At 48.8% G+C, this 72089-nt stretch overlaps 1 protein-coding gene across 2 annotated transcripts; it reads left to right on the top strand.

Annotated features, from left to right (window-relative positions):
• Positions 1-21000: 21000 nt before the first annotated feature.
• On the top strand, positions 21001-55542 carry SLC39A13 (solute carrier family 39 member 13). Of its 2 annotated transcripts, none has more exons than XM_077286753.1 (10): positions 21001-21113; positions 26932-27152; positions 28505-28618; positions 29686-29825; positions 37509-37601; positions 39264-39353; positions 39499-39549; positions 39628-39760; positions 40825-40924; positions 54675-55542. In XM_077286753.1, exons 2-10 carry the CDS (start codon positions 26933-26935, stop codon positions 54748-54750), a joined length of 1017 nt encoding a protein of 338 aa, XP_077142868.1. In that variant the 5' UTR covers positions 21001-21113; position 26932; the 3' UTR covers positions 54751-55542. The 2 variants fall into 2 exon arrangements, with proteins under 2 accessions (XP_077142868.1, XP_077142867.1); XM_077286752.1 differs by lacking the exon at positions 21001-21113 and adding an exon at positions 24850-24944 and having other exon boundaries at positions 54675-54893.
• Positions 55543-72089: the final 16547 nt, after the last annotated feature.

Here is a 72089-nt window from a genome sequence, read left to right as displayed (position 1 = left end):
TGATGCTACACCATTGGCAGCAAATAAACCGCAGTATTGGACACAGGTTACCATGTGCATGACTCCTGAACACCGCGAGGTGATACGTTTCCTGGTTTTACATAAAATGCATGATTTGGTTGTTTTAGGGCTGCCATGGTTACAGACCCATAATCCAGTCCTGGACTGGAAGGCTATGTCAGTCTCAAGTTGGGGCTGTCGTGGTATTCATGGGGATTCCCTGCCTGTGTCTATTGCTTCTTCTACGCCTTCGGAAGTTCCGGAGTATTTGTCTGATTATCAGGATGTCTTCAGTGAGTCTGAGTCCAGTGCACTGCCTCCTCATAGGGACTGTGACTGTGCTATAGATTTGATCCCAGGCAGTAAATTTCCTAAGGGAAGACTGTTTAATCTGTCGGTACCTGAACATACCGCTATGCGTTCATATATCAAGGAGTCTCTGGAGAAAGGACATATTCGTCCGTCTTCTTCCCCTCTTGGTGCGGGATTCTTTTTTGTGGCAAAAAAGGACGGATCTTTGAGACCTTGTATTGATTATCGGCTTTTAAATAAGATCACTGTCAAATTTCAGTATCCTTTACCGCTGTTGTCTGACTTGTTTGCCCGGATTAAGGGTGCCAAGTGGTTCACCAAGATAGACCTTCGTGGTGCGTACAACCTTGTGCGCATTAAGCAAGGTGATGAATGGAAAACCGCATTCAATACGCCCGAAGGTCATTTTGAGTACTTGGTGATGCCTTTTGGGCTCTCCAATGCGCCTTCAGTTTTTCAGTCCTTTATGCATGACATTTTCCGGAAGTATCTGGATAAATTTTTGATTGTTTATCTGGATGATATTTTGGTTTTTTTCTGATAATTGGGTGACATTCTTGCCGTTGGCTGAGTTTGCCCTTAATAATCGGGCTAGTTCCGCCACCTTGGTTTCGCCTTTTTTCTGCAACTCTGGTTTCCATCCTCGCTTTTCTTCGGGTCATGTGGAGCCTTCTGACTGTCCTGGGGTGGATTCTGTGGTGGATAGGTTGCAGCAGATCTGGAATCATGTGGTGGACAACTTGAAGTTGTCACAGGAGAAGGCTCAGCGCTTTGCCAACCGCCGCCGCGGTGTGGGTCCCCGACTACGCGTTGGGGATTTGGTATGGCTTTCTTCCCGCTTTGTTCCTATGAAGGTCTCCTCTCCCAAATTTAAACCTCGTTTTATTGGGCCTTACAAGATATTGGAAATCCTTAATCCTGTATCTTTTCGTCTGGATCTTCCTGTGTCGTTTGCTATTCACAATGTATTTCATAGGTCCTTGTTGCGGCGGTACATTGTGCCTGTAGTTCCTTCTGCTGAGCCTCCTGCTCCGGTGTTGGTTGAGGGCGAGTTGGAGTACGTGGTGGAGAAGATCTTGGATTCTCGCCTCTCCAGGCGGAGGCTTCAGTACCTGGTCAAGTGCAAGGGCTATGGTCAGGAGGATAATTCCTGGGTGGTCGCCTCTGATGTTCATGCGGCCGATTTAGTTCGTGCCTTTCATGCCGCTCATCCTGATCGCCCTGGTGGTCGTGGTGAGGGTTCGGTGACCCCTCACTAAGGGGGGGGTACTGTTGTGAATTTGCTTTTTGCTCCCTCTAGTGGTTACTAGTTTTTTGACTCTGGTTTTTCTGTTATTCCTTTTATCCGCACCTGGGTCGTTAGTTAGGGGTGTTGCTATATAAGCTCCCTGGACCTTCAGTTCTATGCCTGGCAACGTAGTTATCAGAGCTAGTCTGCTGTGCTCTTGTCTACTGATCCTGGTTCCAGTTATATCAGCTAAGTCTGCCTTTTGCTTTTTGCTATTTGTTTTGGTTTTGTATTTTTGTCCAGCTTGTTCCAAATCTATATCCTGACCTTTGCTGGAAGCTCTAGGGGGCTGGTGTTCTCCCCCCGGACCGTTAGACGGTTCGGGGGTTCTTGAATTTCCAGTGTGGATTTTGATAGGGTTTTTGTTGACCATATAAGTTACCTTTCTTTATTCTGCTATCAGTAAGCGGGCCTCTCTGTGCTAAACCTGGTTCATTTCTGTGTTTGTCATTTCCTCTTACCTCACCGTCATTATTTGTGGGGGGCTTCTATCCAGCTTTGGGGTCCCCTTCTCTGGAGGCAAGAAAGGTCTTTGTTTTCCTCTACTAGGGGTAGCTAGATTCTCCGGCTGGCGCGTGTCATCTAGAATCAACGTAGGAATGATCCCCGGCTACTTCTAGTGTTGGCGTTAGGAGTAGATATATGGTCAACCCAGTTACCACTGCCCTATGAGCTGGATTTTTGTATTCTGCAGACTTCCACGTTCCTCTGAGACCCTCGCCATTGGGGTCATAACAGTAGAGAGGGTCAGTGAGGGACAGGTAGAGGCAGGTAGGGAGAGATTGGTAGGGCTATAGGGACAGGATTTTCTCTTTTGTGTTGTTAGGGAGGGTCAGGGTGATGTGCGGTAGATTAGGGTGAGAGCCTCTATGGTCTCCAGTTCCTGGTGGTGGGCTGTAACCCTCACTTATAGATTTTTGTTTTGTAATTGGTAACCCGGGTATAGGGCTTGCAAGCATTGAACTTGGGCCTGTTCTTTGGTCATGATTATGGTGTGTATTGGTTATTATTATGTTATTATTGATTATATGTTATTATAAGGTTGTGTATATATGTTACATGTGTACTATGATGCGTGTAGGGGGGATTTAGTTTAGGTGGGGTGGGGGGTTTCTTGGGGGGTGGGGGGATGGGTTTTGGAGAATGGACGTCCGGCGGGATGCCAAGAAGAGGAAAAAAGGGCCATAAACTTCTGTGGACCTTGTTGTATAGTGAAGGCCACAAACTTTCGTGGGACCTTGTGTGATAGGCCACAAACTCTCGTGGGACCTTGTGTGATAGGCCACAAACTCTCGTGGGACCTGGTGTGATAGGCCACAAACTTTCGTGGGACCTTTGGGGGAATGGTGGTGGTTTAGTTTAGGAGGTAAAAAAAAAAATAAAAAAAAAAAAATATATATATATATATATATATATATATATATATATATATATATATAATATATGATTAAGTTTTGGCCAGGTGGCCTATTTGCTTTCTTTAGGGCAGTTGGCCGACTTTTGTTTATTTTTCTAGGGATGAATGCATGGGTATGTGTGTATGAGGGAAAAAGGTACAAGGGGAGAGGAAAAAGGATATAGGTTGAGGTCTCTTCCCTTGCTGGGGGTATTAATGAAATGGAGGAACATTTTGTTTGCATAAATATGCTGGACATTGGACTTTTGGGGACTGTGAATAATTTGTTTTGTTATTGAGTTTGTCTGTAAGCTTTGCCTGTAAGTTTTGTTTTGTACTTTTATAATAAAAAAGAGATACAGGATGCAACTCAGGATCAGTAATGTAATGTATGTACACAGTGACTGCACCAGCAGAATAGTGAGTGCAGCTCTGGGATACAATACAGGATGTAACTCAGGATCAGTAATGTAATGTATGTACACAGTGACTGCATCAGCAGAATAGTGAGTGCAGCTCTGGGGTATAATACAGGATGTAACTCAGGATCAGTAATGTACTGTATGTACACAGTGACTGCACCAGTAGAATAGTGAGTGCAGCTCTGGAGTATAATGCAGGATGTAACTCAGGATCAGTAATGTAATGTATGTACACAGTGACTGCACCAGCAGAATAGTGAGTGCAGCTCTGGGGTATAATACAGGATGCAACTCAGGATCAGTAATGTAATGTATGTACACAGTGACTGCACCAGCAGAATAGTGAGTGCAGCTCTGGGATACAATACAGGATGTAACTCAGGATCAGTAATGTAATGTATGTACACAGTGTCTGCATCAGCAGAATAGTGAGTGCAGCTCTGGGGTATAATACAGGATGTAACTCAGGATCAGTAATGTAATGTATGTACACAGTGACTGCACCAGCAGAATAATGAGTGAAGCTCTGGGGTATAATACAGGATGTAACATAGGATCATAAGAAAACTAGTAATGCAATGTACAGAGTTGCTGTCAGAGCCCAGCCCATGTAACAGATCATTACATATATAAAGTACATAAAGGTCCACAATGAAGTAAAATGTATATAACAAGGGAACAACATGCAACAAAATAAAAAAACAACAACAAGTAATGGAAATTATAATACAGTCAGACACATCTCTGGAAAATAACACTTTAGCGTTACCAGTTATGGATATGGTCTGCACTGTGGAACATTTTGTGAATCATAAAATACTGTGCCGCCCCGCAGTCCGCTGACCTATTCCTGTCTGCAGTACCCTGGTTATGGCAGTGACTTGTGGCGCCCCCTAGCAGCTAGCAGTACTGACACATGCCCCCAGATATTACTGTCTATATGAAACAGAACAACCTCCAGGGAAACTATTAACTCTGGAGCAATTCTCAGGGACAGATGACAATCAGAGCTACTGACAGGTAGCAGTGATCTTGATTATAGTGGATGCATTTGTAGCCTAGATATATAGCGGAAATACATCTCAATTATGTGCCACCCCCAACGTGTAGCACCATAAGCACTGGGCTTTTTTTAATCACTTTTCTTTTGTATATTTTGTCATTTGTTGCCACTTTTTGAGCCAAATTCTTCAATATGGTGCACAATGATTCAGGACTTTTGCACAAAATGAAAACTGCTCTTTATTTTTATTTAACCTGTTTGCCCGTTTTTAGAACAAAAAGTCGCACAATTCCCTTAAAAGTCACCAAATTTGAGCAAAGAAGTCACAGACGTACGAAAAATCACTCCACGGGGGATGGGAGGACTGGAGTACATTTGCCCAAAATTTTTTGCAACTTTTTAAAAAGCTTTCAATTGATGAATCAGCAGCAAACATATTAAAATTGTGACAATAAAATAAACATAAAAAAAAACAGGCGGAGACATAAGATAGACTGAAGAAAGTCGCAAATTAGAAAAAAGAATTTGGAGAAAATCAAAAATCAAAAAAATTCAAAAACTAGAGAAAAAGAATACGCGAATACAGATAATGAATTGGGCCCTTTGTTTTAAAATTCTTCACCATTATCAATATCTCTGCTTGCTTTAATGAATGCAAACATTCTTATTTCAGGCTGAACATTTGTTTCAATTGTTTCCAATCTACACAATTCTCAGAACTTCAGATTGATACATTGTGACAAAAGGGACAGGAGAGATTTTTCTGCAGCTGCTTGCAGTGAATATGCTGCAGTAATACACTGCAATAAGCGGCGTTAGGGGGGATGTAACTGGGCAAATGCCCAGGACCCCCCAGCAGGACTAGGTCAGGAGGGTTTTTATTTCCCTTTTTCAAGGTCAGGAGAAGTATGTAGAGAAATAGGACAGGCTTCATCCTCGGGCCTGCTCAGTCCTTGTATAAATCACTGCTGTTCTTTGAATGCATTATCATAGTAAATGCAATGATTGAGTGAAGGAAAACAATGTATATAGTAATAGGGGAAAGTCAGAATCAGCCGAAAGTACAATTTCTGAAACATTTCATCAATATCAAGCAGCGATGAAGACAACAAGGAGGAAGACAATCAGATCTGACGTCTCTTCTAGTAAATATTTAGATAAAAAAATATTATATTATAAAGCATAAATAAAAAATAATTAATGAAACCTAAGGCCATGTTCACACAGTGTGTTTTTTACCGCGGAACCGCAGCGGTTTTGCCGCTGCGGTTCCGCAGCTTTTTTCCATGCAGGGTACAGTACAATGTACCCTATGGAAAACAGGAACCGCTGTGCACACGATCCTGAATTTCCAAAAAAAAGCCGCGCTGAATAGCTGCGGGAAAAAAGAAGGAGCATGTCACTTCTTTGTCCGAAACTGCAGCGGTTCTGCACCCATAGACCTCCATTGTGAGGTCAAACCCGCAGTAAAACCCGCAGATCAAAAATATATCTGCGGGTTTTATTGCGGTTTGTGGTGCAGAACCGCTGCAGCAGGAAGTGCGGGGAAGCAGCCGGAAGTGCGTCGGCGGAAGTGCGTGGGCGGAGCGACATGGAGGCATACCGTGTGGTGTGTGTGTGTGTGTGTGTGTGTGTGTGTGTCTATGTGTGTGTGTGTGTGTGTGTGTCTATGTGTGTGTGTGTGTGTGTGCGCGTGTCCCCATGCGACGCTAGTGCCACCATTGTGCTAAGTCGCCGTATGGGACTACTACTCCCATCCGGTATTAGGATGGGAGAGTTGTCCCTGTGTCCGGTGACTTAGCACAGTTGTAAAGTTACACAAAACACCTACACACAATACACATACATGACACACAGTACAGTACATACAACACATAACACAGAGTATATACTCACCAACAGCACACTTGTAGGCGAAGCCCTCGATCCCCTAGATAAAATCCCAAAATAAAAAATCAAATCCATACTCCCTGTCCGCAGAATCCATAAAACGAGTGTCCCACGCCGATCGGCTGCTCTCCGGCGATACACTGCCAGGAGCGAAGCTCCTAGCAGTGTATCGCGTACTGTTCCGGAGCTCAATGGCTCCGGCGTCTTGGTTAACGGCAGTACAGCTGCGTTGAACTTTCCCACGCAGCACTGCCGTTAAGCGAGAGTGCCGGGGTCAATGACCGCCGGTAAACTCGCTCGCGCATGCGCAGTGACACACCGACAGGAACTATGGCTCCTGTCAGTGTGTTATACGTTATATATATGTGTGATACGTGGCACTGAAATACGTGATACGTGGCACTGAAATACGTGATACGTGGCACTGAAATACGTGATACGTGGCACTTAAATACGTGATACGTGGCACTTAAATACGCGATACGTGGCACTGAAATACGTGGCACTTAAATACGTGGCACTTAAATACGTGGCACGTGGCACTGAAATACGTGGCACTGAAATACGTGGCACTTAAATACGTGGCACTTAAATACGTGATACGTGGCACTTAAATACGTGGCACGTGGCACTTAAATACGTGATACGTGGCACTGAAATACGTGATACGTGGCACTGAAATACGTGATACGTGGCACTTAAATACGTGGCACTTAAATACGTGATACGTGGCACTGAAATACGTGGCACTGAAATACGTGGCACTGAAATACGTGGCACTGAAATACGTGGCACTGAAATACGTGGCACTTAAATACGTGGCACTTAAATACGTGATACGTGGCACTTAAATACGTGGCACTTAAATACGTGGCACGTGGCACTGAAATACGTGGCACTGAAATACGTGGCACTTAAATACGTGGCACTTAAATACGTGATACGTGGCACTTAAATACGTGGCACGTGGCACTTAAATACGTGATACGTGGCACTGAAATACGTGATACGTGGCACTGAAATACGTGATACGTGGCACTTAAATACGTGGCACTTAAATACGTGATACGTGGCACTGAAATACGTGGCACTGAAATACGTGGCACTGAAATACGTGGCACTTAAATACGTGGCACTTAAATACGTGGCACTTAAATACGTGGCACTTAAATACGTGATACGTGGCACTTAAATACGTGGCACTGAAATACGTGGCACTTAAATACGTGGCACTTAAATACGTGGCACTTAAATACGTGGCACTTAAATACGTGGCACGTGGCACTGAAATACGTGGCACTGAAATACGTGGCACTGAAATACGTGGCACTGAAATACGTGGCACTGAAATACGTGGCACTTAGGCTATGTTCACATTTGCGTTGTGCGCCTCAGCGTCGGCGCCGCAACACACAACGCAAACAAAAACGCAGCAAAACGCATGCACAACGCTGCGTTTTGCGCCGCATGCGTCCTTTTTTTTATTGATTTTGGACGCAGCAAAAATGCAACTTGCTGCGTCCTCTGCGCCCGGATGCGTGCGCTGCAGTGACGCATGCGGCGCAAAACGCAAGTGCGACGCATGTCCATTTTTAGTCCCAAAATGGAGGATGGAAGAAGAAAAGGGTTGGACAAGGAAATGACATCATTTCTTTTTTTTTTTTCCCCCCACTGCAGTTAAAGCTTTATTTGTGTCAAACACAGACAATCTGCAGAGAAAACTGCATAAAAAACCGCATCAAAAAACGCATCAAAAACGCACCAAAAACGCACCTGCGTTTTCTGCCAAGAGCTGCGGTTTTAGTCCTCAAAAAAAAGGATTGAAATCAGGAACGTGTGAACATACCCTAACACTTTAATAAAACTAAATAAACATAAATTTTCCGAAAACAGGTGTCAAAAGTTAGTTTAGGAAAAACTCTGAAACCATCAAATACCACAAAAAAAACCTTTGAAAGTAGAATCACAAAAAAAAGGTCAAAGAGTATAGACACAAAAATTACACAATTTTACACAGTTCAAAGTGAACTTGCACATAAAGAACTAGTACCAGATTATGTATAAGGCGCCATAGAAAAGGTCACAGCTGCATGAGCGTTCCAGGTTATACCTTACAAAATCATACTCTAGAGAAATGGAACGGTATTTTAGAAGGGGCAGTAGTGAGCAAGGTAAGCAAAAAGAATTAAAGTGCATGTGCATAAGCTATAACTCACATGGTATTAATGAAATGGACCCCGGCCTGCTGCCTCTATGCGCGTTTCGCCCGTCTTTGATGAAGAGAGGTGAAACGCGTAGAGGCAGAAGGCCGGGGTCCATTTCATTAATACCATGTGAGTTATAGCTTATGCACATGCACTTTAATTCTTTTTACTTACCTTGCACACTATGCACCTTCTAAGATACCGTTACTGCATTTAAGGTTCCATCATGTGCAAGCTCACTTAGAATTGTGATTTCCAGCTTTACCTTGGTTTATTATTCCCCACATTTTTCAGCTTTTATTAGTGCTACTCTGATTTGATATAATTTTAAATTTGTTTGTATCAATAGAATTGTATCATTTTTGTGAATATACTCTATGACTTTTTTTGTGATCCTACTTTCAAAGGGGTTTTTGTGGTACTTTAATAAAACTACATTGTGCTGCGCGTCTGTTGTTCCTCCTGAAAATGAATTAATTAATTGAGAACTGATTGTTGGGCTTCACGTGTCCGCATTAGACTGCCTGGGCACGGACCACAATTTCCGGACGGACCGGTAGTCTCCTGACCAAAACTAACAGCCTCATTCATGTATGTCATCTAGTGAGGGTCTATAGACCCCCGGAACAGTCTGAAAAGTGTGGATCTTACTATTCTCCATGTTCTCAGGGTGTGTCTGTAAGATGGTTAAAATCAGCCGCACATAATTAACTGATACTGGAAATCACTGCAAATTGTCTGCCCCAAATCCAGGAGGAAAATCTGCAGCAAATGTGTGGACAGTGGACATAGTGGTTGGATCGGGCATGAGGGCACTGAGACTGGCACTGGAGGCAGCTGGGCTGTTGCTGATATGCTGAAGATGGGCAGGTCAGCCAAATTTGCTCTTAAAGGAATTGTCCAGTTCCTGGCACTGTCATGGAGGCAGTGTGGCTGGCACTGTTACGGAGGCAGTGTGACTGGCACTGTTATGGAGGCAGCGTGGCTGGTACTGTTATGGAGGCAGTGTGGATGGCACTGTTATGGAGGCAGTGTGGATTGCACTGTTACGGAGGCAGCGTGGCTGGCACTGTTATGGAGGCAGTGTGGCTGGCACTGTTACAGAGGCAGTGTGGCTGGCACCGTTATGGAGGCAGCGTGGATGGCACCGTTATGGAGGCAGCGTGGCTGGTACTGTATGGAGGCAGTGTGGCTGGCACTGTTATGGAGGCAGTGTGGCTGGCACTGTTACGGAGGCAGTGTGGCTGGCACTGTTATGGAGGCAGCGTGGTTGGTATTGTTATGGAGGCAGTGTGGCTGGCATTGTTATGGAGGCAGTGTGGCTGGCACTGTTATGGAGGCAGTGTGGCTGGCACTGTTACGGAGGCAGTGTGACTGGCACTGTTATGGGGGCAGCGTGGCTGGTACTGTTATGGAGGCAGTGTGGATGGCACTGTTACGGAGGCTGCGTGGCTGGCACTGTTATGGAGGCTGCGTGGCTGGCACTGTTACGGAGGCAGCGTGGCTGGCACTGTTACGGAGGCAGCGTGGCTGGCACTGTTACGGAGGCAGCGTGGCTGGCACTGTTATGGAGGCAGCGTGGCTGGCACTGTTATGGAGGCAGTGTGGCTGGCACTGTTATGGAGGCAGTGTGGCTGGCACTGTTATGGAGGCAGCGTGGCTGGTACTGTTATGGAGGCAGTGTGGATGGCACTGTTACGGAGGCAGCGTGGCTGGCACTGTTACGGAGGCAGCGTGGCTGGCACTGTTATGGAGGCAGCGTGGCTGGCACTGTTATGGAGGCAGTGTGGCTGGCACTGTTATGGAGGCAGTGTGGCTGGCACTGTTATGGAGGCAGCGTGGCTGGTACTGTTATGGAGGCAGTGTGGATGGCACTGTTACGGAGGCAGCGTGGCTGGCACCGTTATGGAGGCAGCGTGGCTGGTACTGTTATTGAGGCAGTGTTGCTGGCACTGTTACGGAGGCAGTGTGGCTGGCACTGTTATGGAGGCAGCGTGGCTGGTACTGTATGGAGGCAGTGTGGATGGCACTGTTATGGAGGCAGCGTGGCTGGCACTGTTATGGAGGCAGCGTGGCTGGTACTGTATGGAGGCAGTGTGGATGGCACTGTTATGGAGGCATGGATGACATTGTGACACTCTTGTCAGGAAAGTGACTTTGATTAATTCCCTTGAGGTCAGGCATGAAAAGCACCGGACTTCTCGAGGGGTCAATACTGGGCCATCGCCGACTCCTCCCTGAGGGAACAGAAACTGAGGAGTTTTCTGATCCAGTCTCTAAAAAGGAAGTGTGAACAGCGGAGAGGAACTGCAGGGACTTTCTACTGATTTAACCCCTTATTCACCATTATGTAATACAGGGGGCAGCGGACGTTCTATTACCGCTATGTGATGTCACTGGCGGAGGGTCTCTGATGCCCCCACAACGGGGAGGAGACAGCCATGTATCAGACGTGTGGGATCTGGAGACGACGCATCACCAGGTCCTCCGACCACCTCTGACCGGCCATTGTCTGCCCTGCCCGTGTCACAGCCACGTGATGCCGCAGAGCATCGCCCCATACACTGCAGAGCATCGCCCCATCACACTGCAGAGCATCGCCCTGTACACCGCAGAGCATCGCCCCATACACCGCAGAGCATCACCCCATCACACCGCAGAGCATCGCCCCATACACCGCAGAGCATCGCCCCATCACACTGCAGAGCATCGCCCCGTACACTGCAGAGCATCGCCCCCTCACACTGCAGAGCATCGCCCCGTACACTGCAGAGCATCGCCCGGTACACTGCAGAGCATCGCCCCGTACACCGCAGAGCATCGCCCCGTACACCGCAGAGCATCGCCCCATCACACTGCAGAGCATCGCCCAGTACACTGCAGAGCATCGCCCCCCTCACACCGCAGAGCATCGCCCCGTACACTGCAGAGACTCGCCCGGTCACACCACAGAGCATCGCCCCGTACACTGCAGAGCATCCCCCCTACACTGCAGAGCTTCGCCCGGTCACACCACAGAGCATCGCCCATCACACTGCAGAGCATCGCCCCGTACACTGCAGAGCATCACCCCCTCACACCGCAGAGCATCGCTCCATACACTGCAGAGCATTGCCCCGTACACTGCTGAGCATCGCCCCGTCTCACTGCAGAGCATTGCCCCATCACACCGCTGAGCTTCGCCCCGTACACTGCAGAGCATCGCCCCATCACACTGCAGAGCATCACCCCATCACACTGCAGAGCATCGCCCCATCACACTGCAGAGCATTGCCCCATCACACCGCAGAGCATCGCCCCCTCACACTGCAGAGCATCGCCCCATCACACCGCTGAGCTTCGCCCCGTACACTGCAGAGCATCCCCCCATCACACTGCAGAGCATCGCCCCATCACGCTGCAGAGCATTGCCCCATCACACCGCTGAGCTTCGCCTCGTCACACTGCAGAGCATCGCCCCTCACACTGCAGAGCATCGCCCCCTCACACTGCAGAGCATCGCCCCCGCACACTGCAGAGCATCGCCCCCGCACACTGCAGAGCATCGCCCCCGCACACTGCAGAGCATCGCCCCCGCACACTGCAGAGCATCGCCCCCGCACACTGCAGAGCATCGCCCCCGCACACTGCAGAGCATCGCCCCCGCACACTGCAGAGCATCGCCCCCGCACACTGCAGAGCTTCGCCCCATCATCACACCGCTGAGCTTCGCCCCGTACACTGCAGAGCATCGCTCCATCACACTGCAGAGCATCACCCCGTACACTCCAGAGCATCGCTCCGTACACCGCAGAGCATCGCCCTGTACACTGCAGAGCATTGCCCCATCACACTGCAGAGCATCGCCCCATCACACCGCTGAGCTTCGCCCCGTCACACTGCAGAGCATCGCCCCGTCACGTTATGGATATTTTACTAAACATTTGATATTTTTATGATATTTTTCCCGCCATCTCGTTACTTTCTTGTTCTTTGTGGTTTGTAAACATCTTCTACATATAAATGTTATAGTGTGCAAAAAGACAAGAAAGGAATAAAAATTAACATATCCCCCAAAATTATGACCACATTATGCTGCGAAGATGTAAAAAAAGTACAGAATATACTTTAGTTATAAAAAACTGATCTGAAAAAATTTGATAAAGACTAAAAGTATCTTGGTCTTTAAGGGTTAATATAATCCATAAGAGCGTGTACACACTGGAAGAACGCGGAATACGGATCTGCGACAACCGTCCGACGCCCCTGCTGAGCCGACAGCGCCCTCTAGTGGACACACACTGCTGCTGCAGCCGTATCGCTGGTGCTCCTACATTTAGGATGGAAATGGCGACTTGTGGCAGCTCTGACCTCTGAACCCAGCGGAGGGCACTCGCTTATATAACAATTACATGCAATTTTCACGCTTTATTAGCAGTTTACTAATATAGAAGGGTCAACAAAATACAATAATGGAGACCCCAGGCTCTTATGATTTTATAGATGCAAAGCCATAAATATAATGCCAAGATTATCTGGAATTTACCATAATCCACACTGAAATATCTAATTATTGGAATTGACTTTATAGATCAATCTTCTGGGCACCATCTAAAATCACAAGCCAAACAAGTTGTTTCTGGAAGGTTTCCTGCACCAGATGCCGGGATTCTCTGCCCACCTTGCCTGATTGACAGCTCCTCAGTGCTCCTCCTCCCTACTGCTGCTGAATATCCGCCCACCTGGCCTGATTGACAGCTCCTCAGTGCTCCTCCTCCCTACTGCTGCTGAATATCCACCCACCTGGCCTGATTGACAGCTCCCCAGTGCTCCTCCTCCCTACTGCTGCTGCATATCCGCCCACCTGGCCTGATTGACAGCTCCTCAGTGCTCCTCCTCCCTACTGCTGCTGAATATCTGCCCACTTGGCCTGATTGACAGCTCCTCAGTCCTCTTCCTCCCTACTGCTGCTGAATATCCGCCCACCTGGCCTGATTGACAGCTCCTCAGTCCTCTTCCTCCCTACTGCTGCTGAATATCCGCCCTCCTGGCCTGATTGACAGCTCCTCAGTGCTCCTCCTCCCTACTGCTACTGAATATCCGCCCACCTGGCCTGATTGACAGCTCCTCAGTGCTCCTCCTCCCTACTGATGCTGAATATCCGCCCACCTGGCCTGATTGACAGCTCCTCAGTGCTCCTCCTCCCTACTGCTGCTGAATATCCGCCCACCTGGCCTGATTGACAGCTCCTCAGTGCTCCTCCTCCCTACTGCTGCTGAATATCCACCCACCTGGCCTGATTGACAGCTCCCCAGTGCTCCTCCTCCCTACTGCTGCTGCATATCCGCCCACCTGGCCTGATTGACAGCTCCTCAGTGCTCCTCCTCCCTACTGCTGCTGAATATCTGCCCACTTGGCCTGATTGACAGCTCCTCAGTCCTCTTCCTCCCTACTGCTGCTGAATATCCGCCCTCCTGGCCTGATTGACAGCTCCTCAGTGCTCCTCCTCCCTACTGCTGCTGAATATCTGCCCACCTGGCCTGATTGACAGCTCCTCAGTGCTCCTCCTCCCTACTGATGCTGAATATCCGCCCACCTGGCCTGAATGACAGCTCCTCAGTGCTCCTCCTCCCTACTGATGCTGAATATCCGCCCACCTGGCCTGATTGACAGCTCCTCAGTGCTCCTCCTCCCTACTGCTGCTGAATATCCGCCCACCTGGCCTGATTGACAGCTCCTCAGTGCTCCTCCTCTCTACTGCTGCTGAATATCCGCCCACCTGGCCTGATGGACAGCTCCTCAGTGCTCCTCCTCCCTACTGCTGCTGAATATCCGCCCACCTGGCCTGATTGACAGCTCCTCAGTCCTCTTCCTCCCTACTGCTGCTGAATATCCGCCCTCCTGGCCTGATTGACAGCTCCTCAGTGCTCCTCCTCCCTACTGCTACTGAATATCCGCCCACCTGGCCTGATTGACAGCTCCTCAGTGCTCCTCCTCCCTACTGATGCTGAATATCCGCCCACCTGGCCTGATTGACAGCTCCTCAGTGCTCCTCCTCCCTACTGATGCTGAATATCCGCCCACCTGGCCTGAATGACAGCTCCTCAGTGCTCCTCCTCCCTACTGATGCTGAATATCCGCCCACCTGGCCTGATTGACAGCTCCTCAGTGCTCCTCCTCCCTACTGCTGCTGAATATCCGCTCACCTGGCCTGATTGACAGCTCCTCAGTGCTCCTCCTCCCTACTGCTACTGAATATCCGCCCACCTGGCCTGATTGACAGCTCCTCAGTGCTCCTCCTCTCTACTGCTGCTGAATATCCACCCACCTGGCCTGATGGACAGCTCCTCAGTGCTCCTCCTCCCTACTGATGCTGAATATCCGCCCACCTGGCCTGATTGACAGCTCCTCAGTGCTCCTCCTCCCTACTGATGCTGAATATCCGCCCACCTGGCCTGATTGACAGCTCCTCAGTGCTCCTCCTCCCTACTGCTGCTGAATATCCGCCCACCTGGCCTGATTGACAGCTCCTCAGTGCTCCTCCTCCCTACTGCTGCTGAATATCCGCCCACCTGGCCTGATTGACAGCTCCTCAGTGCTCCTCCTCCCTACTGCTGCTGAATATCCGCCCACCTGGCCTGATGGACAGCTCCTCAGTGCTCCTCCTCCCTACTGCTGCTGAATATCCGCCCACCTGGCCTGATTGACAGCTCCTCAGTGCTCCTCCTCCCTACTGCTGCTGAATATCCGCCCACCTGGCCTGATGGACAGCTCCTCAGTGCTCCTCCTCCCTACTGCTGCTGAATATCCGCCCACCTGGCCTGATTGACAGCTCCTCAGTGCTCCTCCTCCCTACTGCTGCTGAATATCCACCCACCTGGCCTGATTGACAACTCCTCCTCCCTACTGCTGCTGAATATCCACCCACTTCGCCTAATTTCAAAAGTTTTTAATAAATGAAAATATTGACACCACAAAAGAAAAAAAAATTATTTGTGTGTGATCGGCAAAAAAATCAAGAAGCGTGTAACGTTTCTACCGCATCTGGGTCTTTTTCAAACAACGCTAGAGTTGATTTTAATTGGCCCAACAAATGCTGCACGGCTTAAGGTGTCGGGAATTTTCATGTTTGATAATAATGTCCCTATTGTTCTTGAGCGAGTCAATGGCTAGCTTATCAGACTGAGATATATTATTGGCCCTTGGAAAGGAACCCTTTTGTTGTAAGTTTAAGAAGTCATAGATATCCCTGTGTATAAGGTCTATGCATGTCTCTGTTGCATGGTTCGTACGTGGTGGATTGAAAGTACTAATGTTTCTAAGACCTAAAGTAGAAATAGACAAGTCAGGAACAGAACTTCCCCCGGTTGGGGCTGTTCTGTTCTTAACGGATGATTCCTGGAGTCCAAAATGCGTCTTGAGCCTGATGTTGCGAAAGAATCGTTGCAAATCTTGCTAAAGTCTGAATCTGGGACAGAAGGAGAGGCCTCGGCGGAGGACCGCTAGTTCAGTTGGACTGAGAGTGTTCGATGAAATGTTGACCACCGTTAGGAGTCTTACCTGCAACCTTGTTGTGCTGCTGTCTCCTCCGCTTCCAACTGGACCTCCGCGCTGACCTCCTCCCGGTGGACATCAGTTGTCTCTCCCCGGATGTCCTCTGCCTAAGAAACTGTATTGGTTCTGGGAGCCAGTTGAACTTTCGCTTCCGGAGCTGAATGAGCCATGTCGTGTGCCGTAGTTTGTTCGGCGTGTACCCAGTGTTGAGAATTTGCTCCATCTATATACCTTTTCTTGGGCGTAATCTTCTGAGTCGCGCTGGAACTTTGACCTTTTTCTCTCCTGCAGAAGTTTACGGTGCTTTTCAATGACTTGATCCGTTATAGTCTTCAGGCTGTCCCACTCTGTACTGGAAAGTGTTGCTGATAATTGTTCCTCTATCGACGTGATTTTCGCCTTTGTCTCGCTGATTGCTGTTTGAAGAAAATCAATAGTTAATAGAATTATGTCAAAGGAACATTTATTTAGGATCTGTCTGAATTTTTCACAATATTTGGGTTTCTCTGCAAAGAGTTGGACGGAGGTTACATCTCAGGCCTCGTGGAATTTGGCTCTGTTTATGATTTTCAACAAGAGTGATAGAATGGAGGTGATATGACATTAACTTGCATTTTTCCTTCTCATAGTCTCGTGTGCCAAGCTCATGTAGTGGAGTCTTCAGGAAGTCACCTGGGTCAGTGACTTTTGCAAGTATGTTGCTTGCAGAGGTATTGTCATAGACAAAGGTGTGTCATGTCATCTGTTTGCTGGTGCATGCATCCACCAAAAATAGTAGAAAGCAAGTAAGGGGGCGCACTCAGCTTTCCGAGAGGAGGAGGTGCTAGCCAAAGATCAACAGGCGAAGGTTAAACAGCTGCACTTCCAATCATTTGCAAAAGCTTTTAATAAATGAAAATATTGACCCCACAAAAGAAACAATAGGGACATTATCATCAAACATGCACATTCCCGGCACCTTAAACAGTGCAGCATTTGTTGTGCCAATTAAAATCAACTCTAGCATTGTTTGAAAAAGACCCAGATGTGGTCGAAACTTACATGCTTCTTGATTTTTTTGCTGATCATACACAAATTATTTTTTTGTTTCTTTTGTCGGCTCCTGCAGTGATTTTACAGAAGCCGGCAGATGAATTGCCGGCTTTTCTTTTATCTGTGCAATATAGATACATATATATATGTGTGTGTACCTGACATGTGTGTGTGTATATATATATATATATACACTCACCGGCCACTTTATTAGGTACACCTGTCCAACTTCTTGTTAACACTTAATTTCTAATCAGCCAATCACATGGCGGCAACTCAGTGCATTTAGCCATGTAGACATGGTCAAGACAATCTCCTGCAGTTCAAACCGAGCATCAGTATGGGGAAGAAAGGTGATTTGAGTGCCTTTGAACGTGGCATGGTTGTTGGTGCCAGAAGGGCTGGTCTGAGTATTTCAGAAACTGCTGATCTACTGGGATTTTCACGCACAACCATCTCTAGGGTTTACAGAGAATGGTCCGAAAAAGAAAAAAAATCCAGTGAGCGGCAGTTCTGTGGGCGGAAATGCCTTGTTGATGCCAGAGGTCAGAGGAGAATGGGCAGACTGGTTCGAGCTGATAGAAAGGCAACAGTGACTCAAATCTCCACCCGTTACAACCAAGGTAGGCCTAAGAGCATCTCTGAACGCACAGTGCGTCGAACTTTGAGGCAGATGGGCTACAGCAGCGGAAGACCACACCGGGTACCACTCCTTTCAGCTAAGAACAGGAAACTGAGGCTACAATTTGTACAAGCTCATCGAAATTGGACAGTAGAAGATTGGAAAAACGTTGCTTGGTCTGATGAGTCTCGATTTCTGCTGCGACATTCGGATGGTAGGGTCAGAATTTGGCGTAAACAACATGAAAGCATGGATCCATCCTGCCTTGTATGGAGCATCTTTGGGATGTGCAGCCGACAAATCTGCGGCAACTGTGTGATGCCATCATGTCAATATGGACCAAAATCTCTGAGGAATGCTTCCAGCACCTTGTTGAATCTATGCCACGAAGAATTGAGTCAGTTCTGAAGGCAAAAGGGGGTCCAACCCGTTACTAGCATGGTGTACCTAATAAAGTGGCCGGTGAGTGTATATATATATATATATATATATATATATATATATATATATAATATGTGTATATATCTATTCTATTATAACCTGTCAGTGTGATTTTACTGTATGCGCACATGAATTACTGGCTTTTCTTCTATCTTTCTGTTCAATATAAATACATACGATGCCTACAAGTAGTATTCAACCCCCTGCAGATTTAGCAGGTTTAATAAGATGCAAATAAGTTAGAGCCTTCAAACTTCAAACAAGAGCAGGATTTATTAACAGATGCATAAATCTTACAAACCAAAAAGTTTTGTTGCTCATTTAAATTTTTATAAATTTTGAACATAAAAGTGTGGGTCAATTATTATTCAACCCCTAGGTTTAATATTTTGTGGAATAACCTTTGTTTGCAATTACAGCTAATAATCGTCTTTTATAAGACCTGATCAGGCCGGCACAGGTCTCTGGAGTTATCTTGGCCCACTCCTCCATGCAGATCTTCTCCAAGTTATCTAGGTTCTTTGGGTGTCTCATGTGGACTTTAATCTTGAGCTCCTTCCACAAGTTTTCAATTGGGTTAAGGTCAGGAGACTGACTAGGCCACTGCAACACCTTGATTTTTTGCCTCTTGAACCAGGCCTTGGTTTTCTTGGCTGTGTGCTTTGGGTCGTTGTCTTGTTGGAAGATGAAATGACGACCCATCTTAAGATCCTTGATGGAGGAGCGGAGGTTCTTGGCCAAAATCTCCAGGTAGGCCGTGCTATCCATCTTCCCATGGATGCGGACCAGATGGCCAGGCCCCTTGGCTGAGAAACAGCCCCGCAGCATGATGCTGCCACCACCATGCTTGACTGTAGGGATGGTATTCTTGGGGTCGTATGCAGTGCCATCCAGTCTCCAAACGTCACGTGTGTGGTTGGCACCAAAGATCTCGATCTTGGTCTCATCAGACCAGAGAACCTTGAACCAGTCAGTCTCAGATTCCTCCAAGTGATCATGAGCAAACTGTAGACGAGCCTTGACATGACGCTTTGAAAGTAAAGGTACCTTACGGGCTCGTCTGGAACGGAGACCATTGCGGTGGAGTACGTTACTTATGGTATTGACTGAAACCAATGTCCCCACTGCCATGAGATCTTCCCGGAGCTCCTTCCTTGTTGTCCTTGGGTTAGCCTTGACTCTTCGGACAAGCCTGGCCTCGGCACGGGAGGAAACTTTCAAAGGCTGTCCAGGCCGTGGAAGGTTAACAGTAGTTCCATAAGCCTTCCACTTCCGGATGATGCTCCCAACAGTGGAGACAGGTAGGCCCAACTCCTTGGAAAGGGTTTTGTACCCCTTGCCAGCCTTGTGACCCTCCACGATCTTGTCTCTGATGGCCTTGGAATGCTCCTTTGTCTTTCCCATGTTGACCATGTATGAGTGCTGTTCACAAGTTTGGGGAGGGTCTTAAATAGTCAGAAAAGAGATAATTAATCCAAACATGTGAAGCTCATTGTTCTTTGTGACTGAACTACTTCTTAATACTTTAGGGGAATCAAACAGAATTCTGGGGGGTTGAGGGGTTGAATAATAAATGACCCTCTGAAAAGACTTTTCACAATTAAAAAAAAAATAAACAAAGAAATAACATTCTTTTTTGCTGCAGTGCATTTCACACTTCCAGGCTGATCTACAGTCCAAATGTCACAATGCCAAGTTAATTCCAAATGTGTAAACCTGCTAAATCTGCAGGGGGTTGAATACTACTTGTAGGCACTGTATATACTGTATATGTGTGTGTTCCTGACATGTGTATATATATATATTCTATGTGTATATATCTATTCTAACCTGTCAGTGTGATATTACTGTATGCGGCACATGAATTACCGGCTTTTCAAAGGACACCGATGCGTAAAAGACGGACAGCAGTTGCATGCTCCGAGTGCTGTGCGTTTTTTCTCTCACCCATAGGCCGAGGTCACACTACAGCGTAATACGGACGAGTGCTAAGCGATAAAAAATGGCATAGCACTCGGCCCAATGTTAATCTATGGGCAGTTCCCATCATCCGTTTTTTTCTCGTCCGTATTATACTTGCGAGTGAACTCGGAGCATGCTGCGATTGTCGGCGTATCTCAGCTGAGAAATGCCAATGCAAGTCTATGGGGGTGAGAAAAAATCGCATAGCACACGGACCATGTGTGTGACCTGCGAGAAATTCTCAGGCATTGGGCGGGTGACAGGAAACGCTCAGCCATTATTTGCTCATTTTGCAAGTGTGTGAGAAAATCTCACCATACGGATGACATATGAATGACACACAGATACTTTTTTTGAGAAAAAAACACATCCTGGCATTGCACACGGATGAGATACGGATCACCATACGGAGAACATTTGTGCGATTCTCGGCAGACAAAATCGGACAGATTTTTTATACATTGCGTGTGACTCCAGCCATAGACTAGCAGTAGCAAGACTCGGCTGATATACGCGCACAATCGCAGCTTGCTGTGATTTCACTTGCACGTAGACTACGCCCGAGGAAAAAAAAACGGTGATGTGAGCTTCCCCATAGATTAACATTGGTCCAGGTGCTATGCAATGTTTTCTCACAAAGCACTCGGCCCTATTCCTCTCTAGTGTGACCCCGGCCTAATCCTCTTCATGGCTCCACACAGAAGAAAAACATCCCAATAATGGACGATTTCCAGTCACTGCAGTTACCATACTGTCCACAAGATGTCAGCACAACAGACCTGCTCATCCGAAGCTGAATGCGTTCCACTTTATTTACATTCCCCTGTGGCCTCTTACGCAGCCGGAAGTGCTCAGTGGAATGCTTCCCGCCGGACGCCGGAGGCATGACGTAATGGTTCCGGGGGAGGTGACACGTGGCTAAGGCTGAGGGGCGGGGAGTTGGGAGGAGGAGGACGGGGATGGCCGGGAACCAGCGGAGAACCGAGAGCTGGACCGTGATTTATTCTGGTATGTATGGCGGGGATTTGTGCGGGTTTGGGGGTGAGAAGTGGCTGCAGTGCGGGTCTGGGGGGCAGTGCATGCAGCTGGAGGTGGACTGCAAGTAACAGCATGCCTGGCATTCCTCACGTAACATCCCTAGGCCAGTATGAATGAGGGACTATAAGCCCCAGCAAACCTGATAACGTGCAAACTTCACTCTGCTTCACTCTTATTTTTGTTTCTGTAGAACTACAAGTCTCAGCAACTTTGGAGTAGCAAAAATACAGTAATGATGCCCCGAGTTCCCCCATATACAGTAATGACGCCCTGAGGTCCCCCGTATACAGAAATCATGCCCTTATATACAGTAATGACGCCCCAAGTGCCTCCTCATACAGTAATGACGCCCCGAGTTCACCCATAAACAGTAATGTGCCCCCATATACAGTAATGATGCCCCGATTTCCCCCATATACAGTAATGTGCCCCCATATACAGTAATGATACCCCGAGTTGCCCCATATAAGGTAATGTGCCCCGAGTTCCCCCGTATACAGTAATGACGCCCCAAGTGCCTCCTCATACAGTAATGACGCCCCGAGTTCCCCCACATACAGTAATGTGCCCCGTGTACAGTAATGTGCTCCGAGTTCCCTCGTATACAGTAATGATTCCCTTATATACAGTAATGCGCCCCGAGTGCCCCTATATACAGTAATGTGCCCCCATATACTTAATGTGCCCCCATATACAGTAATGATACCCCGAGTTCCCCCATATACAGTAATGTGCCTCAGGTTCCCCCTTAAACAGTAATGTGCCCCGTGTACAGTAATGAGCCCCGAGTTCCCTCGTATACAGTAATGATTCCCCCATATACAGTAATGTGCCCCCATATACAGTAATGTGCCCCCATATACAGTAATGATACCCCGAGTTCCCCCATATACAGTAATGATACCCCGAGTTGCCCCATATACAGTAATGTGCCCCGAGTTCCCCCGTATACAGTAATGACGCCCCAAGTGCCTCCTCATACAGTAATGACGCCCCGAGTTCCCCCACATACAGTAATGTGCCCCGTGTACAGTAATGTGCTCCGAGTTCCCTCGTATACAGTAATGATTCCCTTATATACAGTAATGCGCCCCGAGTGCCCCTATATACAGTAATGTGCCCCCATATACTTAATGTGCCCCCGTATACAGTAATGATACCCCGAGTTCCCCCATATACAGTAATGTGCCTCGGGTTCCCCCTTAAACAGTAATGTGCCCCATGTACAGTAATGAGCCCCGAGTTCCCTCGTATACAGTAATGATTCCCCCATATACAGTAATGTGCCCCCGTATACAGTAATGATACCCTGAGTTCCCCCATATACAGTAATGTGCATCGAGTTCCCCCTTAAACAGTAATGTGCCCCGAGTTCCCTCGTATACAGTAATGATTCCCTTATATACAGTAATGTGCCCCCGTATACAGTAATGTGCCCCCGTATACAGTAATGTTCCCCCGTATACAGTAATGACGCCCCAAGTGCCTCCTCATACAATAATGACGCCCCAAGTTCCCCCTTAATGTGCCCCGTGTACAGTAATGTACCCCGAGTTCCCTCGTATACAGTAATGATGCCCTTATATACAGTAATGTGCCCCGAGTTCCTCTATATACAGTAATGTACCCCAAGTTCCCTCGTATACAGTAATGATGCCCTTATATACAGTAATGTGCCCCGAGTTCCTCTATATACAGTAATGTGCCCCGAGTTCCTCTATATACAGTAATGTGCCCCGTTTACAGTAGTGCCCCGAGTTCCCTGTATAAAGTAATGTGCCCCATATACAGTAATGACGCCCCTAGTTCCCCATATACAGTAATGACACCACGAGTTCCCCGTATACAGTAATGAAGCCCCAGTATACAGTACTGACGTCTTGATTGCCCTTTTATGTAGTAGTGATGCCCTGGGTGCCCCCCCTTATAGAGTGATGGTGCCCCCTTATATAATGATAATGCCCCTGGTGTATGCCAGACATCCATGAGCCACACGTGAAGGGCCCTGCTGGAGATCATACATTCATTATATCGTGTTCTCGATACGTTACCAGTCATGTGACCCTGGGAGAGACTTTATAACTGGCACAGGAGGTGGCCGGTGTCGCCATAGCAGCTGCGGGTGTGAGCTGTGCTCCTGGTTATCTGATGGCACCACACTGGAGCAGCCGTCAGGTCTATTGTCTCACTTTGCTTTATTTTGCATTTATTTTCTCTTGTATCAAATTTCCTACATGAGGAAACTACTAGGTAGAGGGCACCATCTATAATAATCCATGTGTTCAACCTGCTGCATGTCAAATATGACTCATAGAAAAACACAGAAAGAAAAACATGCAAAAATGCAGGGATCAACAAGTATAACAATTTTTATTAGTTACAAGTCCTTAAACAGCACACTTATCAATATTAAAAACATTTAAAAAACATACAATAGAACAATTACCAATTCTTGGCAGCTGTACTAGATCTTCTCATTAGTAAGTACTATAAAATTTAGGATCCATGAATCAGCACACTACCATTACCCCTGATGAAGTCACTAGTGTGACGATACGCGTTGGGTGGGCCACAAGGGGGCTGATTTCCTTATGACCTCTTTTATCTCAGCGAATCGATCAACTATGAGCATGTCTATTGGGATCATACTCTGGTAACTACAGGCTCTAATGAGTAGCAGTATACTTGTATTTTGTGTCCTGTGGCTTGTGAGTATATCTTTTTGGCAAATCATTGGATTGCTTGTGTCATAATATACACTTAGGCTACTTTCACACTAGCGTTAACTGCAATACGTCGCAATGCGTCATTTTGCCGAAAAAACGCATCCTGCAAAAGTGCTTGCAGGATGCGTTTTTTTCTGCATTGACTAACATTAGCGACGCATTTGCGACGCATTGACACACGTCGCAACCGTCGTGCGACGGTTGCGCCGTGTTGTGGCGGACCGTCGGGAGCAAAAACGTTACATGTAACGTTTTTTGCTCCCGACGGTCCGCTTTTTCCGACCGCGCATGTGCGGCCGGAACTCCGCCCCCACCTCCCCGCACTTCCCCGCACCTCACAATGGGGCAGCAGATGCGCTGGAAAAATGCATCCGCTGCCCCCGTTGTGCGGCAGAGACAACGCTAGCGTCGGTGACCTCGGCCCGACATACTGCGACGGACCGAGCCCGACGCTAGTGTGAAAGAAGCCTTAGTTATTTGCACCTGTTGTATTTTGGGGCTGGTATTGGTCAGCATTTTCTTGGTATAGCTACAAGCTCAGGACGTTTTGTGATTATAGAGGTATTTTCTGTAGGATTTCAGGTCTCTTGTGAAGGATTAGTCTTCTTGGGTAATTGTTCTATTGTATGTTTTTTAAATGTTTTTAATATTGATAGCGTGCTGTTTAAGGACTTGTAACTAATAAAAATTGTTATACTTGTTGATCCCTGCATTTTTGCATGTTTTTCTGTCTGTGTTTTTCTAAATTTCCTACATGAAGCGCAAAATCTTCTGTGTTTTACTGAGATCCCGAAAGTCTCCCGTGTAGAACGCTGTGAATGCGCCCTGCCCTGGAATGACGGTGGATTTGGGGCCTGCGGGCCCGGATTATTGCATGCTAATATTCCGGTGCTGGGTGTGTGCATTAATGTATCTGACGTGTTTATAATGTCCTGGAGGTGCAAGTGGTGATCTGTTATGTAAGGTGACAGCAAGAAATGTGATCCCCGGAGCCTCGTTACCAGCAGAAGTGTGGAAGGAGGATTAGTAGCGGTGCGGGTATGGGGAGAGGATGATTAGCAGAGAGGATGTGCAGGTAAGAAGAGGAGTACACACGGGCGTGGGGGAGAGGATGTGCGGGTACGAAAAGGAGAACACACGGGCGTGGGGGAGAGGATGTGCAGGTACGAAAGGGAGAACACACGGGCGTGGGGGAGAGGATGTGCAGGTACGAAAGGGAGAACACACGGGTGTGGGGGAGAGGATGTGCAGGTACGAAAGGGAGAACACACGGGCGTGGGGGAGAGGATGTGCGGGTACGAAAGGGAGAACACACGGGCGTGGGGGAGAGGATGTGCGGGTACGAAAAGGAGAACACACGGGCGTGGGGGAGAGGATGTGCAGGTACGAAAGGGAGAACACACGGGCGTGGGGGAGAGGATGTGCAGGTACGAAAGGGAGAACACACGGGTGTGGGGGAGAGGATGTGCAGGTACGAAAGGGAGAACACACGGGCGTGGGGGAGAGGATGTGCGGGTACGAAAGGGAGAACACACGGGCGTGGGGGAGAGGATGTGCGGGTACGAAAAGGAGAACACACGGGCGTGGGGGAGAGGATGTGCAGGTACGAAAGGGAGAACACACGGGCGTGGGGGAGAGGATGTGCAGGTACGAAGGGGAGGACACACGGGTGTGGGGGAGAGGATGTGCGGGTAAGAAGAGGAGTACACACGGGCGTGGGGGAGAGGATGTGCGGGTACGAAAAGGAGAACACACGGGCGTGGGGGAGAGGATGTGCAGGTACGAAAGGGAGAACACACGGGCGTGGGGGAGAGGATGTGCAGGTACGAAAGGGAGAACACACGGGCGTGGGGGAGAGGATGTGCGGGTAAGAAGAGGAGTACACACGGGCGTGGGGGAGAGGATGTGCGGGTACGAAAAGGAGAACACACGGGCGTGGGGGAGAGGATGTGCAGGTACGAAAGGGAGAACACACGGGCGTGGGGGAGAGGATGTGCAGGTACGAAAGGGAGAACACACGGGTGTGGGGGAGAGGATGTGCAGGTACGAAAGGGAGAACACACGGGCGTGGGGGAGAGGATGTGCGGGTACGAAAGGGAGAACACACGGGCGTGGGGGAGAGGATGTGCGGGTACGAAAAGGAGAACACACGGGCGTGGGGGAGAGGATGTGCAGGTACGAAAGGGAGAACACACGGGCGTGGGGGAGAGGATGTGCAGGTACGAAGGGGAGGACACACGGGTGTGGGGGAGAGGATGTGCAGGTACGAAAGGGAGAACACACGGGCGTGGGGGAGAGGATGTGCGGGTACGAAAGGGAGAACACACGGGCGTGGGGGAGAGGATGTGCAGGTACGAAAGGGAGAACACACGGGCGTGGGGGAGAGGATGTGCAGGTACGAAGGGGAGGACACACGGGTGTGGGGGAGAGGATGTGCAGGTACGAAAGGCACTCCGCTTGCCGAGGAGTGGACGCGGGGGGGGGGGGGGCTTGCCGAGGAGTGGACGCGGGGGGGGGGCTTGCCGAGGAGTGGACGCGGGGGGGGCTTGCCGAGGAGTGGACGGTACAGTTCTGCGCCCCATGGTGTTGCTCAGTGGGACAGTTCTGCGCCCCATGGTGTTGCTCAGTGGGACAGTTCTGCGCCCCATGGTGTTGCTCAGTGGGACAGTTCTGCGCCCAAGGTGTTGCTCAGTGGGACTGTTCTGCACCCCATGGTGTTGCTCAGTGGGACTGTTCTGCACCCCATGGTGTTGCTCAGTGGGACTGTTCTGCACCCCATGGTGTTGCTCAGTGGGACTGTTCTGCACCCCATGGTGTTGCTCAGTGGGACAGTTTTGCACCCCATGGGCCGCCCCGGTGACGGGTTACGCGGTGGCTCGGCAGTGGAGCTTGCGCTCTGCTGGGTGACTGGTTCATGTTACTGAGCACTCCCCTTGCTTCCCATGCAGTTTTAGGGCACATAGTGTTGCACCCCACAGTGTCGCCCCTCAGTTGAAGCCTCGTCGGCCCACCATTCCTCTAACTTTTAATCTTTACTTCTGGTCTTGTTCCTCTTCCTGCAGGATGATGTGGGTCAGGATTCTGCCCTGGCTGCTCTTTGCATGTGGGGGGCTCCACCTCAGCGCTGCCTGTACCCCAGGAAGCCGTGCCTGTGAAAATGCCAACACCTCCGCTCTGGACGCCTGGATCTGCTCTCTGATTGGCTCGTTGCTGGTGGGGCTCAGCGGGGTGCTTCCGTTACTGGTGATTCCCGTTGAGGCAGGCGCTACGCTCAGATCTGAAGGTACGAGCAGAGCGACAAGTTCAGTAAACTCTCAGCCTCCATCATGGAAGCTCTTGGTTGTCTTGTTACTCTGTTATTCCTCCTGGAAACATCTTGTTACCATTCCCATTGTCAGTACAGTCTGTGCATTCAGTGCGACACTGTCAGACCCTGTAGGGACGCCCGTCATTCTACAGGGAAATCTTACCATCCAATTAATCAATCTAGTAGAACAGCAGAGTCACGGTGCGGAGTTACAAGAGACGATGCTCCAGAAGTGTTATTTCGTGAGGTGCATTTACCACAGCAATCAGGAGCTGTTCGGTCCTTTTTATGGGACTTGTCAGTCCTCAAACTAGACCCTAAAAACTGTGTTTGGTCAGAAAAACCCCAATGTGCGACTCGGACATCGCTTAGTGCTTTTAGTCAGCCGATCACGTCCCAGTGCAGAGAAAGTCGCCATGTTTTTCTAACTCTGTGGTGGGCTCAGGGGATATGCCCCCTCTGTACACTGCGGGTGCCGGCTGTGTTATACAGATTGCAGCATTTGGCGCTTGTCCTGTCACCGGGCTTCATAGACAAGCGTCAGATTTTACAATAAATGACAATTTCTGCAGTGCACAAGCGATCAACTGAGCGCCGGTCATGCCCAAAAATAACGTAAAAAAATAATTAAAAATAATTAATTTAAATTAAAAAAATTCTCCCTTATTCCTAGAACTTAAATAAAAACTAAAATAAATATAACATTTATTCCTGACAGTGAACACAATTTTTTTTTGCAAAACTGCGGAATTTCTGTTTTTTTTTTTTGTTTGTTTGTTTTGTTTTTTTTTTGGTGGGGGGGGGGGGAAAGCTGGGGGGTATTTTGCATTCTACAGAAAAAGAAATAAAGAAATTGTACCCTAAAATGATGATGATAAAAACTACAGCTCGCACCGCAAAAAGATCCATCCCCTTTAAGTGTTATTGACCAGACAATAGAGAAGTTATAGCGCCCAGAAAGTGCTGACAGCAATTTTTTTTTTTAACAAAAGTTTGTCATAAATACAAGCACATAATGCCACAACTCTACTCGTCCTGAAAAATACAAGCCCGGATAGAAAAATAAAGAAAGTTCTGGGTCTTGGGAGAACTGGAGGAAAAAAACAGATTTATTAAGATGAAAATTGGCTGCGGAGGGAAGGGGTTAATGTGGATGGTTCTGCTGTGACCCGGCGATGACTAGATGAAATCCCGACGTCATCTTCCCCGTGTGAGTGCTCCTTGTGTGACCGCCGCACATTCCCCTGCGCCGACCTCCGCAGCCGCCACTTATCACTGCCTCCATTCATTCTCGGTAAAGGACATTTATTCAGAGTTTCCATTTCCAGAAGGCGCCAAGAGGCTGAAGCAGCTGCTGAGTTTTGCCATTGGTGGTTTATTGGGCGACGTGTTTGTTCATCTCCTGCCGGAGGCCTGGGCATACACCTGCAGCGCCACCACAGGTATGTGAGCCCCCCGGGCGCCGCCACCTCTCCAGTCTGTGCGGAAGCTGCTGCCTGAGTGTGCGGTGCAGTGAAGGGAAGATTTGGCAGCGGTTGTTAATTAACTTGTGTTATAAGAGGATATCCCCCCCCCCCCCCCCTTTCATAAAAATGGCCCCAGCATGGTGTAAAATATACAAAACAAACCCATATACTCACGTACTGATCCCCTGTACTGCTGCTCGGGGTCCCTTATGGTGGATGGATGGTGTGTAATTGCTGCAGCCAATCACTGGCCACAGTCATGACGCAGCGGTCACACGCCGTCCCCAACCCGTATTTTAATGGTGAAAGATGATTGGAGAATCCCCTTTAACAGGCTTCTACAGGACCACCACTAGTCAGCGATGCCCCACAGAGCTTCTTACGGAGTCCTGAAACTGCTCTATGTAATACAGATTATTATGCTGGAAGGGTTAATAAGTTTTGCTTTTCTGTATCGCAGCATTCCCCTGTTGAAGTGATCGGTATTGCGCCCCCCTAGGTGCGGGCCGTGCACTCAACTACCTGGTGCTCATTTTATAAGTGGGGAAATATCTTGCATTTACTCCTACAAATCTTAATCTCAGACAAAAGAGTTTATGTGATAGACTGGTGACTGCGGACGTGTGCCTGCACGTCGGTACCCGACCGGTGCGAGCGAGCGGCAGGTGAGAATGTGTGAACATGCAGCATGTGTCAGTAGTGACGATCACATGAAACACAGGCCTGTGTTACCCCTGTGCAGCGAAAAGGGGGCAAAAGTCCTAGACATCCTGGGTGGAGTGGGGCGCACCGCTGCTGTCAGCCCGCTGCTTGCACATCACTCCTTCAATCATACAGGTATCCCCCCCCCCCCCCCCCCTCCGGCCTGTTCCCGTGCCCCCCCCACCCTCCGGCCGGCTCCCGTGCCCCCCCCCCCCCACCCTCCGGCCGGCTCCCATGCCCCCCCACCCTCCGGCCGACTCCCGTGCCCACCCACCGGCCGGCTCCCGTGCCCCCATCCTCCGGCCGGTTCCCGTGTATAATCTGATTCCTCCTCCCGGCAGGCAGCGCTCAGTCCCTCCAGCAGCAGCGTCTCCTCGGCCTGTGGGTGATCATCGGATTCTTCACTTTCCTCATTTTGGAGAAAACTTTTACAGATGAAAAAAATGAAGAACAGACGACGACCGGAGCCGATTGTGTGCGGGTGAGAGTCACAAGGGAAAGACTTCGTTATGATGAGAGATGTCCAGGAATTATACATAGTGATGAGCGAGCGTGCTGGGATAAGGAGATATCACGCTCCTGTGCTAAGAGTATCCTCAGCGTGCTGGGATAAGGAGATATCACGCTCCTGTGCTAAGAGTATCCTCAGCGTGCTGGGATAAGGAGATTCCACACTCCTGTCCTAACAGAGTATCCTCAGCGTGCTGGGATAAGGAGATATCACGCTCCTGTGCTAACAGTATCCTCAACGTGCTTGGATAAGGAGATATCACACTCCTGTCCTAACAGAGTATCCTCAGCGTGCTGGGATAAGGAGATATCACGCTCCTGTGCTAACAGTATCCTCAACGTGCTTGGATAAGGAGATATCACACTCCTGTGCTAACAGAGTATCCTCAGCGTGCTGGGATAAGGAGATATCACGCTCCTGTGCTAACAGTATCCTCAACGTGCTGGGATAAGGAGATATCACGCTCCTGTGCTAACAGTATCCTCAACGTGCTTGGATAAGGAGATATCACACTCCTGTGCTAACAGAGTATCCTCAGCGTGCTGGGATAAGGAGATATCACGCTCCTGTGCTAACAGTATCCTCAACGTGCTTGGATAAGGAGATATCACACTCCTGTGCTAACAGAGTATCCTCAGCGTGCTGGGATAAGGAGATATCACGCTCCTGTGCTAACAGTATCCTCAACGTGCTGGGATAAGGAGATATCACGCTCCTGTGCTAACAGTATCCTCAACGTGCTTGGATAAGGAGATATCACACTCCTGTGCTAACAGAGTATCCTCAGCGTGCTGGGATAAGGAGATATCACGCTCCTGTGCTAACAGTATCCTCAACGTGCTTGGATAATGAGATATCACACTCCTGTGTTAACAGTATCCTCAGCGTGCTGGGATAAGGAGATATCATGCTTCTGTGCTAACAAGAGTATCCTCAGCGTGCTGGGATAAGGAGATATCAAGCTCCTGTGCTAACAGAGTATCCTCAGTGTGCTAGGATAAGGAGATATCATGCTTCTGTGCTAACAGAGTTTCTTGATCGCTTCATTGGGGGACACAGGACAACCATGGGGTGTATGCTGCTGCTGCTAGGAGGCTGACACTATGCAAAAAAGGAAAAAGGCGTAGCTCCTCCCCGGCAGTATACACCCACCGACAGGCACCAAGCACCTCAGTTTGTGCTTAGTGTCTGTAGGAGGCGGACCTGGATCTTCAGATCCGCTGCTAATCTTGATTCCTTTACAGGTTTTGTTGTTTTTATTAACGTTTTAGCTTTTCTTTTTCAGATACAGCATTCAGGGTTTCGGGGTGCAATCTCCCACCCTGCCTCCCCAGGAGGGCGGCTGAGCGAGCAGTGTGGTGTCGTCCGCATCGCAGCTCTCAGACCGCCGGCAGGACATTATCCCCTGTCACCCTCCCAGGTGCTCCAGGGTCTTTATGGTGGCGGTCCTTGCCAAACAGTCCCCCTCACCCCTCTCCTCGGAGAGGGCTGAGAGGAAGACGGTGGTCACCAGCGGTGACCCTCCCCCATGTCTTTGGGGTTGAGGCCGTCTTCTGGACGAAGGATTCTGTTCCAGCGACCCCTCTCTCATCGGGCCCCTGGTCGATCCTCTCTCCCTCTACCTGTGGAACCGGAACATGCAGGTACCAGCGCTTCAGCAGCCGCTCCCCCGCAGCAGTATTTCCCTGTCTAAATGTACAGTGCTTTCACACAGTCACGGCCGTTTTTTACTTTCACGCTGCGGCCGGCCACGCCCCCTCCGATAGACCACGCCCCCTCCTTTTTCGGCGCTTTTTTCCTCCTCCACTCAGGGTTTTTCCATCCCGGGCACACCCTTCCCTTTCAGTGCGGCCCTATCAGGAGCCTTGGCTTATTCCTCTCAGTACAGCACTGCCCCTTCTTCTCTGCTGGCACTTCCTGCTTCAGCAGCTCCGTGCACAGGAGACATCGTGTGTTGGGGGACACAGACAACTCTGCTGTGCGGTGCGGTAGGATTGCGACGCTATATTGGCCCCTCCCTGGTATTATCCATACCACTGTAGGCCCCTTAGTCTTTTCTGTAGTATAGTGCTGCAGAATATCCTTATGTCCAACTCTTCTGGAGCCTCCCTTACCAAACCTACCATAACTCACTACGCCTGTGCTCGTTGTAAGATAAAGTGGTCTGTAGGCCAATCGTCGCCTCTCTGCCAGTCCTGCAGTCCTCCTGCCATGTCTGCCCCGCAGGAAGCTTCCGAATCTCGGGATGGGGGGCTCTCCCTCCCCCTGAGTGGGCCGTTGCTATCTCGCAGTCGGTCTCTGATTTGACTAAGGTATCTCAGTCCCTGGTCCAGGCGCTTGAACGTCTTCCACAGCCTTCAGCCACCAGCGCTCCGACCGTCTTCCATGGTGAGTCGGCCGCACCTGACCCTGAACCACAGGGAGACAAATCAGCCAGCCGCTCTAGAAAGAGGACTCTGTCTGGCTCTTCGTCTGGTTCTCCAGGTCCCTCCGCAGCGCTCAAGCTGCTCTCCTCCTCCCAATTCCCCTCTTTGGAGGAGGACATTGGGTCTGATGTGGATTCCCAGTCCGGTTCTGACTCCGATTCAGACCAGACTTCTAGCATGCAGGCTGTCGTAGATAGTCTTATTTCGGCTATATCGCTAACCCTCAAACTAAAACAAGACGAGGTTTCCCCACAGGTTTCCTCTGTCTCCTTTAAGCGGGTGAAGCGTCCCTCTCGCTCCTTTCCTACCCATGAGGAGTTTGAGTCTACCCTGTCTAAACACTGGGAACATCCTGAAAAACGTTTTTCGGGTAGAAAACATGTGGACGTGCTCTATCCCTTTAGCGCTCATCTTCTCTCCAAGTGGGCTGAATCTCCCAAGGTCGATCCACCGATCTCCCGTCTTTCCTCCAAGACTGTTCTCTCCTTACCGGACGGCGCGTCGCTTAAGGAAGCATCGGACAGACAAATTGAGGCGCTGGCCAAATCAGCTTTTGAGGCAACGGGTGCTTCCCTCTGCCCCAGCTTTGCTTCCACATGGGTGGCTAAGGCCTTATCTGCCTGGGCCAAGATTCTCCGCCGAGGCATTTTGGCTTCGGCCTCCCCTACCGAGCTGGCTGACCTCGCCGACCAGATTAACCACGCAGGGAAATACCTTCTCATTGCCTCCTTAGATGCAGCAGCCTGTTCAGCCAGGGCAAGCAGCAACATTGTCGCTATGCGCCGCATTCTTTGGCTCAAAGCATGGAATGCAGATGCTACTTCCAAAAAGTCTCTCACCAACTTGGCGTTTCAAGGTTCCAGGCTTTTTGGCGCTCGTCTGGATGAAATTATCTCAGACGCGACTGGGGGCAAGAGTACCTCTCTCCCCCAGTCCAAGCCAAAATGCTTCTTTAACCCAAAGGCTCCTCGAACATTTCGCCCGCTTTCGTCCGTTTGCAGCCTCAGATTCCTCTTCGCAACAAGAGCGACCCGCTACCACGGGTGAACGTAGAAAACCCTCTTACAAGCCAGCTCCCATGTGGAGATCCAGGGCTCCACCTCCCAGGTCTTCCGGACCCCGTTCCAACAGATACCGTTCCAAGTGACGGGTCACCCCCACCTGGGAGTCTTTCCAGGGTGGGAGGCAGGCTTCTTCTCTTCAAAGACACCTGGCTGTCAGTGATCAGCGACGCCTGGATCAGAGTGATTATCACCTCCGGGTACAAGATCGAATTTTCTAAACCCCCCCCCCCCCGGAAAATCGCTTCTTTCTCTCTCGCCCCCCAAAGCAACCGTCCCATTTACCCGGCTTGCTTCAAGCCATAACGTCTCTGGTCGCCGCCGGAGTCGTAATTCCCGTTCCTTCCGAAGACCGTTTTTGCGGGTTCTACTCGAACCTTTTTGTAGTCCCAAAGCAGGACGGGTCTCTTCGCCCTATCCTGGATTTGAAGCTTCTGAACCGCCACGTCCGACCTCGCCACTTCAGAATGGAATCCCTGCGGTCAGTGATCGCCGCCATGGAACTCGGGGAGTTCCTCTGCTCGGTCGACATCCAAGATGCGTACCTTCATGTCCCCATCTGCGTACGGCATCAGAGATTCCTTCGGTTTGCTGTCGGGGACAATCACTACCAGTTCACGGCTCTCCCCTTCGGTTTAGCGTCTGCCCCCAGGGTCTTCACCAAAATCATGGCGGCGGTCATGGCCATCCTTTGTTCCAGGGGGATCCTCGTTATCCCCTACCTGGACGATCTGTTGATCAAGGGGTTCTCTCGTCTAGACTGTGCCCACAGTCTCCAGGTCTCCCTGGACACCCTGACCTGTCTCGGCTGGATTATCAACCGGACCAAATCCTCTCTGATTCCATCCCAACGATTGTCCTTCCTGGGCATGGTGTTCGACACGAACTTAGCTCGGGTCTTCCTCCCAGAGGACAAGTTCTCAGTACTCCTCAAGGCGGTCCGCCTTCTCAAACGCCCAGCCCCTCAGTCACTTCGTTTCTGCATGGGAGTCCTGGGAAAGATGGTGGCCTCCATGGAGGCTGTTCCTTTCGCCCAGTTCCACACCTGCCCCCTCCAACTATTCCTCCTATCCACCTGGAACAGGTCCTTGGACTCCCTGGACCGTCCCGTCCACCTTCCTCTCCAGGTCCGTCAGTCCCTAACTTGGTGGACGTTGTCCTCCTCTCTCCTGAGAGGAAGATCATTTCTTCCCCTTCAGTGGCAAGGTCATCACCACCGATGCCAGCCTTCTCGGGTGGGGAGCAGTCTTCCGACAACACACGGCTCAGGGCCGTTGGACCACCCAGGATGCTCTCCTTCCCATCAACCTTCTGGAGATCAGGGCAATCTTCCTTGCGTTAATCCGCTGGCAGTCTCTTCTGTCGAATCTTCCCGTCCGCATCCAGTCGGACAACGCCACGGCCGTGGCGTACTTAAACCACCTGGGCGGGACTCAAGTAATGGCAGAAGTGGCAAAGATTCTTCGGTGGGCAGAACGCCACGTTCCGGCCATATCAGCCGTTCATATCCCCGGGGTCGAAAACTGGGCAGCCGACTTTCTCAGTCGCCAGGGCCTTGCAGCGGGCGAGTGGTCTCTCCACCCCGCAGTCTTCAATCAAATTTGCCTCCGCTGGTGTACACCAGACGTCGATCTTATGGCGTCCCGGATGAACCACAAGGTCATTCAGTTTGTCGCCAGGTCCCGGGATCCTCTTGCCGTCGGCCACGACGCTCTGGTAATTCCATGGTCCCAGTTTCAGTTTCCCTACCTGTTCCCACCCCTCCCCTTGATTCCAAGGGTGGTAAAGAAGATCAAGTTGGAAGGGATTCCAGTCATACTGATAGCGCCGGACTGGCCAAGGCGGCCGTGGTACGCCGAGCTCGTAAACATGCTCGCGGACACTCCTTGGAGACTCCCGGATCGGTCAGATCTCCTCTCGCAGGGACCTCTCTACCACCAGAGTTCTCTGTCGCTGAGTTTAATGGCATGGCCGTTGAGGCCGCAGTCTTATAAAACTCTGGTGTCTCTTCCCAGGTCATACAGACCATGATCAGAGCCAGAAAACCGGCTTCTTCCCGCATCTACCATAAGTACTGGAAAGCGTTCTTTCGCTGGTGCGAAACCAATGAAGTTTTTCCAATGTCCTTTTCTCTTCCGGATCTTCTCGGTTTCCTCCAGTCTGGTCTCGATTCGGGCTTATCCCTCAGCACATTCAAGGGACAAGTGTCCGCTCTGTCGATTCTCTTCCAGAGTGACCTTTCCTCCATTCACCAGGTTCGGACTTTTCTACAGGGAGTTGAGCATATCGCCCCTCCTTTCCGTCCTCCCTTGGGACCTTAACCTGGTCCTTGGCGCTCTTCAGGCTGCTCCCTTTGAGCCTCTTCATGACGTGCCTTTTTCCCTTCTCTCTTGGAAGGTCGCCTTCCTCATTGCCATTACATCCATCAGGAGGGTCTCCGAGTTGGTAGCCCTGTCATGTCGTTCACCTTTCCTGATTCTTCATCAGGATAAGGTCGTTCTTCGACCGGTTCCTGAATTCCTTCCCAAGGTGGTCTCGGCTTTCCACATCAACGAAGACATTGTCCTTCCATCATTTTGCCCTTCTCCAGCTCATCGTTTGGAGAAGTCTCTTCACAAGCTTGACGTGGTCAGGGCCATTCGGGTCTATCTTTCTAGAACCGCTCCCTTCCGTCAATCCGATTCTCTCCTTGTCGTTTCTGAAGGTCGTCGGAAGGGCTTTCAAGCGTCTAAATCCACCATTTCGCACTGGATTCGCTCGGCAATTTCAGAATCGTACCATGTTCATGAGGCACGTCCTCCCCCGGGGGTGCGAGCTCACTCCACCAGAGCTGTCGGAGCTTCTTGGGCTGTCCGCCACCAGGCCTCCGCCTTACAAGTTTGCAAGGCCGCAACCTGGTCTCTCTGCACACGTTTACGAGGTTCTATCGGGTTCATACCCAAGCCTCGTCCGATGCAGGTCTTGGTAGGAAGGTACTGCAGGCGGCGGTCGCACACCGGCCGACCTGAGACCTTTTCTCTTTTCCTTTCTACCCACCCTTTTCCGGGACTGCTTTTAGACGTCCCATGGTTGTCCTGTGTCCCCCAATGAAGGCTCCAAGAAAGAGATTTTACGGTAAGTACCAAAAATCCCTCTATCCTCAGCGTGCTGGGATAAGGAGATATCACGCTCCTGTGCTAACAGTATCCTCAGCGTGCTGAGATAAGGAGGTATCACACTCCTGTGCTAACAGAGTATCCTCAGCGTGCTGGGATAAGGAGATATCATGCTTCTGTGCTAACAGAGTATCCTCAGCGTGCTGGGATAAGGAGATATCACGCTCCTGTGCTAAGAGTATCCTCAGCGTGCTGAAATAAGGAGATATCACACTCCTGTGCTAACAGAGTATCCTCAGCGTGCTCGGATAAGGAGATATCATGCTCCTGTACTAACAGAGTATCCTCAGCATGCTGGGATAAGGAAATATCATGACCCTGTGCTAACAGAGTATCCTCAGTGTGCTGGGATAAGGAGATATCACGCTCTTGTGCTAACAGAGTATCCTCGGCGTGCTCGGATAAGTAGATATCATGCCCCTGTGCTATCAGAGTATCCTTAGCGTGCTGGGATAAGGAGATATCACGCTCCTTTGCTAACAGAGTATCCTCAGTGTGCTGGGATAAGGGGATATCACGCTTCTGTGCTAACAGAGTATCCTCAGTGTGCTCGAAAAATCTGTTCACGTCCCCGTGGCTGCATGTCTCTGATAGACCGCCACTACACCTGCAGGGATTGTCTAACAGACAGACAGACCCCGCACGTGTTGTGGCTCTCGAACAGCTGATACATGCAGCCGCGGGAATCGAACATAGTATTCGAGCATGCCGGAAATACTCTGTTAGCACAGGAGCGTGATATCACCTTATCCCAGCCCGCTCGCTCATCACTAATTATATACTGACAGGTCATCAACATCAGATCCGTGTGGATCCGACACGCGGCCCCCCCGCTCATCAGCGCCCATTCTCAGTACTGCAGATTTGTTCCCATTCACTTCAGTAGGTGCTGCAGTACCAAGAACGGTCGTTTTTCTACACCTCTTAGTCCACTATTATGCTGCGGAGTAAATCCGCCCTCCTGTACGTCATGACGTGGACGTGGGATAATCGTGTTCTTCTCTGTTTCAGAAACTCCCCCCAGACAGCCTGATGAATGGGAAACATGGGGGGAGCAAAAAGGGGAACGCACCACAACCGGGAGCCAAGAGTGACAGTATTAAGGTCAGTACCTGATATATAGCGTATACTGACAGCACGTTATACACAGGAGCGGCTGTACACTCCCTAATATATAGTGTATACTGACAGCACCTTATACACAGGAGCGGCTGTACACTCCCTGATATATAGTGTATACTGACAGCACCTTATACACAGGAGCGGCTGTACACTCCCTGATATATAGTGTATACTGACAGCACCTTATACACAGGAGCGGCTGTACACTCCCTGATATATAGCGTATACTTACCGCGCGTTATACACAGGAGCGGCTGTACACTCCCTGATATATAGTGTTTACTGACCGCACGTTATACACAGGAGCAACTGTACACTCCCTGATATATAGCGTATACTGATGGCACATTATACACAGGAGCGGCTGTACACTCCCTGATATATAGTGTTTACTGACCGCACGTTATACACAGGAGCGGCTGTACACTCCCTGATATATAGCGTATACTGACTGCACGTTATACACAGGAGCGGCTGTACACTCCCTGATATATAGTGTTTACTGACCGCACGTTATACACAGGAGCGGCTGTACACTCCCTGATATATAGCGTATACTGACTGCACGTTATACACAGGAGCGGCTGTACACTCCCTGATATATAGTGTTTACTGACCGCACGTTATACACAGGAGCGGCTGTACACTCCCTGATATATAGCGTATACTGACTGCACGTTATACACAGGAGCGGCTGTACACTCCCTGATATATAGCGTATACTTACCGCATGTTATACACAGGAGCGGCTGTACGCTCCCTGATATATAGCGTATACTTACCGCATGTTATACACAGGAGCGGCTGTACACTCCCTGATATATAGCGTATACTCACAGCACCTTATACACAGGAGCAGCTGTACACTCCCTGATATATAGTGTTTACTGACCGCACGTTATACACAGGAGCGGCTGTACACTCCCTGATATATAGCGTATACTGACTGCACGTTATACACAGGAGCGGCTGTACACTCCCTGATATATAGTGTTTACTGACCGCACGTTATACACAGGAGCGGCTGTACACTCCCTGATATATAGCGTATACTTACCGCACGTTATACACAGGAGCGGCTGTACGCTCCCTGATATATAGTGTATACTGACAGCATGTTATACACAGGAGCGGCTGTACACTCCCTGATATATAGCGTATACTCACAGCACCTTATACACAGGAGCGGCTGTACACTCCCTGATATATAGTGTTTACTGACCGCACGTTATACACAGGAGCGGCTGTACACTCCCTGATATATAGCGTATACTTAGCACACGTTATACACAGGAGCGGCTGTACACTCCCTGATATATAGTGTTTACTGACCGCACGTTATACACAGGAGCGGCTGTACACTCCCTGATATATAGTGTATACTGACCACACGTTATACACAGGAGCTGCTGTATAAGCCCTGATATATAGTGTACACTGACCGCACGTTATACACAGGAGCGGCTGTACACGCCCTGATATATAGCGTATACTGACAGCACGTTATACACAGGAGCGGCTGTACACTCCCTAATATATAGTGTATACTGACAGCACGTTATACACAGGAGCGGCTGTACACTCCTGGTATATACTGTATACTGACAGCTTTTTGTACACTCATCATTGTCTTGTTCGATACAGGTCAGTGGCTACCTCAACCTGCTGGCCAACACCATCGATAACTTCACCCACGGCATGGCGGTGGCCGGTAGCTTTCTGGTCAGTAGGAAGGTGAGTGTGAAGAAGCTTTGCTGGGGTTGGTCCTTCTGGGCTTCTGGAGGACTCGCTGCGGAGTCTTTGTCTTCATTGTGCGGTTCCTCTGTTCTTCCACCTGGAGGTGTAGTTGTGTGTTCATGTGACGTATTATTTCTTCCAGGTGGGAGTTCTGACAACGGTGGCCATCCTGTTACACGAGATTCCCCATGAGGTCAGTGCGGCGCTGTGATCTGGCGATCCTCCATGCTCTCCCCTCCAGCACCTCTCTAATACTCTGCTCCTCTTACAGGTTGGGGATTTCGCTATTCTCCTCCGTGCCGGGTTCGATCGCTGGAGCGCGGCCAAGATGCAGCTGATGACTGCCATGGGAGGGATCCTGGGAGCCGGATTCTCTGTCTGCGCTCAGTCACCCAAGGGAGCCGGTAAGTGTGAATGGCGTTTGTGTGAGCGCTGCGTACGGTGTCGGCCTACGCGCTGCGCACGGTGTCGGCCTACGCGCTGCGCACGGTGTCGGCCTACGCGCTGCGCACGGTGTCGGCCTACGCGCTGCGCACGGTGTCGGCCTACGCGCTGCGCACGGTGTCGGCCTACGCGCTGCGCACGGTGTCGGCCTACGCGCTGCGCACGGTGTCGGCCTACGCGCTGCGCACGGTGTCGGCCTACGCGCTGCGCACGGTGTCGGCCTACGCGCTGCGCACGGTGTCGGCCTACGCGCTGCGCACGGTGTCGGCCTACAAGCTTCATATGGTGTCGGCCCATGCTCCGCGTACGGTGTCGGCCCATGCTCCGCGTACGGTGTCGGCCCCTAAGGTTACAGTTATGTTATGTACATACGCTTGCACCTGATATGTGACTACATACACCTCACATGCGGGGTCTGTGAGAGATTGCGACGTTCTGTATCAGACACAACGGTTCGAAGACAAAATTAATAAGAGGGGATCCAACTTTTGTAAGTTTTGGGATTTTTTTTTCTTTTTAACTGCAAAAGTTCTAAGACCTCAAATAGCTGGTCTCCTGTTTCCAGCCGGATCCAGCAGTGATGCTCCAGCCGTCCTTCTGTCCTTTGTGTATAAGCGGTCTGGCAGCCCGTCGATGACTTTGGTGGTCACGTGCCTCCCCACCACTGTCATGGCTTCCATCTCTGAGTGGTAATGCCGGTGGTGCAGCGTGAGACCTCCACAGTCACTTGCCTGCTGCCTCTAAACAAAAAAGCAGCAATGGATCATGGAGGAAAAAAAATATTTTTTTGTTGTCTAGCCTTTGCAGTTGTTTTTAAAGTTAGGATAAAAGTTGGATCAGAATGACTGAAATCCAGCGCATAGGGCAGGTAACGGGGGCATTCACTCCTCTTCTCTGCCCGCCTCATCGCACTTCTCACTGTTGTATGTTGTTGCTCCTTCCCGCCTGGTGGCTGGAGTCTTTCCTGTGCACAGGTGATATAGACATTATATATACATTACTGATCGCTTTTATTCCCACATAGGTGAAGCCGTGGCCTGGATTTTACCATTCACGTCGGGCGGGTTCCTGTACATCGCGCTGGTTAATGTGCTGCCAGACCTGTTGGAAGAGAAAAGCTCGAGGTATGTGCATGTTGAGTGTGCCGCCCGGTCCACGGTAAAGACTAATGGTCGTCACTGACAATGATATTTCCAGGCTCCCCGACATCGGAGCTTTCATAGCTGGAGACCAGGAATATTTGGGAAGACAGGTGTCCATTATTACAAGGCCTCTAATCTGAGATGAGGATCAGACACTAATGGGTTAATGGGATGTGGACTTGTATAAAGGTTATCGCCTGATTTTAATCCCTCCGTCTGCCCACGTCTGAGTGCCTGCGTCCACATGGATTGGATGTGCGGCAAATTCCCCAGCAAAATCGGCACCAACAAAACAGTTGAATCCATGTCCACACTCCTAGGAAGATTGTGGTGCAGACTTTAAGGCCAGTTCCATTTTTAGGCAATCTTAACGAAATTTCTGCTGCGTTCTACAGTATGAACGTTCTGGATGAGAACGACTATTGACCTGTGCTGCAAAACCCGACCTCTGCGGCACGGCGTTGTGTTGCTGTTATTCACCATTTTCCATGAAAAGTACAAAAAGGAACGGAACCTGTCTGCAGCTTTACGCTGCGGAGCCACGGGCAGGAAGATTCAGGGCCCGCTGCACAAATACTTTCCGTAGTCGGGGATGAGAGTAGTCTGGTGCCTCCCCGGATGCATCTTCCCAGCACCTCTGCAGGTGATTGACAGGTCTCTTGCACAGTGATAGACTTGTACCATCCGTGGAGGTGCAGGCCGAGCCCCATTCCCAGATCTGTACTGTGTATTTCTCCTACGCCTCATTGGGGGACACAGGACCATGGGTTTTATGCTGCTGCCACTAGGAGGACACTAGGTAACACATAAAGAATAACTCCTTCCCTGCAGTATACACCCTCCTGCTGGCTCTCAGTGAACCAGTTCTTGCTTAGTGTCTGTAGGAGGCACTTGGGTCTGCTTTCAGACCCGACAGTTTTTATTTTAGAAAAGAAGCAACCACTCGCAGCTCCCACAGCACCTTACTCTACCCTTTCAGGTGAATAGGCGCCAGTGTACATAATCTATAGTTTTTATTTTAGCTTTACTCTGTCGCCTCATTGGGGGACACAGGACCATGGGTGTTATGCTGCTGTCCACTAGGAGGCGACACTATGCATAATCTGAAAAAGATTAACCGTGGCTCCTCCTCTGCAGTATACCCCCCTGGACGGCGTCAGCCTTCTCCAGTTTTTGCTTGGTGTCGCATAGGAGGCACACCTAAGATTTTTTTACTCCGTTTTTTTCCGACGGATTACAGATGAAGAAAAGTGGGTCTCCTGTGAGACTCCCGGCATGGCTCCTTCCTCGGCCCCCTATTACGGGGTGCCCGGTTGAAGTAGAGATGGCTATTCCCCATGCCGCTCCTTCCCCAGTCCCTCGGGTGCTGGTTCGAAGTCGAGACTCCCCCTCCTTCCCCAATTCCTTTTGGTTTCTGGGTTGAGGTCGAGGCGAGGATAAAGCCCCCTGATGGTCACACAGCACCCTCTCTAATCCCCCTCTGGGGGCATTAGGTTGAGACGCCTCAGGTAGGGCCTGTACAGGCAGCACTCAGCAGCTCCCAGCAATGGGTCAGCACACTGCGCCTGCAACCAGGGACCCCAGCCCAGCTGCGGGCTCCTGTCGGGGCCGGGGGGAGTGCAGGCAGGCATGGCACATACAGACACAGGGCTCCCTGCGCCCCTGTCTCTCTGCTGCAGCACCAGCTCTGTACTGCCTCAGGGGGACCTCTCACAAGGCCCCCCTCCCACTTACAGCCCCACCGCTATCCTGCCTTTAAATCCGGGGGGTCCGGTTCAGATCCATCCCCCTTCCCGGACTTCCACGCCGGCCTGGAGCCCTTCTGAGCATCAGGCATCTAATTTAGGCCCCGGCTTCGGCCTAGCTGCAGCCGCCACCTCCAAGCCAAGCTGTAGCCGCCGCCTCCTCTCCGCCCCCCCCCCGGCCCGCCCCCCAGATGACAAATATGACACTCTACAGTGTCATAAAGGGGGTGGATCGAGACAGAAAGGGCGCGTTTTTTACACAGCTTTGCCGCCTTTTTCTCAGCTCTCCGCCCCCTTCTCCCCCTGCCTCTTCTCCTCGGCGGCCATTTCTACTGCAGCAAGGATTAACCCTGCATCTCCCGGTCAGCAGGATCAGGACCAGGCCAGCCAGTCTCCGGGGGGCACAAGACTGTGGATCTTCGATGCTGGACCTAGGGGCATACTGGTGGGGTAAGAAAACAGCTGGGTTGTTTTACTCGGCTGTGAATCCATATTACATATAAGGGAATACCTATAGGTTTCTCTACCCTGTAAGGTCCTTTGCATAGCAGCCCTTCTGCACTCTGTGCACTATGCCGGGCTCAAGGTCCAAGAGAACCAGGCAGGACTGCTATTATGCATTCTGTACAGCCTGCTGGACCGCTCTCCCCAGAAGCCCCTGCCAATGCCTCGGTGTCTAATGCCACGCCGGAATGGGTCACTCAGAGGTCGCAATCTATGACGCAGTCTATAGATAACCAAACCTCCACATTGCTTCAGACTCTGCAGGGTAATGCCTCGGCTATGACCGCTACCCAGCAAAGAAAGAGCTTGACTCAGGAACAGACGACCTGGCACATCCATGTCTAGGTCAGGATGCAAGCGGACCCATAGGTCAAGTCCATCTGCGTCATCGCATAGTTCACGGTCATCCCCTTCTAGGGAGAGACACCGTAGTTCCAAGTCATCTAGACCGTCCCCTTCCAGGGGCAGACAATGCAGATCTCCGCAGTCCCCGACCAGAGAAGGCCGCCTCCCCAGCTCACCCAGCAGGGGACGCCTCAGTGATACACAGGATTCGGAAGGCATCTGTGACTCCGACTCAGACAGGGAAACGGAGGGGTCCCGTATCCCAATTCCCCCTAGCAATACAGCGCTAGTCTAGGACATAATCTCTTCCATCCATCGGGTGCTGGACATTTCTAATCTGCCACCAGAGGGTTTCCTTTGAAGGACCTCTGAAGCCGCCTAAGGTTTTCTCTAACCACCCAGAGTTTAAAGCGATCCTTATAGAGCAGCTCTCACAACCTGAGAAAAAATTCGCTAATCGCAAATATCTGGAGATAAGGTACCCTTTCCCACAGAAGGACACCAAGGAATGGACAGATCCACCCGAAGCGAACTACCCAGTCTCTAGACTAGCAGCACAGACTCTCCTTTCACTGCCAGACAGCTCAACCCTCAGGGACGCAGCAGACCGGCAGTTAGAACGCATGGCTCGTTCAATTTTTGAGGCGGCAGGGGCCTCCCTGGCTCCCACGTTCGCTTCAGTTTGGGCTGCCAAGGCCATACTGGCTTGGGCCAAAAATTTACAAGCTGGCCTCCAAGCATCTGCTCCTGAGCTGTCGGACCAAGCGGTTCAAATAGCAGTTGTAGCAGATTACATGCTTCATGCAGCTCTGTATTCAGCAAGGGGCGTAGCGGGGATAGCATCAAACGCCATCACGATTCGGCTTATCCTCTGGCTGCGGAATGGAAAGCGGACGCAGCCTCAAAGAAGTCCCTCACGCACCTCCCGTATCTCAGTGGGTGACTTTTCGGTGAAAAGTTGGACACAATGATATCCAACGCCACCGGGGGGGAAGAGTACCTCTCTCCCTCAACTGAAACCTATACGCACTTACAAGAAGTGTAACAAAACCGATTCCGATCCTTTTGGAATTCCTCGGGCTAGTCCGTCTCGCGTCCAGCACAAAATCGTAACCGTTCCCCACACAGGGACAACTCATGGTCGACGCAAAGGTCGGACAAAACCTGGCAGTTAAAAGCAGGCCAGTCAAAGCCCAAAGGAGGTAAACCTCAGATTTTTTCCTCCTCATGACTCACGGACCCCGGAACATATCCCACCCATAGGCAGCCGACTTTGCTCTTCCAGCAAGTCTGGATGCCTACTACAGAAGACGGGTGGGTCAGGGAACTAGTGTCTTCCGGATACAAGATAGTGTTCAACCTCCAACCCACCGAGCCGAGTCTTCCTCTCTGTTCCCAGAAAAACCGCCAGCCAAGGCTCGTGCCTTCCACCAAGCGGTTCCCTCGCTTCTTCAAGCAGGAGTCATAGTACCGGTTCCCACGGCCGGGCGCTTCCGAGGGTTCTACTCCAATCTATTCATAGTCCCCAAGAAAGGAGGCAGCGTACTGCCCATACTGTACCTAAAACAACTCGACAAATATGTACGGGTTCGTCACTTCTGCTGGAGTTCCCTTCGGTCCATCATTGCGTCCATGGAGAAGGGAGAATATCTCGCCTTCATAGAAATACAAGACGCATACCTGCATATACCGATTGCACCTGCTTGTCAGAGTTTTCTCAGGTTCGCAATCGACCAGGACCACTACCAGTTTGTGGCTCTTCCGTTCGGGCTCGCCACGGCTCCCAGAGTGTGTACCAAGGTCATGGCAGCCACCATGGACGTCCTGCACTCCAGAGGCATAGTAGTCGTTCCATACCTGGACGATCTACTCATCAAGGCTCCTACCTTCAAGGACTGCGAGCTCAGCGTCTCAATCACAATCGACACTGAGTCGCATGGGCTGGTTAGTCAACCTACAAAGGTCATCACCAACCCTGAGTCTGTCTCTGACCTTCCTGGGAATGCTATACAACACCTCCAGGGGTCTAGTTCTCTTTCCCAGGCACAAGGCACTGGCTCTCCGCCTAGGAGTTCGCATCCTCTTCCGCAAACCCCCTCGATCTCTCCGGTTTGCCATGAGTCCTCGGCAGGATGGGGGCAGCAATAGAAGCGGTCCCAATTTGGCCCAGTTTCACCTCAGACCTCTTCAACTAGCCTTTCTCATGTCCTGGGACAGGAATCCCTTTCTCTCTCGACAGGGAGTTCCGGCTAACGTCGTCAAATAAGAGGTCCCTGCCCTGGTGGCTCAAGCCAACCTCGCTAGCAAAGGGGAAATCCTTTCTCACAGGTCAGTGGAAGGTTCTGACCACCGATGCGAGCCTGACGGGTTGGGGTGCAGTGCACCTTCACCACAGGGCACAGGGCAAGTGGTCCCCAGTGGAAGCGACCATGCCCATCAACATCCTGGGAATTCGTGCCATCCTCCTGACATTGAGGGCCTTCCATCACTTACTGGCAGCCTCTCACATCAGAATACAATTGGACAATGCCACCACTGTGGCATATGTGAATCACCAAGGGGGGACCCGCAGTACCCAGGCGATGCGAGAAGTGTCACACATCCTCCACTGGGTGGAGGACACAGGCTCGGTTCTCTCGGCGGTCCACATTCCGAGTGTGAACAACTGGGAAGCAGACTTCCTCAGACGACAAGGAATAGATCCGGGAGAGTGGTCTTTCCATCCCGAAATTTTTCGTCAGATCTGCCATTGCTGGGGGACCCCGGATGTGGACCTAATGGCATCCCACTTCAATGCCAAGGTCTCCAACTTCATGGCCAGAACATACGATCCGCGGTCGCTCGGAGCAGACGCTCTGGTTCAGGACTGGACCAAGTTCCAGCTTCTGTACATTTTTCCACCTCTCCCCCTGATACCCAGGGTGGTGAGGAAGATCAAACAAGAGGGAGTTCCAACCATCCTAATTGCACCGGACTGGCCCAGACGTACATGGTACGCCGACATCGTACAACTTACAGCAGACGCCCCTGGCGTCTCCCCGACCACCACGATCTTCTATCACAAGGCCCGTTCTACCACCAGAACTCAGGGGCTCTCAATTTGACGGCGTGGCCCTTGAGACCTGGGTTCTAACCCAGGCAGGGCTCTCGCTGGACCTCATTGGAACCATGATCAGGGCACGGAAGCCAGCCTCTGCCAAGATTTATTACCGTACCTGGAAAGTTTCTTTACTTGGTGCGAATCTCGTGGCCAGACCCCACTCCCTTATTCCCTACCCAAAGTACTTGGTTTTCTCCAATCGAGTCTGGAGGCCAGGCTGTCATTGGGCTCGCTTAAGAGCCAGGTGTCAGCCCTCTCAGTGCTTTTTCAAAGGTGCATTGCTACCAAGCCGCAAGTAAGGACTTTTCTTCAGGGGGTTTCCCGATTGGTTCCCCCCTACAGACGACCACTAGAAACGTGGGACCTCAACCTGGTTCTGACAGCATTGCAGGAACCACCCTTCGAACCCCTTAAGGAGGTCCCGCTCCGCCTTCTCTCCCAGAAGGTGGTTTTCCTGGTGGCAATCACCTCGCTACGCAGGGTGTCTGAACTGACAGCGCACTCCTGCTGTCGGCCTTCCTGGCCTTTCACCAGGACAAGGTAGTTCTTCGTACGGTCCCATCCTTCCTTCCGAAGGTTGTGTCCAACTTCCACCTCAATGAGGAAATTTCACTACCATCCCTTTGTCCAGTTCCGGTTCATAGAATGGAGAAGGCTGTGCATACGCTTGACCTAGTCAGGGCATTGCGTATATACGTGTCTAGGACTGCGTCCTTCCGGAGGTCTGAATCTCTTTTCCTCCTTCCGGAAGATGGCCACAAGGGTCTGCCAGCTTCCAGAGCTACCCTTGCCAGGTGGATCAAATCCACCATACAAGAGGCCTACTGCCTTAAGAATTCTCCTCTTCCAGCCGGTATTACGGCACACGCTACACGGGCGGTAGGGGCCTCCTGGGCCATTCGGCTCCAGGCTTCGGCACAACAAGTGTGTAAGGCGGCCACTTGGACTAGCCCACACTTGTTTACTAAACACTACAGGGTTCATACCCAGTCCTCAGCGGAATCGAGCCTGGGTAGATGTGTTCTGCAGGCGGCAATGCTCCAAGTATAGGGGCCTGTCTGCACAATATTTGTCCATTGCTTCCCACCCAGGGACTGCTTTAGGATGTCCCATGGTCCTGTGTCCCCCAATGAGGCGACAGAGTAAAGGAGATTTTTGTGTACTCACCGTAAAATCTTTCTCTTAGCCTCTAATTGGGGGACACAGCTCCCACCCTGTTGCCCTTTTCGGGCCGTTATTACTGTTGAGTTCTCATATTCTTCTTTGAGCTCGTACATAGTGGCCTTCTTATAGGCATGTCTATGTCATTCATGTTACGTTCCTCCTACTGCTTTTGCACAAAACTGGAGAAGGCTGACACCGTCCAGGGGTGTATACTGCAGAGGAGGAGCCACGGTAAATCTTTTTCAGATTATGCATAGTGTCGCCTCCTAGTGGACAGCAGCATAACACCCATGGTCCTGTGTCCCCCAATTAGAGGCTAAGAGAAAGAGATTTTACGGTGAGTACACAAAAATCTCCTTTTTACTTTTTATTCTATTTTTCCTTAACGGAGCGAATGGGGGCGACGGTTCCTTTCTAGGTTCCGATCTCCTTCGAACCATCAACAGGCAAGTACGTGGAGCATTCCTCCCGTATCCTTTCCTGCAACGTTGGATGCCAGCCCTGAGCTCACCTTACGGGCGACGGTTCCTTCGCGTTCCGATCTCCCCCCTCCATAGCAGGAGCTTTTTTCTCTGCCTACACTGCGGACCTGCCCTGGGGACTCAAGACACAGGACCTGGGTAAGCTGCAGAGCGTAGCTTAACCCTTCCCCTGCTAGTAAGCGCTTTCCTCCAGGCTTTACTATGTCTCAACCAAAGCCTCACAAAAAGTCTGGGAAAACCCATACTGTATTATTCGCTGCATGTACCTCTTGTAAGGTATCATTACCCCGGGGTCACAATACTGCATTATGCACAGCTTGTGAACCGGTGACGGCTCAGGAACCACCTGTTGCTGATACTGAACCCAGTGAGCCTAGTCCCCCTGAGTGGGCTACCTCCCTTTCCCGGTCTATGGCATCCCTAGCAAAAGCGTTAGACTCGTTCCGAGACCCTTCCTCTAACCAGGGCATTAATACAGGCGACGCTTCCAATGGTCAGAACCCCTCGTACTCCAGGGGTCGTACCTTGCCAAGGAGTTTTCACTCTTCCAGGAAAAGGACTCATGCCATATCCCCAGACCATCAACGGTTTTCGGGTTCTGAGAGCTCCATTTCTCGCTCCCCTTCCATTGGGGCTAGTAGAGAACCTGTTTCAGAGGACGATTCTGATACGTCCCTAGATCAGGAATTTCTTCACGATCAGGAGACTCTTGACTCTTGAGTGTTCACCACTCATGCCGAGTTTAAGCAAATTGTTGAATCTCAAAGGATCCGTCCAGATAAACGATTCACAGGGCAGAAGCCCATGGAGTCCAAATATCCCTTTGCCCAGGATCTAAGAAAAGATTGGTCTCAATCTCCCCCAGTAGATCCTCCGGTATCACGCCTGGCTACGAAATCTGTTTTATCCTCCTCGGAGGGTGCCTCTATTAAAAATCCAGCCGATCGTCAGATCGACAATATGGCGCGTTCAGCCTTTGAAGCCTCAGCAGCAGCACTCTTTCCATCTTTTGCCGCTACGTGGGTGGCTAAGGCTATGACCCACTGGGCTGAGGTCTTGTCTTCAGCAGTACTGAATACCAATCTTTTCCCCGAAATAGCAGACCTCGCTACACAGATAGCCAGAGCTGGAGATTTTGTAGTGACCACGTCCCTGGATGTCGCTGACTGCGCTTCTCAAGCAGCAGCAAATGCCATCACCATCCGGAGGTCCTTATGGCTCAGGGACTGGCGTGCGGATTCTACTTCCAAAAAGTCATTGACTTCTCTCCCATATCATAGCGGTCGCCTTTTTGGCGAAAAGCTCGACCAGTTAATTTCTGACGCCACTGGAGGGAAGAGTAAATTTCTTCCACAACAGAGACCCTCGGCCCTTTCGGAACCTGCAACTACAGGCTCGGTCCCGGTTTTTTTTCGTTACAACTCAAACTGGTCCTCTACTTCCACATCTCCCGGTTCCGGCCAGGCACAACGTGGAGACAGAGGTTCACAGGCCTCTTTTAAGCCTTCCCCTTCATGGAGAGGCAGGCCAAGGCAGCCGGGATCCAGAGGCGCCAGAACGGGCAGACCTTCCACACAATGACTCCCTGCGGTATCCGGGGGACACCCTCAAAGTAGGCGGCCGCCTGCTTTCCTTCAGTGCCGCGTGGCTCTCGGTCGTTCACGACGAGTGGGTCCGCGATCTAGTGTCCTCCGGATACAAGATAGATCTCTTATCTCGTCCTCCAAACCGTTTTTTCCTGTCTTCTCCTCCCAGGGCAAAAGCATCAGAGTTCTTCAAAGCTATAAGCTCTCTGAGAAAAGACGGAGTTATTATTCCAGTCCCTCAAAGCGAAAGGTTTCAAGGTTTTTATTCAAACCGCTTCATTGTTCCAAAGAAGGACGGTACAGTACGGCCCATACTGGACCTAAAACTGCTGAACAAGTTCGTCACGGTACGACGGTTCCGGATGGAATCACTTCGTTCTGTGATTGCCTCCATGGAAAAAGGCGAATTCCTGGCGTCTATAGACATCCAGGACGCATACCTCCACATTCCTATTTTACCTTCTCACCAAAGGTTTCTTCGCTTCGCAGTTCAGGAAGATCACTTCCAATTCGTTGCTCTGCCCTTCGGCCTCGCCACCGCTCCCAGGGTATTCACCAAGGTCGTGGCGGCTGCCGTGGCCATACTCCACACCCGAGGAGTGGTGGTGCTCCCGTATTTAGACGATATCCTCATCAAAGGCCCCTCTTTCCGCTCCTGCAAGGAAGCTGTGGCCATCACAATAGATAGAATATAAGCAATGTAATCACCCAGAAGATCTACTCTGAATGTCTCTGACTAAATATCAAACAATTAACAGCAAAGTCAGCCCTTTAAATCCTAGTAAAACTTAGCATTTATTAATACACCTAAAAATAAAAACATAATTCAAAATTGTATACATAAAGTGCTCATAATTAACAGTGCACTAGATAAAAAATGGCACAATCTCACCCAAATTGTTAGCTGGCCCTCAGATACTTCTCCATATACCAAGAGACCAGATGATGGGGAGAAAGGACATCAAGACCAAATAAACGACATAGGGGGGGAGTGGGGAACACGGGCCTCTTTTACCCTGTCGTGACCAGGGGCACTGAAAAATAGGCTCACACTTGGGTACTGCCCTTGTAAGGGCGGGAGCTGATTGCAGAGGGCACGACAGGGTAAAAGAGGCCCCCGTGTTCCCCACTCCCCCCCCCTATGTCGTTTATTTGGTCTTGATGTCCTTTCTCCCCATCATCTGGTCTCTTGGTATATGGAGCAGTATCTGAGGGCCAGCTAACAATTTGGGTGAGATTGTGCCATTTTTTATCTAGTGCACTGTTAATTATGAGCACTTTATGTATACAATTTTGAATTATGTTTTTATTTTTAGGTGTATTAATAAATGCTAAGTTTTACTAGGATTTAAAGGGCTGACTTTGCTGTTAATTCCATCACAATAGATACCCTTTCTCGCTTGGGTTGGAAGATAAACTTCAAAAAATCTTCCCCAGTGCCGGCTCAGCGAATTTCGTTTCTAGGAATGATACTCTACTCGTCCCGGGGGTTGGTTCTTCTTCCCCCGGAAAAGATCTGTCTTAAAGCGAGAAGCTCAGAAGCTCTCTCAGCCTCGCTCTCACTCTCTGCGCTTCAGTATGAGAGTTCTCGGCAGGATGGTAGCAGATATGGAGGCGGCTCCATTTGCCCAACGGCACCTCCGTCCTCTACAGCATGCCCTCCTGGCTGTTTGGGACAGGAACCCGTTCTCCCTAGACCGTCGGTTCCTCCTTCCCCAGCGAGTCATACAGTCTCTCAGGTGGTGGACATAGAAATCCTCCCTGAATCAAGGGAAGTCTTTTCTTCCAGTACACTGGCTGGTTGTGACGACAGACACCAGTCTTCTAGGCTGGGGAGCGGTGTTCCTTCACACTGCTAAGGGCCGCTGGTCCCCTCAGGAATCACGCCTTCCAATCAACATCTTGGAAATCTGGGCAATCAGGCTGGCACTTCTCCAATTCCATTCCTTCCTAGCAGGTCGCCCAATCAGGATTCAGTCCTACAATGCCACTGCAGTGGCATACATCAACCGCCAAGGGGGAACTCGCAGCAGGGCGGACATGACAGAGGTAGGCCACATCCTCCCATGGGCCGAGGAAAACCGCTCAATGATCTCTGCGGTTCACATCCCGGGAGTGGACAATTGGGAGGCAGACTTCCTCAGTCGGCAGTGCTTCGACTCCTGGGAGTGGTCTCTCCATCCGGAGATCTTCCACCAGATCTGCTGTCGTTGGGGAACCCCGGACGTGGATCTGATGGCCTCACGGCTGAATTCCAAGGTTCCCAACTTCATGGCTTGGTCCCACGATCCGGCAGCCATCGGGGCAGATGCTCTTGTACTCCCGTGGCATCATTTTCGGCTTCCGTGCATATTTCCCCCGCTTCCTCTCCTGCCGAGAGTCATCAAGAAAATCAGCGAAGAGGGTACCGGTAATCCTGCTTGCGCCAGATTGGCCGCGCCGGGCGTGGTACGCGGAACTAGTTCAACTAGTTGCCGACGTTCCCTGGCGATTACGGATTTGCGCAGATCTGCTATCTCAAGGCCCCTTTTACCACCAGAACTCGGAGGCCCTGTGTTTGACAGCATGGCCGTTGAGTCCTGGGTCCTAACCCAGGTAGGTTTCTCTCCAGAAGTCATAGCTATCATGATCAGCGCTCGAAAGCCTACGTCTATGCGTATCTATCATCGCACTTGGAAGACTTTCTTTTCATGGTGTAGCGACTGAGGACGTTCTCCTACATTTTTCCATCCCTTCCATTCTCGAGTTCTTACAAACGGGTTTGGACTTGGGTCTCGCCCTTAGTTCTCTCAAGGGGCAGATCTCAGCCCTGTCTGTTCTCTTCCAACACAGGATTGCCAACAGATTACAGGTCAAGACGTTTATTCAGGGAGTCTTACATCGGGCGCCCCCCTATAGGATGCCGTTGGAACCATGGGATCTTAATCTTGTCCTCGGAGTCTTGCAACAGGCTCCTTTTGAACCTCTACAGGAGGTTTCCCTGTCTCTTCTTTCATGGAAAGTTGCTTTTCTAGTTGCGGTCACCTCTATAAGAAGAGTCTCCGAGCTGGCGGCTCTGTACTCTCAAGTTCCGTTCCTGAATTTTCATCACGATAAGGTGGTTTTGAGGACATCCCCCTCTTTTCTACCGAAAGTTGTATCCTCTTTTAATCTCAATGAGGAGATTGTCTTACCGCCACTCTGTCCGGCACTAGTCCATCGCATCGAGAAGGCCCTTCACACACTGGATTTAGTGAGAGCTCTTAGGAGATACATCTCGCGGACAGCGTCTTTCCGCAGGTCAGATGCCTTATCTGTGCTCCCGGAAGGACCGAGGAAAGGGTTTCCCGCTTCCAAAGCGACAATAGCCAAATGGATCCGTTCGGCTGTTCAAGAGTCCTGCCGAGTCAGAGGTCTTCTTGTCCCAGCAGGGATTAAGGCTCACTCCACTCGGTCAGTGGGTGCGTCTTCGGCCATCCGGCACCAAGCTTCGGCAGCACAAGTTTGTAAGGTTGCGACTTGGTCCAGCCTGCATACCTTTACAAAACATTACCATATTCATTCTCAAGCCTCGGTAGATGCGACCGTCGGCAGACGAATTCTGCAGGCGGCTGTGCCGCATCTGTAACTTGTGGGTGCAAGTAGCAATTGCAGTTAATTGTTTCCCACCCAGGGACTGCTTTAGGACGTCCCATGGTCCTGTGTCCCCCAATGAGGCGTAGGAGAAAAGGAGATTTTTGTGTACTCACCGTAAAATCCTTTTCTCCGAGCCAATCATTGGGGGACACAGAACCCACCCTGTTAGCCTATTGGCTTTGGGTTTTTTTGAGTTAACTTGGTTTTTGACATAGTTCATCCTTGTTAAATATTAAGCTCCTACTACTTTGTTACTGAACTGGTTCACTGAGAGCCAGCAGGAGGGTGTATACTGCAGGGGAGGAGCTATTCTTTCTGTGTTTACTTAGTGTCCTAGTGGCAGCAGCATAACACCCATGGTCCTGTGTCCCCCAATGATTGGCTCGGAGAAAAGGATTTTACGGTGAGTACACAAAAATCTCCCTTTTCTTGTAACATTTTGGAGAATACCATACCTATTGGCAGCAGGAGAACAGCCGGCTCTCATTCTTCCTGTCTGTAGTTTGGGCATCAAGAATCTGCAGGCAGGTTCCCTTTAAGTCCACAGTATCAGCAGCATTTGTGCTGTTAGCCGAAACAATATCCGTGTAAATTAGTGTTGATATTACTGCTGAAAATTTGGTGAAGGATTTCTACTGAAGAGATTTTGCAGGAATCCCTTCTCATAGGGACTTACTCTTAGCTTTCTTCTACGTACACTGAATAGGGAGGTGAGAAAATGCCGATGTCTCTCTTAGCAGCTCTTGTCCCCAGAGAACAGTAGGATCAGGCATGTAGACATCCATCAGCCCAATCCTCTCTCCAGCATTTGTATAGAGTCAGGATGTTAGATCTTGTTCAGCTGACATCTTCGTAGCTCCACATTCACACTCCCCTGAAAACGTCTCCAAAGTTGTCATTAGCTTCCGCGTTATGAGTACTGTGGATCTGCGGCCCAGTCAGCACCGTTTCTACAAACCCTACAGACTGGCCAGTCTGTGCCGAGGCTACTGTAATCACACTTCTTGATTAGCAATTTCTCTCTTCAGATAGTAGCCGCTGGTAATTCCCTGCTCGGATGTGATGAGCATAGCCCGAGACTGTGGCGCTCAGCCCTGATGTAGTTATGGTCTCTTGTACACAATTCTCCATTATGTGCCTCCTTTCCGTCCAGTGTTTGTATCAGACTATGCTTTCTGTGTCCTCTCCCAGGAACTCCCTGATCCAAGTCCTCCTGATTAGCTGTGGGATCGCTGTGATGACCGTCCTGTCCTTAACGGTGGAGTGACCTCAGCGTTGTGTCATCCAAGAGCCAACGACCTGCGCTGCCAGACATGGGATATCCGCACATGAAACGTCCCTGCCGGCATAGACACGCGTGATCATTCATGGCGTCCTCCCCATGGACACGGCACCATCGGCCTGGAGGAGAGCATGCCGAGTTTCCTTACATTCTTCATTTGTGGCCTTGCCTTGTGCCTCATTTGGTGGTCTTCTCCGTGCAATGCTGTGTCTCCTATAGCTTTCATATGTCCCGCTGCTTCCTCCCCGCAGCTTGTCTGTTCGCATACACGCCTGCCTTTATGTTCCTGTGTGTCCAGCTTTTCCCTTTTTATGTTTGTGTCCACGGTCTGTGGACTTAGGCGAGATCTGCAGGTACTGAAGGAGGAGCCGGGGACCCGATCCTTCCTCCGTGCAGATATCTGCAGGTACTGAAGGATGAGCCGGCGACCCGATCCTTCCTCCGTGCAGATATCTGCAGGTACTGAAGGAGGAGCTGGTGACCCGATCCTTCCTCCGTGCAGAGATCTGCAGATACTGAAGGAGGAGCCGGTGACCCGATCCTTCCTCCGTGCAGAGATCTGCAGGTGCTGAAGGAGATGCCGGCGACCCGATCCTTCCTCCATGAAGAGATCTGCAGGTACTGAAGGAGGAGCCGGCAACCCGATCCTTCCTCCGTGCAGAGATCTGCAGGTACTGAAGGTGGAGCCGGCGACCCGATCCTTCCTTCGTGCAGAGATCTGCAGATACCTAAGGAGGAGCCGGCGACCCGATCCTTCCTCCGTGCAGAGATCTGCAGGTGCTGAAGGAGGAGCCGGCGACCCGATCCTTCCTCCGTGCAGAGATCTGCAGATACTGAAGGAGGAGCCGGCGACCCGCTCCTTCCTCCGTGCAGAGACCAGGTACTGAAGGAGGAGCCGGCGACCCGATCCTTCCTCCGTGCAGAGATCTGCAGATACTGAAGGAGGAGCCGGTGACCCGATCCTTCCTCCGTGCAGAGATCTGCAGGTGCTGAAGGAGATGCCGGCGACCCGATCCTTCCTCCATGAAGAGATCTGCAGGTACTGAAGGAGGAGCCGGCAACCCGATCCTTCCTCCGTGCAGAGATCTGCAGGTACTGAAGGTGGAGCCGGCGACCCGATCCTTCCTTCGTGCAGAGATCTGCAGATACCTAAGGAGGAGCCGGCGACCCGATCCTTCCTCCGTGCAGAGATCTGCAGGTGCTGAAGGAGGAGCCGGCGACCCGATCCTTCCTCCGTGCAGAGATCTGCAGATACTGAAGGAGGAGCCGGCGACCCGCTCCTTCCTCCGTGCAGAGACCAGGTACTGAAGGAGGAGCCGGCGACCCGATCCTTCCTCCGTGCAGAGATCTGCAGATACTGAAGGAGGAGCCGGCGACCCGATCCTTCCTCCGTGCAGAGATCTGCAGATACTGAAGGAGGAGCCGGCGAACCGATCCCTCCTCCGTGCAGAGATATTTTCTTATACAGTGTTATATGGACAATGCCTGAGTGCACAATCCGCAGGCTCACCAAGGTACTGTCTCGGATATTCTTCATTGACTCTTCAGAACCACTGATGTTTTACATGTTTTTTTTAACAGTTTGAAAGCAATAAGAATATAGAGAGGGGGGTCAATGCAATGCATCCCGTGCTGGGCAGCAAGCCGGCCTGCACCTTTTATCCTTCTGTCATTTTTAGGTCCAAAATTTAGCACAGATTACTTTTTTATTATATTTTTACAAGGATCAGAATTGTATTTTACCGATGCCAAGCTCCTAATCCCCTGCAAAGTCCTGGATTTAAAAGCGGTATCCAGCGCCCTCACCTCCGCGTCTGACGTGCCGATGGCGTGATGGCCGCACACACCGGCAGAGACGCGCGCTCACATCTGTGAGTGAGTGGGGGTCTTAACATCGTTGGCACAGAAATGAGGGGCTCTGAACAGCTTTGAAGAAAAATGACTGCTTTCTGCAGCCGCCTCTGCATGTCGTTAATATTGAGGGCCATGTATGTAAGTATCCAGTGCAGATCGAGAAGCCAAGAATGGGCCAGAGAAGGGACTATGGACCTGGTGCACGACGGTACGTGCAGAAATATGTGACCCCCAACGGCTCTGGTAAAGACGGGGAGCTCAAGAGCTTGCAAAAAGATACCACCCCGATCTCACTAAAAACAAGTCTATATTGCTAGGTGTTATATGGAATATTAGCATCTATTCTATCACAGTGGTATATATATAGAAAATTGGGACAGCACAATGCTCACCAGTGGGTGCCCAGCCTCCTGGGTAGAATGGTCCACCCATCTACCCAACTTGTATACAAAAATAGAAAAAAGAAGGCAGCACTCCAAGTCCTCTTCAGGGTGAAAAATGTGAAGTTTATTCAGCCCACATCTCTGTGCGACGTTTCGGCTCACACTGAGCCTTTTTCAAGCAGTGGGTGTTACCAACAATAGTGCTTTTATAGGCATTATCTACCATAATTTACATAATTAACCATCCATCGTTAATAAATACAACATTTTTATGACATATATACATTGAAAGATTCTCTGTGCAATCCCAGTCTCATAAAGTGACCTGTGCTAAAGTGCTAATATAATCATGTATCTTCACATTCATTTCTCTTATTTCTTACATGTTCTTATTCTTTCTTTTATAATAGGCCTTTATCCCATACTTATACATATTCATATTTATTTTGATTCCTTACCCTGCCGCATATAGGTCAGACCACATGGAGGACGCTATATCTGCCGTTATCCGTGTCCTACTTCCTCTACTGCGCATGTCATGACATCATTTTCTTCAATCATACCCTGTCAGCCAATCAGTGTATTTCACTTCGTGCATGCGCACTGTTACTTTTGTCAGTGCCGCAGCGCCATCTTAAGTGTGGCTTAATGTATTCTTATATTTTTTACTCCAAAACTTGTTTACATATTTCTACTGCGGCACCAGTGCAGCGATATTCCTTATTTCAGGCTCCTTTTCTGGTTATAGATATTTTAAGGCTTCATAAGTTGAATTTTACACTCTGGCACAGCGGACAACACCTTTTTCAGGCTATCCCGCTTGCCAATGCCCCTCCAACTTGATGTATAGCCCTTCAATGCCATACCATCGCTATCAGAGGATACATTTAAGTGATAATATATTGCCTAATATCTATTCATATAACAGGCTCTCACACTCTACTGTTTTTTAACATGCTCATCTTTTATTATTTTAATATGACATTGCTATTGGCCGACAGTTATGATATACATAAAAAAAGGGAAAAGCAAAATAGAAAAATAAGAAAATTATATATATTCCATCCTCCATGTGGTTATATTCCATCAGCCAGCAGGATAAAGGTTCTATGCAGGTTGATAAGTGTGAAGATATCACTGGAAAAAAATAAAAACAATTTTTTATTAAAATTGGAGCACTATAACCCAATGTAATCTATTGTTGGTAACACCCACTGCTTGAAAAAGGCTCAGTGTGAGCCGAAACGTCGCACAGAGATGTGGGCTGAATAAACTTCACATTTTTCACCCTGAAGAGGACTTGGAGTGCTGCCTTCTTTTTTCTATTTAGAGAGAGAGAGAGAGAGATATTATATATAGAGAGATATATATATATATATATATATATATATATATATATATATAGTTATATATACACATATCATACAGAAATGGGTCTAGGAAGTCCCAGGAAAGATTATGGCAATAAGGCTTATTTAGGGGAGCTAGGAAGGGGGATTGTGAGTGTCTCATGTATGAGGGGCAGTGTACCTGAAAGTCCTAATGAAGAGGTGCAGTTAACCATTGAAAGCCTGCATTGCATGCAATAGTCAGCAAACGCTGATGGTGCCGTGAAAAATAAAGCTCAGTCCGATATTACGATATTAAGACAAGGATCCTCATAGCAGTTTGGACCTGAAACCGACATAATGATAAAATGTGAAGTTCACTAAGAGGAGTTATTGCCATCTTGGTAATTGGGTAAAGTCGCAGACTGCTAGCAATGAGCAACTTTAAAGTTTTCCTCCTTATTAAAAAAGTGATTTTTTTTCCTCTGTAGATTTTGCAGCAGATCTGCAGCAAAACCTCATGAAAATCCACAAGTGTTAGACTGATTTGCCAAGGATTTTATTTTACACGGCAAGAAGTAAACTGCAGTAAATCGATACGTTACAATTCTAAGGTCCTGGGCCAAAAGATCAATTTCTGCTGAATACATTTTTTTTTTTTTCGGCTTGTATATGACCTTTGATAAAACGTCATTCTCTTTGATACTACTTCCATACACTGCTGATTTTCCACCTGTAAATTTGGATGGAAAATCTGTTGGCATGTCCGCCCCGTCTGGACCAATCCTTAAGGAGGATATTTGTAGCCACCAAGAACAAAGACTTCTGCGAGGGGCCATTGCACAGCCGTAGAGTATGAGTGTCCTAAAGCGCTGTGCACACAGTTTGGGATCAGCTTTGAGAAATGCTTTAAACCTAAAGAACCGTTTCTGTTGTATTTGCTCCTTCTGGATCATCTATTCTTAGACTTGTGCATTGTATTGTTCCTCTGCTATTCTTCCTGGGAATGTATAAATACTTGGATACCTGGGAAGTCCTGTTCACCTTTTGCAGTATGTTCCTGCGCACTTACAGCGCCCCACTCAGGGACGGGTGGAGTCCACAAGCGGGATGGTGATGTATTAATAAATTTCCAGGAGGAATAACAGAGGAACATCAGTGTCTAAGAAAAGAGCTTTCAGAATTATTAATTGGTCATACAAGTATTTGAGAACAATGTCATGTGACCTGACGGGGCTTTTTTTTAAGGGGTTTCTTAGCCAACTTTTTTATTTTATTTTTTTTTAAACTGGTCAGAATGGTGTAAAATTCAGCAATCCCCTGTCACTTTTGTTCCTGGTTTCCCTCCAGTCTCTATACTTCTGCTTTTGTCTGAATGGACATGAGACCACAACAACCAATCACAGGTCACAGCAGTGACAACATGCAGTGATTGGCTGCAGAGGTCACGTATCTGTCCAGACAAAGCAGGGAGTACAGAGACCAGTAGGGGCCCCAGAATGTGTCAGAACAGGAGCGGTGGGGGATCGGTAAGGTTAGAATTACTGCTTTTATTATTTTACACCCTAAGTAAACTGGCTGGACACCCCCCTTTAAGGTTCCACTTATTCGTTTAATCTGCGTATACGTTTTATATGGCGGTCACATGGAGCATTGGGCATGACAAATCCAAGTTAGACCCCAGTGAAGGATGAGTGAGCGAGACGAACCCCCTGCCACAACCCGGTGATAGATCTGTGTATATATGTATAGAGAGACAGTTTTTACAAGAGTTGGAATAGATCTAATTTTGCATTCTTCTTTATGTGGAGAGATTTATTATATTCTTTTGCATGAGATCTTAAAATAATAATAAAAACTTTTCTATTTATTCATGATAAAGACGTCTGGTCTCTGATTATCTTGCATTGACTTTTAATCCAGCACCCACTAGACCCCAATTCCTGCTAATCCGGCCTGTGAAATAAACATTCTTAAAAGATTTGGGAGGAGACACCTTTGAGGCAAATGTTTTTTGTTTAATGTATTTTCAGCAAAAAAAAAAATTATATTTATTTTTAATCGGGTTTAATTAAAAAAAATTGGAGTATTTTTCTTCATCTTCTATTTGTCATTGCAGATAGACTGCAGAATGAGATACCAGTGATGAGTCAGTGAGCTCATACTCTGCTTTGTAACGCTTATCTATCTTCTCCATCCTCTGTGTATCTCTGTACATATCAAAATGCATAATGAGTTACCAGTGATTTATTAGTGAACTCTTTTCTCCTATGTATCACATTACATAGCAAACAAGGGGGAGATTATTGAGAAGCAGAAACACACACATCATGCCGCAGTTTTCTAGATAACTTGGAACTGGATTCACAGCTACACCTCTCTGTACTGCTGTATAAAGTCCCCTATGCTGTCACTTAACTGTAAGTGTTTATTTTAACCCAGAACTGGATTCACAACTACACTACTCAGTACTGCTGTATAGCGTCCTCCATGCTGCTGCTTTTAGATAGTGTTTATCTCATCCCAGTGTTTTATTCATATCTACTTTTTACTCTTCGCCACGACAGCACCCTACTGGAGAGAGGGATCCGCCCCGCAGGAACAGGAAACCTATTGAGAAATAAAAGGGGGCGGTCCGCCTCTCCTCAGTTTAGGTTTCCTGTTCCTGCGGGAACGACAGGACTTCCGAATGAGAAACCATACCTGGGCTTGCATGCCGCCTGCGCAGTATCCGAGAGAACGGCAGGGGCTGCGGCTCAGAAGCAGCGTCGGGGGAGTTCCGTTAGACGGCTCCCCCCTCGTCTGATGGAGCGGGCAGACGGCCGGGTCCGGGAAAGGCCGACCGGCGTCCTTCCCAGCGTGCGGTACGGCAGCAGGAGCGGGTAAGATGACCTTCCTTCGCGGCCCGGCGTTGAATCCCGGGCCGCACACGCGCCGACCGCCGCAAATACAGGCTACCCCGGAAGTGGATCTTGGACTTCCGGGGCGCCTAGGCCGGATCCAGGGCAGGGGAGCGGCACTGTCTGCGCATGCGCGAAAAAAAAACAACAACGTTTTGGCGCTCTATTTAAAGCGCTCACTAACGCTGAAACGGCGATGCAGAGATGTCATCCCCAGGTGCCATGGACCCTACAACCGGAGTTCCAGTACCCCCCGCCAAAGATCACGCCAGAGGATCCTCGGACACCGCTCGTAAAAGCGACGGTTCCAGAACAGGATCTCGGCCTTCTGATCCGGTATTATTTGCTTCACTGGGTGAGTTGTGAACTCTGCCTATTAAGCTAACGCTGTCTCCCTATCTCTCTCTTTTCCCTTTCTCTCTCTACTTACACGCTTAGAGCAAAAAACGACAAAAAACGAAGCACAGGGAATGTGCCTTGTGTAACCAGCCCCTCCCTGACTCATACCCCAAAAAACTTTGTGAGGACTGTTTTAAAGAAACAACACAGGGAGCAGCAGTGTCCATTACGGACCTACGGGCCATTATTAGAGAAGAACTAAAAAATATGACCCAGGAAAAACCGCGTAGTTCTAAATCTAAAACACCGACACTTGTGTCAGACTCCGATAGTGACCAACCGATACTGTCAGATGCCTCCCTATCATCATGTCCAGCGTCATCATCCTCATCAGAGATTGAGGGACGCTCATGTTTCCCCTTAGACAGTGTGGACAACTTGGTAAAATCCATTCGAAATACCATGGGGTGTGAGGAGTCTAAGGGTGCGCAAACCGCGCAAGAGATAATGTTCGCAGGTTTGGCAGACAGAAAGAGGAGATGTTTTCCGGTTATACCAGCAGTGAAAACATTAATCAAAAGAGAGTGGGAGAAGCAAGATCAGAGAGGCTTTCTACCCTCAGCCTCAAAACGCAAATATCCGTTTAGTGACGAGGAGCTTCTTACTTGGACCAAAGTCCCTAAAGTCGACGCGGCTGTAGCCTCTACCTCCAAACAATCCACTTTACCTGTGGAGGATGCGGGACTATTGGTCGATCCTTTGGATCGTAAGGCTGAATCATCCCTTAAACGTTCCTGGGAAGCGGCTACAGGAATATTCAAACCTGCAGTAGCCAGTACTTGCGCGGCCCGGTCAATGATCATCTGGATTGATCAGTTAGACCAGCAAATTGAAAAGAAAAGCTCGAGAGAAAAACTAAGAGCAGCCATCCCCTTAATACGAGGAGCAGCGGCCTTTCTGGCAGACGCCTCCGCCGACTCACTCCGTTTAGCAGCAAGATCTGCGGGCCTTGTAAATAACGCAAGAAGAGCTCTATGGATGAAGAGCTGGAAAGGGGACGCGCAATCTAAATCTAAAATATGCGCAATCCCATGTGAGGGTGAGTACCTCTTTGGTAAAACCTTAGATGACATACTCAAAAAGGCAAAGGACAGGAAGAAAGCTTTTCCTGAATCCTCTATTCCCTTTTACAGGAGAGCCTTTAAGAGGAGGCCGTTTGGCAAAAGGAGGCAAACAGATAGGTCTACAACATGGACCCCTAAGGACGACAAGCAGAGAGGTACCATGTTTAGAAGACCCAACCCCCCAAAAGACAACAAATACTGAGGACATACCAGTTGGGGGCAGACTTAAATTTTTCACCACCCAATGGGAGAAGATAACATCTAGCTCGTGGGTTTTAAATATCGTCCGAGATGGAATTAAATTAAAATTCTCTCGTGTGCCCCACGAGTCTTATATTATAACAACTCTCAGCTCGCCTATACAGCAACAGGCTCTAGAGCTTGAAATTCAAACCCTAATATCAAAACGGGTCCTAGTCCAAGTACCGATGGGACAGGAGGGTAGGGGATTCTACTCTCCCCTATTCCTAATCTCTAAGCCCGACGGTTCTTTCAGAACCATCATAAACCTTAAAAAACTCAATTCATTCATTGAAAATTATACATTTAAAATGGAGTCCATTAGGTCCACCATAAAACTCCTCTTCCCAAACTGTATGATGGGGGGCATTGATCTAAAGGATGCTTACTATCATCTCCCCATTCATAACAGATACCAAAAATTCCTCAGAGTGGCGGTAAAAATCAACAATGAGGTTCGTCACTTCCAGTATGCGGCCTTACCCTTCGGCCTCTCAACAGCGCCGAGGATCTTCACCAAGATAATGCTAGAGGTGATGGCATACCTACGCCAGAAGGAAACTTTGATTGTGCCCTATCTGGATGACTTTTTGGTAATAGGAAATTCAGTTACTCAATGTGCTGATCGTTTAGCTCACGCAATTTCCTCTCTACAGGACCTGGGCTGGATAATCAATACCGACAAATCCAGACTCACTCCGCTTTCCCGTCAGGCGTTCTTGGGGTTCCAGTTAGACTCCATATCTCAAAAGTGTCTCCTGCCGCAGGTAAAAATCCTACTGATCAGACACAAAGTCCTAGCTGCAATAAATAATCCGCGTATATCCCTAAGACAAGCTACGTCGTTACTAGGGTCTCTTATCTCTTGTATACCAGCAGTGAGATGGGCTCAACACCATACTCGAGTACTACAACATCAAATTTTACAAGAGGATAGACGGTTATTTGGTCACCTAAATACAAAAATAACCTTATCTCAGGAGGTTTTAACTTCCTTAGAGTGGTGGCTAGACTCAAACCATTTGTTGAGTGGGGTTCCATGGGTAATAACGCCATCTCACACCATAACCACTGACGCCAGTCCTCATGGATGGGGCGCTCATATGGGGAACGATTATTGCCAGGGATCATGGAGCATGGAAGAAAATTGCAGCTCCTCTAACTTTAAAGAACTGAATGCTGTAAAATACGCCTTATACCATTTCCTCCCACAGATTCGGGGGAAAGACGTCAGAGTCCTGTCCGACAACACCACCACGGTGGCGTATCTAAATCGGCAAGGAGGTACGCGATCAGAGACTCTGATGTCTTCTGCTACGGAAATCTTAAATCTAGCAGAAAGTCACCTAACATCCCTTACTGCACTGCACATAAGGGGAGCAAGCAATCAGCAGGCGGACTTTTTAAGCCGACACACCCTAAGGCAAGGAGAGTGGTGTCTAAACCAGCAAATATTTCTGGACATAATATCTCTTTGGGGCCGTCCTCAGATAGATCTTTTCGCCACAAGGAAAAACAGAAAAGTCCGGAGATTTGCTTCTCTATCTCCAGCGGATCATCCGGACATTCTGGACGCTCTCCAAGCCCCTTGGCAGTTCAGTCTGGCGTACGCATTTCCTCCGATCATATTGCTACCTCAAGTTATACGCAAAATCAGAGAAGAAGGGGCGAGAGTTGTACTGATAGCTCCATTCTGGCCCAAGAGACCATGGTTCTCATGGCTTCGGACCATGTCGGTCTCAGATCCTTGGGTCCTCCCCTCAACGCCCAACCTTCTCTTCCAGGGTCCGTTTTTCCACCCTCAGGTGGACAATCTCCACCTGACGGCCTGGAACTTGAGAGGCAGATGCTAAGATCGAGAGGATTCTCGGGGGGTTTAATTGATACGCTTCTCCATAGTAGAAAACCCTCCACCACAAAAATCTATACAAGAGTATGGAGAAAATTTTTTCAATTCCATACATTTACCAACACGTCAGAGATTCCGATACATTCTATCCTGGAGTTTCTTCAAAAAGGGAGAGAACTAGGTCTAACTGTAAACACCTTAAAGGTTCATGTTTCAGCACTAGGAGCCCTCTATGGCCATAACATTGCGGGGGATAGATGGGTATCCAGATTTATTACGGCCTGCGAAAGAATGAATCCAGTTATCATACCTAGAATTCCACCCTGGGATTTAAATTTAGTCTTACAAGCCCTAACAGACTCTCCATTCGAGCCAATAGACTCAATACCAATTAAATGTCTATCACTAAAAACGGCCCTCTTGGTAGCACTGACTTCAGCTAGGAGAATCAGTGACATCCAAGCTCTCTCTGTAGATCCACCTTTTTTGTTAACCTTTCAGGATAAGTTAATTCTTAAACCAGACCCTTCCTACCTACCCAAAGTAGCGAAAAAATTCCACAGGTCACAAGAAATAATCTTGCCCACTTTCTTCAGTAATCCCACTCCTGAAGAACAAAAATATCACACTCTAGACGTTAAAAGAGTAGTGTTAAAATACATTGAAAAGACCAGCAGCTGGCGACAGAGTAGGGCTCTGTTTATTTCCTTCCAGGGTGTCAAGAAGGGTCATGGAGTAACAAAAAGCACCTTATCTCGGTGGATCAGAGAGTCTATCACACTGGCTTACTCCGCGAGGAAAGAAAACCCTCCGGAAGGCATAACGGCACACTCTACCAGAGCGATGGCATCCTCCTGGGCAGAGAGGGGAGATGTCCCGATTGAAACTATATGTAAGGCGGCAACTTGGTCAAATCCTTCTACATTTTATAACCACTATAGGCTAGACCTATCGTCAACTTCTGACCTAGACTTTGGCAGGACTGTCCTCAGCACGGTGGTCCCCTCCCTAGGTGATGGTCTCTGAAAGATCTCCAGTACGGTGCTGTCGTGGCGAAGAGTAAAAAGCCGGATTACTCACCGGTAATGCTCTTTTAGTGAGTCCACGACAGCACCCTCTTACATCCCTCCCTATATCAATATAATGCATATTATTTGAGTAAAATCCTTTTAATCATAAGCAAATAAGTTTAAAGAATGAAATAAATGATATTTGCCTAATATTGGCGGTCCTCCGGGTACTCTGAAATCAAAACTGAGGAGGAGAGGCGGACCGCCCCCTTTTATTTCTCAATAGGTTTCCTGTTCCTGCGGGGCGGATCCCTCTCTCCAGTAGGGTGCTGTCGTGGACTCACTAAAAGAGCATTACCGGTGAGTAATCCGGCTTTTCTCAACCCTGCTATATATTGGCCTCAATGCTGATTTCTTTCTAGTAATTGTTTATCTCACCAAATTAGTGAATTTAGAACCAGAGGTTAGTAATGCTGCTTTCTCAGTGCTGGATTTACAGTCACACAGCTCAGTACTGCTGTATAATGTCCTCTATGTTGCTGCTTCTCATCATGTGGGGACAGGACAGCAGGAATCTATCATATCTGTGTGCTGTGTATGGGAGACCTGAGGGTAACTAGTCTTCACCAATTGAGCTCCGTGGTAACTGAATATTAGAGTAAGAGCCTGCAAAGGGGAAAACTGGGGAAAATGCAAAATATAAGCCACATAATGGGTAAAAATAGTGCTACTACTCGTACACACACAACTGCTTATTTTAATGGATTTGGGAGGAGACACCTTTGAGGCAAATGTTTTTTGTTTAATGTATTATCAGCAAAAAAAATATAGATTTTTAATCGGGTTTAATTTGAAAAAATTGGAGTATTTTTCTTCATCATCTTCTATTTGTCATTGCAGATAGACTGCAGAATGAGATACCAGTGATGAGTCAGTGAGCTCGTACTCTGGTTTGTAACGCTTATCTATCTTCTCCATCCTCTGTGTATCTCTGTACATATCAAAATGCGTAATGAGTTACCAGTGATTCATTAGTGAACTCGTTATGAGGCTTATCTCTTTTCTCTTATGTATCACATTACATAGCAAACAAGGGGGAGATTATTGAGAATCAGAATCACACACATCATGCAGCAGTTTTCTAGATAACTTGGAACTGGATTCACAGCTACACCTCTCTGTACTGCTGTATAAAGTCCCCTATGCTGTCACTTTACTGTAAGTGTTTATTTTTACCCAGAACTGTATTCACAACTACACTTCTCAGTACTGCTGTATAAAGTCCTCCATGCTGCTGCTTCTAGATAGTGTTTATCTCATCCCAGTGTTTGATTCATACCTACTTATCTCAACCCTGCTATATTGGCCTCATTGCTTATTTCTTTCTAGTAATTGTTTATCTCACCAAATTAGTGAATTCAGAACCAGAGGTTAGTAATGCTGCTTTCTCAGTGCTGGATTTACAGTCACACAGCTCAGTACTGCTGTATAATGTCCTCTATGTTGCTGCTTCTCATCATGTGGGGACAGGACAGCAGGAATCTATCATATCTGTGTGCTGTGTATGGGAGACCTCATAGTAACTAGTAGGGTTGAGCGAAACGGATCGGTCATTTTCCTAAGTCGCCGACTTTTGGCAAAGTCGGCGTCTCATGAAACCCGACCCGATCCCTGTGTGGGGTCGGCCATGCGGTACGCGATCTTGGCGCCAAAGTCGCGTTTCGTATGATGCGTTTAGCGCCATTTTTTCAGCCAATGAAGGAGCGTGGGCAGAGTGATGACATAGGTCTTAGGGGAGTGCACGCCTATCGCCCATTTTATCGCTTGTGCGCAGTAGGGATTTGCAATGTGCAACATGAGATTTTCTGCTGGGACGGAGGGGAGAGAGAGGGAGGTGGAGGAGGAGGAGTTGTTTCCCCATTGACGTGCATAGGGTTTCGTGTTCCGGCCGATCCCCGACTTTTCGCAGTAATCGGCCGATTTCGCCCGACTCGACTTTTCAAATAGTCGGGTTTCGCGAAACATGACTCGACCCTAAAAAAGACAAAGTCGCTCAACCCTAGTAACTAGTCTTCACCCATTGAGCACCGTGTAGCTGAATATTACAGTTAGAGCCTGTGAAGGGGAAAACTGGTGAAAATGCAAAATATAAGCCACATAATGGACAAAAATAGTGCTACTACTAATGTACACACACAACAGCTTATTTTAAAGGATTCGGGAGGAGACGCCTTTGAGGCAAATGTTTTTTGTTTAATGTATTTTCAGCAAAAAAAAATTAAATTTATTTTTAATCGGGTTTAATTTAAAAAAATTGGAGTATTTTTCATCATCATCTTCTATTTGTCATTGCAGATTGACTGCAGAATGAGATACCAGTGGTGAGCCAGTGAGCTCATACTCTGCTTTGTAACGCTTATCTATCTTCTCCATCCTCTGTGTATCTCTGTACATATCAAAATGCATAATGAGTTACCAGTGATTCATTAGTGAACTAGTTATGAGGCTTATCTCTTTTCTCCTATGTATCACATTACATAGCAAACAAGGGGGAGATTATTGAGAATCAGAATCACACACACATCATGCAGCAGTTTTCTAGATAACTTGGAACTGGATTCACAGCTACACCTCTCTGTACTGCTGTATAAAGTCCTCCATGCTGCTGCTTCTAGATAGTGTTTATCTCATCCCAGTGTTTGATTCATATCTACTTTTCTCAACCCTGCTATATATTGGCCTCAATGCTGATTTATTTCTAGTAATTATCTCACCAAATCAGTGAATTCAGAACCAGAGGTTAGTAATGCTGCTTTCTCAGTGCTGGATTTACAGTCACTCAGCTCAGTACAGCTGTATAATGTCCTCTATGTTGCTGCTTCTCATCATGTGGGGACAGGACAGCAGGAATCTACTGTATCATATCTGTGCTGTGTATGGGAGACCTCATAGTAACTAGTCTTCACCCATTGAGCACCGTGTAACTGAATATTACAGTAAGAGCCTGTGAAGGAGAAAACTGGTGAAAATGCAAAATATAAGCCACATAATGGGCAAAAATAGTGCTACTACTCATGTACACACACAACCGCTTATTTTTAACAGTCACTTAAAATGACGGATCGGCTTTAGAAACAAAAATCCAACATTTTTAATGAAAACCATTTACAAAAATATTTCTAACCCCCAAATACATGCATTTAAGTCAGAAAAAATAAAAATATGCCGCTAAGGTTGTCCTGGATCAGAACCATATGGCAGCCTGACTAAAGCAACAGCGCCACTCTTGTATATAGGCTATACCCGGAATCACAGCTTGCTTAAAAAGTGAATAGGGCTGTAATACACAAGCCATACATGGGTGCGGGATACAACATAATTCATGTTTTTATACCTAATGTAATTTTTTTTAGCTTTGTAAAAAAATGAATGAATTTCACGGTGAACGATCCCAGTCCTGTATTTATCCTCCCCTGCGGAGATATTTCATTTTTCACCCCGGACATTTAATGACCGTTATTTCCGTGTTGGCGTACTTGGCGGCTGGTTTATGGATGTATTTAGTCATGGAGTCGTGGCTTCTACTAGCCGTTTATAACCAGGCGGCGTTTCTCGCCTCTGGGGGGCAATTTTGAGGTGTTTTATTTTAACGTGCCGGCTTTTAAGGACCTTGTTCCGCTGTGCTGAAGCCGCCAGAGACTTTTAGGCTTATTTTTCCTTAGTAGTCAATGACGCATATTTGGGCCTATAAATGAATTTGTCTTTTTTTTTTTTTTTTAACAGATATTTGACATTAACAAACAATTGAGGCTTCTCCCATAACAGAGTTGTGTTTTATATTAGTTAATATACTGCAAATAGATTTCAATTACCAAGAAATTATGCAAACTATTAGACAGGCTTCATTAGCTGTGTATACAGTTGTGGCCAAAAGTATTGACACCCCTGCAATTCTGTCAGATAATACTCAGTTTCTTCCTGAAAATGATTGCAAACACAAATTCTTTGGTATTATTATCTTCATTTAATTTGTCTTAAATGAAAAAACACAAAAGAGAATGAAGCAAAAAGCAAAACATTGATCATTTCACACAAAACTCCAAAAATGGGCCAGACAAAAGTATTGGCACCCTCAGCCTAATACTTGGTTGCACAACCTTTAGCCAAAATAACTGCGACCAACCGCTTCCGGTAACCATCAATGAGTTTCTTACAATGCTCTGCTGGAATTTTAGACCATTCTTCTTTGGCAAACTGCTCCAGGTCCCTGATATTTGAAGGGTGCCTTCGCCAAACTGCCATTTTTAGATCTCTCCACAGGTGTTCTATGGGATTCAGGTCTGGACTCATTGCTGGCCACCTTAGAAGTCTCCAGTGCTTTCTCTCAAACCATTTTCTAGTGCTTTTTTAAGTGTTTTTTGGTCATTGTCCTGCTGGAAGACCCATGACCTCTGAGGGAGACCCAGCTTTCTCACACTGGGCCCTACATTATGCTGCAAAATTTATTGGTAGTCTTCAGACTTCATAAAGCCATGCACACGGTCAAGCAGTCCAGTGCCAGAGGCAGCAAAGCAACCCCAAAACATCAGGGAACCTCCGCCATGTTTGACTGTAGGGACCGTGTTCTATTCTTTGAATGCCTCTTATTTTATCCTGTAAACTCTATGTTGATGCCTTTGCCCAAAAAGCTCTACTTTTGTCTCATCTGACCAGAGAACATTCTTCCAAAACGTTTTAGGCTTTTTCAGGTAAGTTTTGGCAATCTCCAGCCTGGCTTTTTTATGTCTCAGGGTAAGAAGTGGGGTCTTCCTGGGTCTCCTACCATACAGTCCCTTTTCATTCAGACGCCGACAGATAGTACGGGTTGACACTGTTGTACCCTCGGACTGCAGGGCAGCTTGAACTTGTTTGGATGTTAGTCGAGGTTCTTTATCCAAAATCCGCACAATCTTGCGTTGAAATCTCTTGTCAATTTTTCTTTTCCGTCCACATCTAGGGAAGTTAGCCACAGTGCCATGGGCTTTAAACGTCTTGATGACACTGCGCACGGTAGACACAGGAACATTCAGGTCTTTGGAGATGGACTTGTAGCTTTGAGATTTCTCATGCTTCCTCACAATTTGGTTTCTCAAGTCCTCAGACAGTTCTTTGGTCTTTTTTCTTTTCTCCATGCTCAATGTGGTACACACAAGGACACAGGACAGAGGTTGAGTCAACTTTAATCCATGTCAACTGGCTGCAAGTGTGATTGTTATTGCCAACACCTGTTAGGTGCCACAGGTAAGTTACAGGTGCTGTTAATTACACTAATTAGAGAAGCATCACATGATTTTTCCAACAGTGCCAATGCTTTTGTCCACCCCTTTTTTATGTTTGGTGTGGAATTATATCCAATTTGGCTTTAGGACAATTCTTTTTGTGTTTTTTCATTTAAGGCTACTTTCACACTAGGGTCGGGCTCGGCCCGTCGCAGTGCGTCGGGCCGAGGTCACCGACGCTAGCGTTGTCTCCGCCGCACAACGGGGGCAGCAGATTCATTTTTCCAGCGCATCCACTGCCCCATTCTGAGGTGCGGGGAGGTGGGGGCGGAGTTCCGGCCGCGAATGCGCGGTTGGAAAAAGCGGACCGTCGGGAGCAAAAAACGTTACATGTAACGTTTTTTGCTCCCGGAGGACCGCCACAACACGGCGCAACCGTCTCACAACGGTTGCGACGTGTGGCAATGCGTCGCTAATGTTAGTCAATGGAGAAAAAACGCATCCTGCAAGCACTTTTGCAGGATGCGTTTTTTCTGCAAAACGACGCATTGTGACGGATTGCAGTTAACGCTAGTGTGAAAGTAGCCTAAGACACATTAAATGAAGATAATAATACCAAAGAATTTGTGTTTGCAATCATTTTCAGGAAGAAACTGAGTATTATCTGACAGAATTGCAGGGGTGTCAATACTTTTGGCCACAACTGTAGGCCCGGGCTGTCGCTTAGCAACGGTGGGTATGGCTGAGGGTGACAGCTCTATATTGTTATATGTGTGTCATTATGGCAGTCACCAGCATTGCCACTTATGGCTGCCAGGGTCAGGAAGATGGCGGCTGGGCCTCATTTCTGTATGACAGATTTTTCCTGACACAACTGTGGATGACAGTGGTGGAGATTTTGCTGCGTTTCTGCTCATTCTGACAAATGGATCAAAGTGTTCATGGTTCACAATTTTGTCGCATCATTAACCCATTCACACCACTCAATTTTTCCTTTTTGGGATTTTAGATTTTTTTTCTCCCCTTCTAAGAACCATAA

Source organism: Ranitomeya variabilis, chromosome 2, assembly GCF_051348905.1.
Source record: "Ranitomeya variabilis isolate aRanVar5 chromosome 2, aRanVar5.hap1, whole genome shotgun sequence".
Taxonomy (NCBI): Eukaryota; Metazoa; Chordata; class Amphibia; order Anura; family Dendrobatidae; genus Ranitomeya; species Ranitomeya variabilis.
The sequence above is the reverse complement of the archived record's forward strand: the minus strand, read 5'-3'. Positions and strand labels throughout refer to the sequence as shown.

Coding starts and splice junctions, on each gene's coding strand:
- SLC39A13 (XM_077286752.1), top strand. Junction 27,153..28,504: donor CGCTACGCTCAGATCTGAAG/GTACGAGCAGAG, acceptor TTCCATTTCCAG/AAGGCGCCAAGAGGCTGAAG. Junction 28,619..29,685: donor CACCTGCAGCGCCACCACAG/GTATGTGAGCCC, acceptor TCCTCCCGGCAG/GCAGCGCTCAGTCCCTCCAG.